The following is a 72,089-nucleotide window of genomic DNA, read 5'->3' as shown; positions in this document are numbered from 1 at the left end:
CACGCAAGTTTTCCTTCTTCCCAGTCATTTGACGTGAGCAACCGCTACAATGTACCATTTGTTATCATATTGCTCGTCACAAAGTACCTACAATCATTGGAAAAATTTAGGTACCCAATCTTTGTTGGGTCCATTCATATTAGGTTTATGATGCAGTTGTAAGTTACAACCATTAACCCAATCATATACTTTGTTTTTTAAACTGTCAATAAATCTAACATTTTCATTCGAAGGGTCAGATATATGAGTTTTTATTATTTTCAAATTGTGACTAACTTCACCCTTCTCATCTTGAGTTTGTGAGTCTTCTCTTTTTGCTTTTGAGACCGGTTGCCAAACTTTAATTGATATATTTGACTCTTTGGATGATGAACTTCCATTTGTTGAAGGATTGGCATATTTTTCATATGCGTCTTGTATCTGTTCTTTCGAATACTTACTTGACTGATACATTTTTCCTTTTCCTTCCAACCAATGATCAATATTTCTTTTTGTTGTTATACCCTTCTCGTATGAGACTTTGTCAGCTTGTTTCTTCAAAGGATTATAACATTTTGCTGAATTTGGAACATAATCAACTTTTGGTTTTGAAAGATATGATTCATGATAAGATGTCTTGCCTTGAACTTTTGAAGTTTGATTTCCAACCTTTTTCTGAAAAAAATTTCTTGATATTGTAGAAACTTTTGAATTTTTATTTAAAAACGAAGCACTTTTCTCTTCAAAAATTTGAGATTTTTCTTTAAAAACTTTTCTTCTTTTTGAAAAAATTGTTGATCTCATTATTGATGGTTCAACAGTTTGCCAAAAAATTGTTTTTCTCGCTTGACGTTTCGAAATATTATTCTCTTTTGAAAAATTTTCAACTTGATCTTTAAATTCTTTTGAATTTAGTTTTATTGCTTTGTTAATTGTTTTAACATCATTTTTAACACCTTGTTTTGAAAACATATTTGCATTTGGAACAACTTCATTCTTTTCAACTTTTGACTTTTCAATCCACACTCTTTTTGGTTTATGATGTTGAAATTTATACGAATTCTTTGTAAGATTATTCTCAACTGTACTTTGATTTGAAAAGAATCCTTCATTTGAAGTTTGCTTATTGTCTTCTTCCACCATCTTTTTGAATTCAAGTTTTACATTTTCAACATTCCCTGTTGTTACGAAGACTTGATTTGGAAACACAACATCATCAGTGCATTTGAAGATTGGATAAACAACAGTGTTCGATTCAAGAAAATGAGCACCTTTTTCACTAAGAATTTTCTCAAATTCTTGTGTATCCAAATAAACTTGATCAACTACCACTCAAGGAATATCAATTTCTTTCGACTTTTGAATCGGCTTCGCTTTTGAATTTTCCTCCTCATTGTCACTATCATCCGTTTGACTCTCATGTATTTCCACAAACTCCATATCACAAACTTTCGAAGTTGAGGGTTTATCAGTTTCAATTTTCATTAATAAATCTTCACATTTTTCTTTCCCTTTAAATGAATTTGCAACATTTATGACAGACAACCGTGAACAATCTACATCTTCTAAATCACTAATTTCACTAATATTATCAGAATTATCTTCAATATCAGCAATATTAGTTTCACTATTAGATGTAGAATTCTCAGTCTTTTTCAAAATTCGAAGTTGTTCTGATTTAGTTAAGGTTTCATTTACAATTTTTACTAAATCAACAGCATCAAGATAATCTTCGACTTTTGCAATTCCATATCTAAATCTATCATCTGGGATTTTGTTAAAATCAGAAATTTCTTTTTCACAATCATATGAAATACTATCAACCTTAGCTCTATCATAAGCTAAAAAAGGTAGTAATTTTCTATGTTGTTCCTTACTAATTTCACATGAATGATGTAACTCAGTTAATTTTCCATATAATCTTTTTGCTGAATTACAAAAGATATTTCTCTGGGCTAACAACAAATTTATTTCTTTTCCTAACTTTTCTCTATCTTCCATGATATTTGAAACTTGCAATTCTAAGTAATCAATTCTAGTGACTTTTGAATCCAACATTTTTCTTGTCTCTAGTAATTGATCACTTAACTTTTTGGCTTCATTTCTAGCAGACACAACGATTGAATCAAAGTAAATAACAGTTTCATCAAAAGATACTAACTCAGAATTATATGCAGAAACTGGAATGTTAAAAGATTCAAGAATGTTACGTGCCTTAGTAGTCATAGGCGACTTATCAGTAGACTTTGAAACGAAGCATCGCCCACACACTTCTTCAGTCTGTTCATCATCTGAATCTTCTTCCATTTTTGCATACATGGCTCCATGAGTTGGATTTTTCATCTCTTCATCATCTGAACCCAAAGACCATATTTGATATGTGCCGTCTGATTCAGTTTCTCCATGAGCCAACAATAACAAATTCTTTGCTTTCTTCTTAACTTCCTCCAGTTTCTCTGTGTAGTAAGCTTCATCTTTTGTTTTACTTTTCTTTTCTTCCTTCTTTCTCAATAGGCAATCCACAACCAAATGATTTGCTCCATAGCAATAATGACAATTGATCCCTGTGTCACCTTTCAATAGCATCTTCATTTTCTCCATCTCATTCTTCAAATCTGTCTTCATTTCTATTTTCTTCATTTCTAGTTTGAGTAAAAAGCAACGGCCTCATCATCAGAATTCATCAAAAAACCTTCTTCTTCATCAGGCTTCGATTTTTCATTCTCTCTTTCTGAGATCTTTGAAACTAGAGCCAAAGGACCACCAAGACTTGCTATAGCTTCTTCAACTATTTCATTAACTTCATTTTCATGAGATTTCAATTGATTGTACAAGTCATTCAATGTCAAAGTATCAAAACTTTGTTGATTTTTCACCATCATACTCACACTCCTCCACTCCTTTCGAAGTCCCATCACAAATATCAAATTGTACTCCATTGATGACCTAATTATACTATAACGATTACAACGATAGATTAACTTGTTGAACCTATCATAGTAAGCTTCAATTGACTCATTTTCTTTTTGTTTAAAGTTTTTGAGTTCCACCAGGCATTGTTTTACAGATGTGATTTTCGTCTTTTCACTTCCTTGAAATTTGTCTTTGAGATTGTTCCAGATTTCTTTAGCTGTTTTGCAAGTTCTGACGTAATTGTACACAACAGGAGGTAATGCACCTCTTAATTCCCTCATGCATTTCTTCTCCAGACGTTTTAAACGATCGGTTTGATTATCAACTTCCGAACTGCTTGAAGACATGCCAATTGGTTGTACTTGTGCAGGTTGATTGACTTCTCCTGTGATACACTTCCATAATTCTTCATCCAATCCATTCAAGTAATCTTCCATATGATCTGCCCATTGATCATAATATTCTGGAATAAGCATTGGAATTTTGGTGGATGATCCAAGCAAATGAGAAAATGAAGTCATCGAATTAAGATTGAATGACGCCATTGTTGTACGGACAAAAACTTCAAGATGAAACTTGACTTTTGAGAATTTTGAAAATCAAATTGTATAATTCAATTCAAAATTACACAAAGAACACTCGATTAACAGTGGATTCAAAAACCTTTTTGATCGAATGAAAATCAGATCACATAAAGGATTCCTGCTCTGATACCAATTGATGAGATTTGTAATCGAGTTTAAAGATCAATTTATAAAAGAATTAAGAAAGAAGAATCACAATGAACAAGAGAGTAAATATAATCTTTGATCAGCTCATATTATGCTTTCTGATTTACAGAGTATAACAGAATTCTCTTTAAAGTATGTGAAAAAGTTCTACTTCTCACATTGTACAGACTCCTATTTATAGGCGTACAAAAGCATAATAAAATACTAAGGACTAAACATTAAAGCTTCGATAAAATGCCTTAGTAATTATAACGTTACATTCGAAGACACAACTTACGAAGACTAACAACCCTTCGTAACAAAAACAATACTTCCACATATTACAATACAAACCCTAACAGCGTGCCCGCCTAACTGTAGCTAGCAGTTAAGGTGTGGGATTGTCAGTCCCGAATAGATCTATTCACAAATTCCACGCTCTCCCTCCAGGAGACTCTGGTTACACTTCCGGGGAGGATTTACAAATAACCCAAAAGGGTAATGACAAATCTCACAAACTAGTACTAAATTATTCACGGTATTCTCAAACGATATCAAACATACTAAGCGATATGAAACATAATACAATGAATACAATCATATACAATGAAATTATCTGGCAAAACATTCTAAATGAAACTGAGATAAACTGAATCAGACATAGTTTATCTATTAACATTACTTGAAATCCAAATTCATAAAACGAGTACTGAAGATCCTTAAATTATTCCCATAATAATTTGATTAGTTTGATTGTTTCCTTTACTGAAATCTATGTAATTATAATTGATAAAACATCCCTTATGCTCAGCATAATACATAAGGGGTAAAGATATTTATAAGTTTGCCAGATATTTATTGAAATACATCAATTTAAGGTTTTGAAAACATTTCTATTTTGCTTGTATTCCCCCTGAAAACATTGAAAAACCATTGCAAAAGGGTAGGGGTATGAACTCACCGGACGAGAAAATGTGACGTTTCGGATGCTAAGCATCAAATCGAGGTTTGAATACGTGCGAGGTTCTTATGTAATATTAAATAATACACAAATATATCTAATTAGATTTTAAAACACTAATTAGATATGATAATACACTCCAATGAGCGAAAACACTTCAAATCAAGTGTTTGGAGTGACCTGGGTGACATCTACGGACGTGTATGGCTTGGATAACGAGTTTGGACTTCAAGAGTAAACTCCTTAGGGAGCTTACTGCCCTAAGACCATAAACATATGAGTTCACGGCTGTGAACTCATTAATGTGAGGTTTTATGGTGCCAAATGGTCATATAATGCACACGGGAAGGTTCTAGGATTGATTCCATGGCTTAGGAAGTGATTGGGACTCTAAATGACCTTGGATAAGAGTTTACGATCTATGAAGATGTTCTTCAGGAGTTTACTACCTTAAACACGAGTTTACTACCTTAAACTCGAGTTTACTACCTTAAACACGAGTTTACTACCTTAAACTCGAGTTTACTAATTTAAACTCATGTTTGCCCAAGATTCATGGGTTTTGGTGGTTGAAAGTTAAGCATACTAAGTTCTAGACCCATTTCTAAGCCATACAAGGTGTTAAGGGCACTTTAACACCCATTGAATGAGTTTAAGGTCTAAGGAGATGAGTTTACGGTCTAAGAATGTTCTTGGACCGTAAACTCAAGATTGTCCCATTTGTGTAAGTTTTGGTGCATTTCTTGAAGGATTATAGGGTTCTATACTCTCATGGAAGCTTGTTGGAGGTGTTTAGGGGCAAACTAACACCTTAAATTGAGTTTACTCCCTAAGAATAGGTGTTTACGGTCCAAGCATGTGGTTGGGCCGTAAACTCATGCTTATGTCCCAATTGAAGAGTTAAAGGTGTTCTAAGTCCATGCAAACAAGTCCTTAGGTCATATCTAGGCTCCAAATGAGTTTTGGAAGGGTTTTAAGGCTCAAAACCCCTCATTACATGTGTTCACGGCCTAAGGAGGTTCTAGGACCGTAAACACATGTTTATGGTCCAAATCCTCATATTTTTCACGAATTTGAAGGCCAAAGGTGTTATACTAGAAGCTAGGATAGTTACCTTGACGATTTGGAGCTTGTTTTGGATGATTTTGGCTTGATTTCGATTTTTAGAGAGAGAAATTAGAGAGAGAAAGTAGAGAGAGAGTGGAAAGGCTTCAAATGAGGCTCTCTCAAATTTATATATGCTGAAATTTTGGGACACGGTGGAATTCTACCCAATACTGTCGTCAAGCGATGCTTTTGGTCGTACCCGATTTAATTATTTTTATAATTTGACGGAATAAAACGATTATTTTTCAAAATAATAAATTGGGGCGTTTCCATGGATTTCTAACGTATTTGGATAATTATTAAGTCATTTTAACAAACTCAAATAAATGACTTAATTTTTTTTTTGAAACGAACGGAAACAATTCAAGACGCAGAATTTTTAACGACGGAACGGGTTACTACAACGGAACGAACTTTGGGTTGTCACAAATGGTATATCGGCTCATGTTTTGTTCGATTAGGGAGCTACCCGATCAGTCATGTCTCTCGCGCTTAGTAAGAGGTTTTGGGATGCATCAGGAACTTAGGATTTCCCGATCGAGGTAGTGGTTGCAGATGACCTCACCGTGAGTGCTGCGAGGGTGTATCGGGACTGTGTCCTGAATATTCATGGAGAGAGGTTTTGGGTTTATCTAGTCCCGATACCGTTGCGAGGGTTGAAGGTGATTGTCGGGAAGGACTGGTTGGGGGCCAATAGGGCCATGATTGATTGAGAGCGCCATTTGGTAAGGGTTCAAACCCCATGTGGGAGACAACTGGTTATTCAAGGTGAGAAGGCCTTGCAAGGGCCAACCCTCTGTTCAGCAGTGAGGGGTCAGAGATTTCTACAGCAGGGTGGTAGATAGCACCGCCTAAGATGCAGAAGCTATCTACGCAGCTTCAGGAGCTGCTAGATCGAGGGTTTATCCATCCGAGCAGTTCCCCGTAGGGAGCTCCAATCATGTTCATGAAAAAAAAAAGAATGGATTATATAGGATGTGCAATGATTATCATGAGTTGAACAAACTAATGGTGGAGAACCGTTATCCATTAACGAGGATCGATGATTTGTTCGGTCAGCTGCAGGACACGTCTTGGTTTTCCAAGATTGATCTTCGGTCGGGATACCATCAGATGAGGATTTGGGATGAGGATATACCGCATACAACTTTCAAGACTCGGTATGGACACTATGAGTTTGTGGTGATGCCATTTCGGCTCATCGATGCCCATAAAATGTTCATGCATCTCATGAACAGGGTGTGCAGACCAATGTTGGATTGGTTGGTGATCGTTTTTATTGATGATATCTTGGTCTATTCTAAGACCAAGGAGCAGCATGAGCAGCACTTGAGAGAGGTGTTGGAGACCCTGAGGGTTGAGAGACTATATACCAAGTTCTCCAAGTGTGATTTCTGGCTGCGAGAAGTAGTTTTGGGTCACATCATCAACCAGGAGGGTATTTCGGTTGATCCAGCCAAGGTTGAGGCAGTGATGCGGTAGGAAGTGCCGAATAATGCTTTCGAGATCCGTAGCGTCTTGGGTCTAGAGGGCTATTATCGGAGATTTATTCAGGATTTCTCCAAGATTGTTGTGCCTTTGACTCGCTTGACCAAGAAGAATGGGACATTTCAGTGGGGCACGGATCAGCAGTTGCATTTTGAGACCCTGGGACGGAGGCTATGCGAGGCTCTGATTCTAGTACTACTTGAGGTTTTAGACGATTTGGTGGTGTACTATGATGCATCGATTTCAGGGTTAGTTGCGGTACTGATGCAGATGGGGCATGTGATAACTTACGCCTCGAGGAAGTTGAAGCCTCATGAGGTGAACTACCCCACTCATGACCTGGAGTTGGGGGTGGTGGTGTTTGCCCTCAAGATTTGGAGGCACTACCTATATGGGGTGCGGTGCACCATCTATACTGATCATTAGAGTTTGAAGTATTTGATGGATTAGCAGAACCTCAACATGCGACAGAGGAGGCCGTTGGACATATTGAAGGATTATGATTGTGAGATCCTATATCACCCAAGGAAGGCCAACGTGGTGGCCGATGCTTTGAGCCACAAGGTGGCAGGATCCCCGATTGGGAACGTTTGTTTGAGGATGAATGTGATCTCTCCTTTTCTGGATATGATCAAGGAGGCATACGTGGAGGGTTTGAAGAAGGAGAATTGGAAGTTAGAGAGGATACGGGGACACATTCCTTTGTTCATCCGAAATGGTCAGGGTCTCTTGACCCGGTGTGGCCGAGTGTGGGTTCCAACATCTGGGGGAGTGAGGCAGAATATTTTGGAGGAGGTGCATAAGTCCAAGTTCTATATCCATCCAGGGGCTACGAAAATGTATAAAGACTTGAGGCTAAGTTATTGGTGGCCCTGCATGAAGCGGGAGATCACTTGGTTTGTAGAGCATTGCTTGACCTGCAGGAAGGTCAAGGCCGAGCATCAGCGACCTCATGGTAAGGTTCAGTCGCTACCCATTCCCATGTGGAAGTGAGAAGAGATCACTATGTACTTCATCATGAATTTACCAAGGACGGAGAGGGTGTGGACGCCATATGGGTGATTGTGGACAGATTGACAAAGAGTTCCAACTTTATTCCGATCTGTGAGAGTATATCCGATGAGAAGTTGGCGGATATTTATCTGCGAGAGGTGGTGGCAAGACATGAGGTGCTAGTGTCGGTAGTCTCTGATAGGGATGTTCGGGTCACATCTAGGTTTTGGAAGAAGTTCCACGAGGAACTGGTCACTTAGCTGCATTTTAGCACAGCGTACCACCCCCAGATAGATGGCTAGGGCGAGAGGATGATCCAAACACTTGAGGATATGCTTCGAGCATGCATGTTGGATTTTGGAGGGAGTTGGGATACATACCTCCCGTTGGAAGAGTTTTCATACAATAACAGTTACCATGCCAGTATCGACCGACCACTATTTGAGATGTTGTATGGTAGGAGATGCAGGACCCCAGTTTGTTGGGGCGAGGTTGGGTACCGGGTCATGAGGAGCACTGAGGTAGTGCTCAAGACTATCGGACTGATCCAACAGGTGCGCGCGATCGGATGCAGATCACGCAGAGCCGTCAGAAAACTTATGTTGACCGGCGGCGATCAGATCTTGAGTTCTAGGTGTGGGACTTTGTGTTACTGAAAGTGTCACCATCGAAGGGAGTCCTTAGGTTTCGAAAGAGGGGCAAGCTAGGACCTCGATATATAGGTCCGTTCTGGATTAAGGCCCAGGTGGGCAAGGTGGCATATCGCTTGGATCTTCCAGATTCACAACATTTTCCATGTGTCATAGCTTCGGAAGCGTATCACCGACGAGGCCGCAGTCGTTTCGCTGGACGACATCCAGGTGGACGAAAGCCTAAAAAACATTGAGAGGCCAGTTGCAATCTTAGATAGGAAGACAAAGGTTCTTCGGAACAAGGAAATGAAGCTGGTGAAGGTGCAATAAAAGCAACGCAGGGGCTCCAAGTAGACTTCGAAGTCGGAGGACGAGATGCGAGACCACTACCCGGATTTGTTTGGGTCAGTAGACTTCGAGGACAAAGTCTAGTTCAAGTAGGGGAGACTTATAACACATTTTCCATGTATTGATTACCTAATAAGATTTTTAGGGTTTTGTGCATGGACTCGGCGAGTTGGGGTGCTCCAACTCGTCGAGTAGAGACTGTTATAAGGACGCGGGCTTGGTACCTACTCGACGAGTCGGAAGCCCCTGACTCGATGAGTAGGAGCTATAAAGAGAAACCCTAATTTTTAGAGTTTACACCCTATTTAAAGAACATAACTTGCCTCTTGTGGCCTCCCTTAACACTCTATTAGCCAGAGAAAACCCTAAATCGACCTTGCACCCTCATGGGTGAGAGAAAGAGCTTTTGTGAGCAATTTTCGGGTATTTGTGATGGATTTTAGAGCTTAAAGAAGAAGGAGCTTGGAAAGAAGCAGTAGATCCAACATCTACTCTGTTTTGGCCATCATCTTGAGGTATAAAGTCATCACCTTGATCTCTAGTTGATTAGATCCATTTTCTTGGAAGTAAATGGCCATTCTTCGTGCAAAATGGGGTCAAACTCAGATCTGGACTCATCACAAGGAAATAGTTCCAGATCTGTACCTCTCAGTCACTCACTTTATCTAGTCTAGCCTCTTTCCATGCATAAATACCTTGTAAGAAGCCTAGCTTTGAAGTTATAACCTTGAAGGACCTTACATGCTCGTAAAGTTTGCAACTTTACGCAGTATCTGCATTAGGAGAGCTTTGATATGCAGTTTGGGACATTAGATCCCACCGGAAAGAGCAAAAAATGTTAGAAACCGAAGGAAATCGTCGAGTCCCTTAGTTGACTTGACGAGTCGAGTAGGGTTTACCCGTTTTCGAGTCTTCCGAGTGATTTCGGTGAAGGATTAGGGTTTTCGGTTTTCATGAGTCTTCGGTTGCCATGAGTTTTTGGTGTTCATGAGTTTTCAGTTGCTGGACATGGAGGGACTCGGTGGGTTACACAGGTAACTCGGTAAGTGGATGAATTACTCAGAAAACTCGACGAGTTGTTGGATACACTCGACAAGTTAAGGTCAACATGGACTGTTGACCAGGGTTGACCAAGGCTGACGTTAAGGGTGTCTATGGGATTTTGACGAATTATCCACATGATGATTATAGGCGATTAAGTTGGAGCAGCACGTGAGGGTTTAGCTAATCTTAGCTTGGCAGTTCTACATCCACGAGAGGTGAGTCTTCTCACCATACAAATGGGTCGAAGGTACCAAGGCCGGCCCACTTTATGACAGATAGTATACTTGTTGTGTAGAGATATGTGGTATACTTATTGTAGAGATATGTGATATGATAGTTAGATATGTTTGGTAATATGCTAGCTATATATGTGATACTTGCACGGAAATACCATGAGGGGAGCACATGAAACTTACATGTAAGAGAATGTGAAGGAGCCCATGGCTTTTCAAGTAAAGACCATGGGAGGAGCCCATGACACTTGGATGTAAGACCATGTAGGGGATCCCATGGCTTTTAAGCTAAAGACCATGGTAGAGTCCATGGAACTTAGGTGTAAGACCATGTGGGGGAGCCCATGACATCCTGGAGTAAGACCTTGGGAGGAGCCAATGGCATCCTTATATGTTTGTATTCATGGATTATATGGTAGAGATAACTTTCATAGCTAATATGATATGTGTTATGTGGATTGTGTGTTGGGTGTGCTCTCGGGGACTCACTAAGCATTAGCTTATAGTTTGTGGGTTTGTTTCAGGTACATCTGAGCCCAAAGGCAAGGGCAAGGTTTGATGGAGCGGCATGCACTCTCTCTCAGGCATTTTATCGGACACTTTGATGATTTGAAATATATTTGTAAAGGTTATGAATTTTGAAAGCAATCTTATTTGGAAACATCATGGTTTGTAGGAGTATTTTGGTTAACTAAAAATGAAAATTTTCTTTTGAAAATTTGGGTTGTTACAATTAAGATCTTTTACAAGATGCATGAGGCAATTCTAGCCATTGGGACCTCATTTTATGGCATAAGACCCTTCCCAGGGTCTGGAAGGATAACTCAAAATGACAATATCCAAACATGCACAAAATGGGAACTTTGGGACAAGAAAAGCAACATTAAACTCCCAAAAATGGGATCTAACAACCAAGACATCAGGGTATAGACTTTATACCTTTTAGAGCTTCACAAGAGGGTAAAGATCCCAGATCCACAAGCTTGCTTCAACTTTAAGGCTTCTTGATGTAACTTTTCCTTCCTTCAACACACAAAAAACTCATTCTTGAGCTCAAAACATACTCAAAGGTGCTAGGGTTTTACGAAAATGTCTCAAAGGATGTGGAGGCTGAAAAGGTGGAGAGAAATGATCCATAACGATGCTTAAATACCACCCAAAGCTTAAAATTTAGGGTTTCCTCCTGACATTCGTACGCCTAACGTACATAAGTGTACGCCAGTGTACTAGGGAGCACCCTAGTTCACTCAGTGTACCCTCCCTCATGTATGCTTAGCGTACTCATCCTGCCCAAAAATAACAATATTGCCACTAGGGCTTTAAGGCACTTTCTCTTGGACTTAGGGACCAAAATGTCTTATAATATATTTATATGGATGAATTTAGAATTTCCTAAACCTCAAGGTGTTAAAATTCTCCTCCACTTGAACTAGACTTTATCCTTGAAGTCTGTTGTGGTGAAAAATCTGGATAATGCTTTGGTATATCAGCCTCCGGCTCCCAGGTCCACTCGGAGCCCCTTTGGTGCTGCCATTGTACCTTTACCAAAGCTATTTCCTTGCTATGAAAAACATTTACCTTCCTTTCTAGGATAGCCACCGGCCTCTCAACATAGTTCAAGTGCTCATCAACCTGAATATCATCCAAGGAAATCACCACATCCTCATCCAATACACATTTTAGTAGCTGTGAAATATGGAAAGTTCTATGAATCTGATTGAGCTCCTCGGGAAGATCCAATTTGTAAGCAACCTTGTCAACCCTGGAGATCACTCGAAACGGACCAATATACCAGGGACCTAATTTTCCCCTCTTCCTGAAGCGTATCACACCTTTCCAAGGTGAGACTTTCACTAACACCATGTCACTAACCTAAAACTCCAACTTGGATGGGCGACGGTCGGCATAGCTCTTGTATCGACTCTGAGTAATCTGCAAGCTCTGTCTGATCTGTTGAATCATCTCCATAGTCTGAAGGACTACTTCTATCTGCCCTATAACCCTGTGACCAACCTCATCCCAATAAACCAGGATATGACATCTTCGCCCATACAAGAGCTCACAAAGCGCAGCACCAATGCCGGAGTGATAACTGTTGTTATAGGAGAACACTGCAAGGGGTAGGTAGGTGTCCCATCTCCCACCAAAATCGATAATATAGGCCTATAGCATATCCTCAAGGTTCTGTATCGTCCACTCACTCTAGCCGGTGGTCTACGGATGATAAACAGTGTTGAAGTGCAACCTCGTGCTTAGTTTCTCATGGAACGTCTGCCAAAAACGGGAGGTGAACCGAACATCATGGTCTAGAACAATGGTGACCAGAACCCTACGGCAAGAAATGATCTCGTGAACATACACATCAACCAACTTCTCGGCCGATGAACTCTCGCGAATCGCCATAAAGTGGGTACTATTGGTCAATCGATCCATGATGACCCTTATAGCATCAAATACCTTTGCCGTCTTCGGAAAATTGGTGATGAAGTCCATCGAAATCTGATCCCATTTCCACATGGGAACCTCCAGAGGCTGCAGCTTGTCATGTGGTCTCTGATGCTCAACCTTGACCATTCTGCATGTCATGCATCTCTCCACATACCAGGTTATCTCTCTTCAAACATGGCCACAAAAACTCAATCTCAAATCTCGGTATATCTTGGTGGCTCCCAGATGAATAGAAAAACGAGACCTATGAGCCTCCTCCAAGAGAATCTGTCTGACCCCGCCAGACATTGGAACCCATACTTGCCCACATCCGGTTAGCAACCCATAAATATCTGATACAAATCAGACGATCTCACCCCTGATCCTCTCTTCCCTCTAATTCTCTTCTCGAACAGCCTCCGTCTGAGCCTTGTTGATCAATTCCAAAAGTGGGGAATCCATTGATATCCTCATACACGACACCCCATCTGAAGGTCCAACCGACTTGTGGCTCAAAGCATCTGCCACTACATTTGCTTTACCTGGATGGTAAAGAATCTTGCAGTCATAATCCTTGACTATGGCCAATCACCTGCGCTGCCACATGTTTAGGTTTTGTTGATCCTTAATATACCTCAGACTCTTGTGATCCATGTAGATAGTACAACGAACCCCATAAAGATAATGCCTCTAAATCTTGAGGGAAAAAACTGAAGGGTTTTTAGCACTATAACACTCCTATGATTCACATGTAACCCTAGATGCTTTGGATCTATGTTTTCTCTAATTATACATGTATTTTCAATTTTCCAAAGAATACATCCTAACTAGCATACAATGGAGGATATATAATACAAAAATCATAGTTAGATGAATACATCTTGATGTAGTTGTAGATCTTGACCTTTGAAAGCTTTAGCACCTCAAGTGTGATGCCTCTAATGTGTCACAAACACCAAATTCAAGAGGATGCTTGAGAGAATAAGCTAGATAGCACAAAATCAATATCAAACTCTTAGAATAATAGGTGTAGCCAATTTTGGCTCTAGGGGATCCCTTTTATAGTGTAACAAATGTTAGGGTTACATTTTTGCAAACCCTAATGACCTTTCATATTACTTAGGCTCCATGGGTTAAACCTCCATGGACTATCACATTGGTTTAGCCCATCCTAAATAACCATGGATCATTGGCCCACACTATAAGAATCATTGATTTACTTAATCAGTCCCCGTATATTTAGTTAGTCTCTGTTGATCACTAAAATAATTCCAAATTAATTCTTGATCAATACTAATTAAATGAAATGATTTCATATTAATATGTTATACTTGTAATATATTAATAAAAGATAGATAACCTTGTTCTCAAAAGTCCATCCTATCAAATTGTACTGGTGACAGCAACCCCAAAGGACCATGCTACTATCAGGTCAATACATACCAATTATAGTTATGTACTTAGACACCTTATCCAACAGTCTCTCACTTGGACAAGTCTGATAACTATAATTTCCAATGCAACTTCAGGATCTGATTAGCAATCGTAGCTCTTAAAAGTCGTTGTCGAACTCTGACCTAGTCAGTGACGCATCCTTTTGATAATTGATCATACAATCCTCCATTCTTCAAGATATCAGTCGGACAAATACATGGAACAGTGTCATACTTGTTGTCCAACAGTTTGTTTCCCAATTTCCGATTTTTTTGACACAGAACATAACTGAACACATCAATTTAGTTCTGACCGGGCCCGGCACATAAGTCAAAAAAAATCATCGAGGGGCCCAAGATATCGCTTTTAATCCTCCAAGAATTAAAAGGAAAATATAAACTTCGACATTATATGCTTGTACTAACTACTTGTTAAATCATACAAAACAGTGTGTTTTATAATATCAAGTTACTGATGCGTTTTCGCACTATCAATGTACAACCAACTCACAGTCAATAACTCATATATCATTGTTTGAAGACTATATGATCTTATCGTCTCATAATCACTCGTGATAAATTCCATGAAATGATTCATGTGAGCGTGGGTTTAATCCAATACTTAGACCTTATGAGCACTCATGAATGTTGCAACAATCTTTTTCTATGTCTAAGCACTTCAGACAATCTAGAAGCCAAATTCATGAAAGTCTTGCCTTAATACCTACTTCCAAAGTATGATCGACTATGGATAGTTTGAATAATCTTATTATTCAGGAAGTCAAAACATGCAAAATGAAACAATAGTAAACAATTGACATAAGACAATGACTTCACTTATAAATAAAAAACACCTTTCATTTAATCATCAAATGTCAATTACTTTTTATCTATTAAAAGTTTCTAACCAGCTATCTAATCATTAAAACTAATATCGTCCTTCAGCCCAATGCTCCTCACATGCTACAAATGCTTAACCCTACTCAATCCCTTTGTGAGGGGATCTGTTGGCTTCTCATATGACTATAACCTCTTTACCACGAGGAGTCCTTCTTCCACCCGATGTATTATGAAGCGATATTTTTTGTCGATGTGCTTGGATCTGCCATGTTCCATTGGTTCCTTGGTTAAGGCAACCACACCCTCATTGTCAAAGAAAATCTACATAGGCTCCTTTACAGCTGGTACAACTCCAAGGTCTCCGATGAAGTTCTTCAACCATATTGCCTCCTTTTCTGCTTCGCTTGCTGCTATATACTCTGATTCGCACGTTGAATCAGCTACAATGTCCTTTTTGGAACTTTTCCATGTAATTGCTCCTCCATTCTGGGTAAATACCCAGCCTAATTGAGAGCGGAAATTATCTCCGTCAGTCTGAAAACTGGCATCACTATAGCCTGTCACTCTCAAGTCATCAATCCCATCGAGGGTAACGACCCAGTCCTTAGTCCTCCCAGGTACTTGAGAATGTTCTTTACCATAGTCCAGTAAGCTTTACCAGGATTCCCTTGATATCTGATGACCATGCTCAAAGTGAAGGCCACATCAGGGCGAGTACAATTCATAGCATACATGATCGAGCCAACCGCAGAAGCATATGGTACTCGACTCATCTCAGCTATCTCAGCCTCTATACTCAGACTCTAAGTCTTACTCAGTTTGGTATTGCCTTGGATGGGTAAGTCACCTTTCTTGGAATTCTCCATGCTGAACCGTTTCAACATCTTGTCCAAGTAGGTACTTTGACTAATTCCGATTAGTCTCTTACTCCTGTCTCTCATTATCCTTATCTCGAGAATATAGGCAGCTTATCCAAGGTCCTTCATAGTGAAACACTTCCCAAGCCAGGACTTCACTTCCTGTAGAGTTGGGATGTCATTTCCTATGAGTAGTATGTCATCCACATACAATACCAAAAAAACTAACTATACTCCCACTAGCCTTGACATATACACAAGATTCATCTTTACTCCTTAAAAAACCAAACTCTTTTACTTTCTCATCGAAACAAAGATTCCACCTGCGAGGTGCTTGTTTCAATCCATAAGTGGATTTCTCAAGCTTACACACTCTATTATGGTACTCTGTGCTGACGAAACCCTCTGGCTGACTCATGTAAACAACTTCAGTCAACTTCCCATTGAGGAAGGCGGTTTTGACATCCATTTGCCATATTTCATAATCATGAAATGTAGCCATGGCTAGCATAACCTTAATAGATTTAATCTTTGCTACTGGTTAGAAGGTCTCATTATAGTCAACTCCCAGAGTTCGAGTAAAGCCCTTCGCAATCAGTCACACCTTATATGTGTGTATTTTCCTATCCGTGTTGGTCTTTTTCTAGAAGATTTAGTTGCACCCGACTGTCTTTCAACCCGGTACATTGTCAACCAAGTTCCAAACTTAATTGTCATACATGGACTGAATCTCGCTGTCTATAGCCTTTTTCCACTTAACAGACTCGGGGCATGCCATGGATTCCTTCTAGTTTCTAGGTTCATCCAAATTTACCAGTGTGCTATCACCGATAAATATATCACCCTCAGATGTTATTATGAAAACCATATAACATAAGCGGAACACTAACTCTACTGGAATGCTTTAGAGGTATGGACTCGTCAACTGGTTCAATAGGAGTTTCCTCCTTAGGTTGATTGCTAGTGTTTGAGGTTACTTCACCACTTGACTCTTGAAGCTCTTCAAGGTCAATTTGCCTCCCACTATCCCCTTGGCATATGAGTTCTTTCTCGTGAAAGATTCCTTTCCTCGCAATGAAGACAACATTTTCATTCGATCTATAGAAGAGATATCCAAAGGACTTATGCAGGTAACTAATGAAAATACAACACTCTCTCCGAGGTTCGAGCTTTTCGTAAGTCTCACGCCTCACGAAAACCTCGCAACCCCAAACCTTGATGTGTGCTAATGAGGGAACTTTACCTGTCCACATCTCGTAAGGTGTTTTGGCAACCTTCTTAATTGGGACTAGATTAAGGAAATGGGCGACAGTCTCTAAGGCATACCCCTAGAACGAGATAGGTAACAAAGCTCGACCCATCATGGAACGAACCATGTTTAACAATGTTTGATTGTGCCTCTCAGTCGAACCATTAAGCTGTGGTGTCCTAGGTGGCATCAACTGTGAAACAATTCCACATTCCTTAAGACATTCCTTAAGATCGGATCGGAGCATCTTTATCTTCCTGCCCAGCTGATTCTCCACTTCTTGCTTAAACTCTTTGAACTTTTCAAAGGTTTCTAACTTATACTTGATTAAGTACATATAGCCATATCTGATATAATCATCAGTAAAAGTCACATAGAACGGTTAGCATCCATTGTTGCGGTTCAAAAGGGTCCACACACATCTGTGTGTATGAGATCCAACAAACCCTCACCCCTTTCACAATAACCAGTGAAGGGTGACTTGGTCATCTTTCCAAGAAAACAAGATTCTCAAGTGTCATTCGAATTTAAGTCGAACGACGCCAAGACTCCAGCCTTTTGGATTTGGCCTATGCGCTTCTTGTTGACATGTCCTAGATGACAATGCCATAAGGATGCCCTATCCAAACTATTAGAAGAATCAATGTGCAACACATTATTTCCTAAGTTGTCTACAACCATCACAGTTTCATATACACCATTACAAGGCAATGCTTTAAAATAAATACACCATTATAAAAAGCATTAATAGCACCAATTTCATTATCAAATGAAAAACTAAAACCTTGTTTGTACAAACCATGAAAAGAAATAATATTTCTTGCCATGTCAGACGAGTAGCAATAATTATTCAAATCTAATTCTAACCCACTACTAAGCAATAAAGAATAAACTCCAATTTTGGTGACAGGTGAAACCTTCCTATTCCCCATGATCAAGTTCATCTTCCCCTACTCCATATCCCTACTTCTTTTTAGTCCCTACAAATCAGAACAAATGTTAAATCCACAACCTGTATCAAGGACCTAAGAACAAGAATGTGATAAGTTATTAGATAAAATAGTATAAATACCTACATAGCTAGGCTTTACTTTCCTATCCTTAACATCCTGCAAGTATTTGGGGTAGCTTCGCTTCCAGTGCCCTTTTTCATGAGAATAGAATCACTCTGCTTCTTTAGGATTGGTAGATGGACCAGCAGAGCCACCTTTGGTACCACTTGAAGAGGATCCATCAAGAGACTTTCCCTTGCGACTCTTAGAACGAGCCTTCCTCTTCTTAGCATTCCCTTGTCCAATTGCAAGAACAGGAGAAGTAGCTGTAGGACTCGGAACAACATTTTTACCTTTGAGACTACTTTCAGCAGTCCTCAAAAGGCCTTGAAGCTTGCTAAGAGTGACCTCCTCCTTGTTCATAGGATAGGTCATGCAGAACTGATCATAACAGAGAGGTAAAGAGTGTAGAATGATATCCATGGCCAACTCTTCATCAAAGTTGGCATTCAACTTCAGCAAGTAGTCCACAAACCTTTGCATTTTCTGCAAGTCCGATGTGATGGACTCTCCATCCTTCATCTTTGTTGTTATCATGGAGGCGATGATTTCATACCTCTCTTGTCGAGCACTTTGATGCTATCTTTCCAACATGTATTGGTGCATCTCAAAAGGGTAATAGTCCTCATAGGAATTTTGGAGTTCAGCTATCATAGTGACCAACATGATACAAGACACCTTAGTGGCATCCTTCTCATGAGTCCTACACTCAGCAATCTCCTCAGGAGTAGCAGAAGACTCATCAATTTCCTTAATCTCTTATCGAGGACATATTCCTTGTCTTTGTAACGAGTAACCATCCTAATGTTCCTAATCCAATCATTGAAGTTAGAACCATCAAAGATGACTCTCCCACACAAGTTCATTAAGGAGAAAGAGCCAGTAGGGTTTGAGCCAAAAGCAGTGTTGGAAAACATCTTAAAATGAAAAACAAAGTTTAGATTAGATAATAGTCCTTAATACGACACCCAAATAAAATATTAAGGCTAGGACCCAACACAATATTTTACAATTCGTAAGAGGGATGTCGTAATCTAATTGCAAAATATTTGAAGGTAGGTAAATGACGATTTACCAATTTCCACCATGAAAAATGAAATTGATTATTAAGTTTTAATTGGATTGAAATTCCTAGATTCTTTTTGAGATTCATTGAACTTTTCAATGGCATGTTTAAATCTCGATTATGCCCTTCAAGTTTGTGACTAGGATACCGAGGATCACAAACAAGGTGTGAATAACCATGCAAATGTGCTTGGTACTCTTGATGTCATATATCACCTAATCAATGTGCCGGTAAACCACACACGCTCCATTTATCTATGATAAACATCAAGCCACCGTTACTAGTCTATGTTAGTGTGCCGGTTACCCACACACGCTCCACTAACGACTAGGCAAGGTGCAAAATGCAATTTCATGGATTAGCATCAATGACACATTTTCCTAAAGTAACTAAGATTGAGAATTTATAAAACATTTAGTTACTTTATAATTATCATTATACTTTAATGAGAATTACTGTTCTATCCTACCTGTTCAGCTAACGACCCTCCACCAGTCAAGGAAGCAGTGGGTGAGAGTGTACACCCATTAAACCACCATTTTATAGGCAGTAACCTTATACCCCCCTTATAGACCGGCTTCGTGAATTAGGCCTACTAAGGGTAAGACTGACTTGTCTCATATGTATATATATATATATATATATATATATATATATATATATATATGTATTAAACTTTTAATATTATAATAGTATAAGGGTTAAATTTTAACTTTTAAAATTATTGGGTTTGGAATTAAAGTATTCATAAGTGTGACTTTACAAATTCCAAAACTTGAGGGCAAGTTTTGAAACTCATCAAACCTTTTTGGTTTCCATAACTTATTAGTTTAATGAATTTTTAAAGATGAAACTTATCATTTTCCATAACTTGAGGACAAGTTATGGAATTCACTAAATGCATTTAGATCAACATTTTAACTAACAAATTTATCAAATAATTTATCTATGATCTAGTTAAACTCATAAGTCAAGATAATTCACCTCAACAATTTACAAAAAATTAGCCTATCATATAAACTAATACAAGTCTTGAAATTTTGACAATTATCTTTTAATTGGATGAGCATGATCACTACCATATAAAAAAACAGATTTTATGATTCAAAATAGTTTGTGGTAACGATCCTAATCCAATTTTGGCCAAAAAAAACTTGAAATTCTACAACCAGTGCCATCAACTCGATGAGTGCATTATCCTGACTCGTCGAGTTTCCCTTTTACTGAGTGGACTTGTCAAATCAGCCAGTGGACTCGGCAACTTCATCAGTCAGAGGCTAGAAAATAGATTTTTTCAACTTTGAAAATTAACAAGCATCAATTATAACAGAAAACAATCCAAGTCTCTGATACCACTAAAGGGTTTTGAGCACCATAACACTCATATGGTGCACAAATTAAATACATCCTAACTACCATAAAATGGAGGATATACAATACAAAAATCATAGTTAGATGAATACTTCTTGATGTAGTTGTAGTTATTGGCCTTTGAAAGCTTTAGCACCTCAAGTGTGATGCCTCTAATATGTCACAAACACCAAATGCAAGACAAGGCTTGAGAGAATAAGCTAGATAGCATAAAATCAATATCAAACTCTTAGAATGATAGGTGTAGCCGATATTTGGCTCTAGGGGATCTCTTTTATAGTGTAACACATGCTAGAGTTACATCTTTGCAAACCGTAATGACCTTTCATATTACTTAGGCTCCATGTGTTAAACCTCCATGGACTATCACATTGGTTTAGCCCATCCTCAATAACCATGCATAATTGGCCCACACTATAAGAATCATTGATTTACTTAATCAGTCACCGTATATTTAATTTGTCTCTTTTGATCACTAAATTAATTCCAAATTAATTCTTGATCCATGCTAATTAAATGATATGATTTTATATTAATATATTATACTTGTAATATATTAACAAAACAAAAATAACCTTATTCTCAAAAGTCCATCCTATCAAATTGCACTGGTGAAGGAAACCCAAAATGACCATGCTACTATCGGGTCAAGTACATACCAGTTATAGATATTGACTTAGACATCTTATCCAACAAAAACCACTACCCCTCACTCCAGATCATGCGTGGGATATCACGTCTCATGTGGCTTCAACTGTCGCGAACCATAAGCTATCACTTGTCCTCTCTGCATGAGGACCGCCCCCAAACCAATGATGGATGCATTTTAGATTACCATGAAATTCTCAATTCCCTCTCGGAGGGTCAATATCAAGGCCTCGTATAATCTCTTCCGAAGGGTCTCAAATGTTGATTGCTGCTCAAGGCCCCATTGGAAATCCACCCCCTTCCTCGTCATACGAGTGAGGGGTACTGCAATCTTGGAGAAATCCTGAATGAATTTACGATGGTACCCTGCCAAACCCAAGAAACTCCGAATATCCGAGGGAGATTTCGGAACCTCCCATTGCATCACGACCTCGATTTTGGCCGGATCCACCAATATCTCATCCTGGTTAACGAGGTGTCCAAGGAACTTAACCTCTCGTAACCAAAACTCGCAAGTAGAGAACTTAGCATAAATTCGTTCTCGCCCCAAAACCCCCAAAAGCTCACGAAGATGCTCCTCATGTTGCTCTTTGTTCTTAGAATACACCAGGATATCATCAGCGAACACAATAACAGAATAATTGAGCATCGGCCTGCATACTCAATTCATCAAATCCATGAATATTGTAGGCACATTGTTGAGCCCAAATGGCATCACCATGAACTCATAATACCCATAACAAGTCCGAAATGCGGTCTTTTCCATGTCCTCCTCTCTAACTGTGAGCTGATCATACCCAAACCTCAGATCTATCTTGGAGAACCAAGATGCCCCTTGCAACTGATAAAAGATGTCATTAATCCATGGGATGGGATAACGGTTCTTCGCCGTTAAATTGTTCGACTCCCAGTAGTCAATGCACATCTGGTGTGAACCATCATTCTTCTTGACGAACAAAATCGACGCTCCCCACAGAGAATTGTTCGGTCCGATGAGCTTCTTGCCTAGTAGCTCCTGCAGCTGAGATGACAACTCCTTCATCTCAGGCGGTGCCAAGTGGTACGGCGCATTTGCAATCGGGGCCGCACCAGGCACAAGGTCAATCCTAAAATCGAGCTTCCTCTTGGGAGGCACACCAGGTAACTCCTCCGAAAATACATTAACAAACTCCCTAACAACCAAGACCTCTGAAACTGAAGTCTTTGTACCAACATACATAGCCACCACATAATCCAAATAACCTGCACATCCATGCTGAATATAGTGACAAGCCCTGGCTGCAAAACAAAACCCTGAACCCATCCGGGTGCCCTCTTCATAGATAACAAGTTCTCCCTCACTTGGAGTTCGAACTACCACATCCTAGCCCTCACAATCAATCATAGCACCGAACCGGCTCAGCCAATCCATACCCACAATCATGAAAACATCCCCCATGGGGATAGGGATCATATCGATAGGATAAGGCACCCTGAAGATCTCCAGAACACAACCATGATACACTGATGATGTAGAAACCCCGTGTTCGTTATTGATAGAAACTCGCAACTGACACTCTAACACCCCGAAGATCTCCAGAACACAACCCTGATACACTGATGATGCAAAAACCCCATGTTTGTTGGCGATAGAAACTCGCAACAGACACTCTAACTCCCTAATGGGAATATCAAACTATCTAATAAAATATCAAGATACAAAGGACCAACTCGCACCCGAATCAAACAACACTAGAGCAAGCAAAGAGTTCACTAGGAACATACCTAACAAAGGCATATAGATAAGCATAACATAAAACATAACCAACAAAATAATGGGTAGAAACATACCAGTCACAACATCTGGAGCTGTTATGGCCTCCTGGGCAATTAGCTGGAAAGCGCGACCTTGAGCCCTCGGGGGCTCTACCCTACCCTGATTCCTATCAGTTATCCTCAAAGCAGCCAACGTTGGATCCTACGCTGGCCTAGCAGCAAGCGAGAGACAGTTAGCCTTCATATGGACAACTTGATTGCAATGTAAACAAATCTTGGGGCTAAGTGATGGGGCCTGCTAGAGGCAATCCCTCGCCTTATGGCCCTGTCGGCCACAATTGTGGCACCTAGACGATAGTCGGCACGCTCCATCATGAACCTTGCCGCACTTACCACAAGTGTGACCCTTCCGGCCCCCAGATCTGATATCAGCAGTCTTAAAACGCTTTAGCACAGGCTGCGACTGCGCTGGGGCCGGTCTCTTCTCCTTCGTCTACAACTCAATCTTAATCTCACGCCGCCTGGTGGTCTCCTACAATTCCAACAAAGAACCATAGCACTGGGTGAAAACAAACTGTCTGATCTCCATCTTGAGCATGCTCAAGTAACGGGTCATTTGAGCTTGCTCAGATGTAGCAAACTCTTGACAAAACATTGCCCTCTCTGTCAACATCTTGGTGATCTCCGTCACCGACTCCGTCCCATGCCTCGGGTCCGAATACTTTGGGGCCAACCTCTCACGCTCCACCAGTGGCACATACCTAGAATGGAACATCTCCGAGAACTACTCCAAAGCCACAACAACTCTCTGCTAGGGGAATATGAGTTGGTAACAAGTCTCCACCGATCCTTCGCTCCAGACCTTAGAAGGTTCAGAGCGCACCTGACCTTCTCATCAGCTAGGAAAGATCAAGTGAAAATTTATTCCTCAACATCAAATAGCCACTTCATGGCTATGATCAGTTCCTAAACTCCATCAAAAGTCAGGGGCTTCCTATTGTCGAAGTTCCGATACTAAAAAACCCGAACCGATCCAACCCCTACAGTCGTAACGACCGTGATGGATGCAACAACGGCAGCCTCAGAAAAAGCAACATAAAGCACATCAGAGTACTCTATTATGGCGGTATTAATAGACCAAAACAACTCTAGAAAATGAGCTCGGAAGCGAGCGACAACCTCCTCCTACAGGATCTCCCTAATCCTGTCATCAGACGCGACTGGCCTACCCTTACTGCTAGCTCCCGATCCCGATCCGGACCCAGCCTCAAATCGTCTCATCGTCACCATACTGAAAATAAACCAGGGAGATATCAGATAACACACATATCATAATAGGGAAATAATTCCAACAAATCCCCTGGGGTTGTGACTTCCTTTATACATGTACGGGTCATGTGCTTTCAGTAGTACGAGCCCATACTACCTTCCACACCTACCCGTATTTGTCTTAAAGGATCAACAAAACAACCTTACCAATACACACTAGCATGCTCACATACGATATCCTCACATCGTAGAGGACAACTACCTATCTTGAGACTGGCCGGCTGACCCTACACAACTCATCCTACCACTAACTGCCACATGACCCTCTATTGGTGCCAGATAAATATCGCATGAATATAATCACATGTCACACAATTTAAACAATATTAGACAGAAAGACTCAATCCTACAATACTTGGACTCAGACAAAAGCTATACAGTAGGACCAAATATCTTATCCTAAGATCATTTAAACCATGTAGCATGTGACTTAGTGTATTCACACAATAGCTAGTTCACACGCGAAAGAGTCAAACAACAATCAGTCAGGTATTCTATAAGAGATAAAGCATCATATATCACATAATTCTATCATACAATTCCTGAAGATCCCTATCTTAATACTAGTATGATGTTCTAACATATCAAAGAATTATCTCAAATAACTATATGGTAATTTGGGGTCTACTTACTGGCTCCGGCTGATCGTACACATCACATCCTACTTGATTATTTTAAAAACCATTTGAAAATTGTTTGAAAAATCTTTTTCCTTAGTTCGAGATTGGACTCACACGAGTGTTCCTACAATTCACTCAAACCAAGGCTCTGATACCAACTTGTAGCATCCATAAAATTCATGAAAACTTTTAAAACCAATCCATAAATCATCATCATTTACAAAATAGTTTTCAAAACATGTTTAATATCAGAAGTTTCCCAAAAACATAAAAGAAAATACAAGGAGGTGCACGATCATGGCTCCACCTTCACGCGATCCTCTGACGTACTTGAAACATAACCTAAAACTGTAAGCTAAAAGCTTAGTGAGTTCCCCTAAAGTACAAACACATAACAAATAACACATATAAAATAATAACAAGCAACGGGTCCACATCTAACAAACTGGATTACCCCTGAGTCCACAACATAAGTCTGGCTTGCCCACAGCCCACAACTTATGTCTGGCTTGCTCCTCGACCAGATCAGTCCTTGAACAGATATAAGTCTAGCATGCCCTCGGTATGAGTCTGGCATACCCTCCCCGACCCTCAAGTCAAATCTGGATTGCTCCAGGGTTTGTTGGCTACCACACGGAGTAGTACAACCTAAAACCAACTCACATAATATGTCGACATATAACAGATAATAACATACACAGACAATCAGACAATATCACATTTACTCCTACACATCTATCAGACTAGCATATAAAAACAACCAAGCATGTTTATTCTATACTCAGCATATCAATGAATATCAATTTATCAAACCAATGGGTTGGCCTTGGTGCCTTCTGTGACAATTGGAAAAATTCTAGAACAAACAAGGTCTAAACTTTAACCATGTACAAGTGAATTCACATTGTAACATTAATGCAATAGAACTTTGAAAACCAAGAGGGCATGTTTATATAAGTTTATATATATACTTCGAAAGCCAAGCGGTATGTTTATATAAGTTTATATATATATATATATATATATATATATATATATATATATATATATATATATATATATATATATATATGTGTGTGTGTGTGTGTGTGTGTGTGTGTGTGTGTTAAAAACCATGACATAATAATATTTCCCAAGTCAACAAGTGAACAATGAATTAAATGAGCGAAAGGTCAAAAGAATCAAACCACAAAGAGCATGGGATTTCGGTTGGCACCGGTTTTGAGGACAAAACGCTAAGGTGTCAGTTCAAAACTTATTTTGTCATCATATTGTAATTTATTTGGAAACATGTAATGCATGAAACAATGTAGCCTTTTAAATTATATCTATAATGGTTGTGTTTACTTTCTTTACTATTACTCAATTTTTATGATACTATACATGACGTCGTATGCCCCCGAACATTTCCGCCTTTCTGGTTTGGGGATGTGACAGATTGGTATGAGAGCATTGTTTATAGTGAACTAAGTATATTGAACCATATAAGATATACAAACTATAAATACAATGGGACTAAAACTCTTTCACTAAACATTTTTCACACAAGAATACTTTTAAAACTAAAATGATATTTTATGAAAAGTATAAGTACATGCATACATGCCAGTATTGTGTCATAGTTAGGACAATACAAAAGTAAAGGATGAGTTGAACACTACGAGTATGCCTTAGGATATGTAATCAAGTCTGGGATGAATATAGCCTGATCAACTATATTTGTCCGAGAGATGACTAGCATATACCTAGGAATAGTCGTGGTCGGTAGCAATTCTAAAATTTACCAACTCCATATACCAAGAAATTCTAGAACCAAACCTAAAAGTTTAAAATACTATAGGAGTATTTTATAATACTATAAGAATAGTAACAACAATATATAGGCTTCGATATTTATAAAAACTAGTAGTCGTAAAAGACCTTCTCGCTCGAATAAATAAAATCCTTCTCATAAAAAACTAAAGGCCCCTTACTGGTAGATCTATAATTGCAAAGTGTATACGTTAGGGTTATCTATGATTAAGATTCTATAGAATTAGGATTTGTGATTCTGCTTTAAATCTTGTTCCTTGTTTGGTTGTCGGTTTAGAGTGGAGCTACTTATCCGACAGTCTATTCAGTATTGATTATATACAAATTGTATACACTAAGTGATTATAGGAGGACCCAATATGGGTCACATCACAAAAAATTAATTAAAAATATTTCTATTAAAAATTTATTATCCCTCAAAAATATTACAAAATTATACACTTAAGTTTTTCATATAATTCTCATATCCCTATTCTCACACTGACGTCATGGCAGGATTTCATATACTCGAAGACCCTTATTTCGAAGAGGATCCCGAGGAAATAATGGAGGAAGACGACTCGGAACCAAAGGTTTACAATCCACCTCTTGTCCCCTCTCCCAGACGGAACTTTCAGGGCCTGACGCCTCGATGGGCAGTAGATTTGAAGAGATGGAACCAGGAACATGGCTAGTGCCCTCGCTATGGTATACAATGAGGCTTCTTCAATATCCACAGAGGGTACTCAGCAGACAGGGTTGTCCCTATCATAGTTCATCGCATCACTCGCCATGGTGAACATGCAAGGGCATCCGTCAACCACATCATGGAAGTTGGTGTCATTATTGAGGTCACCGCAGTTCACCTTCGTCGCTTGGACGAAGACCGTGATCAAACTAGGAACCACACTGAGGCTCTTCAGGAGGAAGTTACCACAACCCGATTTGATATTCAAGAATTTTAGGAACGTCAAGCCACATTAGAGGAACGTGTGATAGAGGCAGAAGGCCAAGTGGTAGAATCTACAACAGACACTATGGCAATGCAGGTTTCATATCTTCATTTCATGGCCCTCAGAGCAACACCAGCCGCGAGTAGTGCTTATAATACTCACATTTTGATATAGATTAGGTTTACGAGTGAGCATTGGTGTTACTCTTTGCTGCATATAGATTCAACCTTGCGATTAAGTGACTACACTATTAGAGGGTTCGTGATGCTGTCAAAATTTTCCCTTTCATTGAAGTAATGTAGACCTACATCAAGGTCAAATTTTCCAAAGATTATGTACTGAAATATATCAATGAAATTGGCATGCATTTTATATCATTGGGAGTGTTACCACTAATTTCATAACCGTTTTTTACAAGTTAGTTACTCATGGTAAATATATGATTGCTTTGTGTATACGTCAGATTCATATATAATTAAGATGTTATAGACTTAGGATTTTTGAGTCCACTTTAAGTCCTGTTCCTTGTTTGGTTGTGGGCTTAGGGTAGAACCATTCATTCAACGGTCTATTCAATCTTAATTATATATAACTTATATACGTCAAGTGATTTTAGAAGAACCTAGTATGGATCAAGTCACATATTTTCAATTGAGGCAACACTATTAAAATTCATAAGTTTATTTTAAATAGACTTCTATTATGAATTGCTTGCAAATACTTTAAAGTCAGAACACAATACATATAGAACTGATATAATCTAGTTCAATAACAACCGATATATAACCACTAATGAAGACTTACCATCATTTCATCTTTAACCTTATGGCAGAAGAATGTCCCCGCACAAATCTAACAGGAGTTTCAACAACACCACAAAAACACCACCACCACCACCACCTCCATAATTCAACCCTATTTTTTTCCAGGCTGCGACAACAGCCGTAGTGGCCACCCCCATGTCACAAATCAGCACGAATGGTACCAGTGGGGCAGGAAATGGTACTACAAATTCTAGCCAAGGAGACAGTAATGGATGCTCAAGGGAATATTCCTACAAAGACTTCACTAATGGTAAACCCAAATTCTTCAATGGAAGCGGAGGTGTCATCACTCTAATGCAATGGTTCGAGAAGACTGAATCAGCCTTTGAAATTTGTGCGTGCCCTTAAGCAAGCAAAGTCAAATTTGTAGCTTGCACTTTCTCTAACAAGGCCCTTACATGGTGGAACGTCCATGTCAAGTCATTGACCCTCCCAGTGGCTAATTCAATGATCTGGGAGGACTTGAAGATTTTAATGCTGGAAGAATATTGCCCAAGAGGCAAAGTGCAAAACCTGGAACAGGAACTTTGGAACCTTAAGATGATAGGCTCTGACATCGCATCCTATACTACCAGATTCAGTGATCTAGCAGTATTATGTCCCGAGATGGTCACCTCAAAGAGTAAAAAGGTGGAGAAATACATCTGGGGACTATTGATCATGGAGTCCGCTTGGCCCAAAGACTATCAATCAAGGAAACGTATTAGCTTCAAACCCGGTTACTTTTGACAGTGCCAAACGCTTGGCCCAGAGACTCCTCGATCATGGAGTCCGCCAAGGCATAATGACCCTCGTCCTTGAGCAAGTGAAAGGGAGTGAAAATAAAAGAAAATTTTGGAACAAAAAGAAGAAGTGGCCATCACATGACCCGGCTAAGAAACAACAAATTATTGTTGTTCGCACTGCCACAATCCCTGTCACTCCAACACCATTAAGACACTATGTCGGGCGGGAACCTACCTAAATGCAACAAGTTCAACTTTCAGCACACTGGCGCTTGTCGAGAAGTGAACTACAACAACTACAACAAGAAGGGGCATACCGCCCATTTCTGTAAAGCGCCAGCCTAACAAATAACACAGAGCGCCAATTTCAGGGTCAGCTGAGCCTACTATGGCTGTAGGGAGACTGGCATTTCATAAGAGAGTGCCCAAAGGCAATAAACACTAACATTGGCGGTGTGGGAAGATTTTTGGCTATAAGGCATGAAAAAGCAGTTGAAGACCCCACGGTAGTTACCAGTATGTTTCTCCTCAATAACTCCTATCCATGCATACTTTTCTATAGTGGTGCGAAGAGGAGTTTTGTAACTCACAAATTTAAACACATACTCAATCAAAAACCACAATCACTCAACGAGATGTTCACAATAGAAATGGAAAACGGTAAAACTGGATATGTATATAGGATGTACTCTAACTCTAAACAAACACTCCTTTCAAATCGATCTAATGCCGATCACAATAAGAAGCTTTAATGTCATTATTGGCATGGATTGGTTAAGTCTTTACCACGCCGATATCATGTGTTACGAAAAAGCCATTCGCCTTAACTTACCATGTAATGAAACCCTCATCATTTATGGTGACAAACCTGGCACAAATCTACAAATCATTTCTTGTGTCAAGGCCCAAAAGTATCTATGCAAGGAATACCATGTCTTTCTAGCTCACATGGTGGATAAGAAGCAGGAGGTAAAAGACATCAAGGATATTCCCGAAGTGTGCAACTTTCCCAACATATTCCCTAAAGACCTTCTAGGAGTACCACTTGTACGCCATGTCGAGTTCAGAATCGACTTAATTCCTGGAGCCACCCCCGTAGCCAAATCCCCATACCGTCTAGCACCGACAGAAATGCAGGATTTGTGTAGCCAATTTAACAAACTACTATGCAAAGGATTCATCAGACCAAGTTTCTCACCTTGGGGAGCACCGGTCCTATTTGTAAAGAATAATGATGGATCATTCCAATTGTGCATCGATTACCGAGAACTAAATAAACTCACCATCAAGAACATATATCCCCCACCACGAATTGACGATCTATTCGACCAACTTCAGGGAGCAAACCATTTTTCAAAAATCGATCTGAGGTCGGGGTACCACCAACTAAGAGTCTAGGGGGATGATGTTCCAAAAACTGCGTTCAGAACATGCGAGTTTGTGGTGATGCCTTTGGATTGACGAATGCACCAACTGTGTTCGTGGACCTGATGAATCGATTATGCCGACCTTACTTAGATAAATTTGTGATAGTGTTCATCGATGACATTTTGATCTATTCACGAAGTAAGGAAAAGCACAATTGACATCTACGACAAGTCCTGGAGACATTAAGGACGGAAAAGCTATATGCCAAGTTTTCCAAATGCGAATTTTGGATCCGAGAGGTGAACTTATTGGGTCATGTGGTTAGCAAGGATGGGATACATGTGAACCCCTCCAAAATCAAGGCAATTGAGAACGGGTCCGCACCAAGAACACCAACATAGATCCATCAATTTCAAGGCCTTGCTGGCTACTAACGAAGGTTCATATAAAACTTCTCCAAGATCACTAAGCCACTCACTACCTTGACTCAAAAAGGAGTGACCTACAACTGGGATGATAAACAAGAGGCTACTTTCTAAACCCTGAAACAAGCTCTATGCAGTGCTCCGTACTTGTCCTTTCCATAAGGAATGGAATATTTGTGGTTTACTGCGATGCATCAAACCATGGCCTTGGGTGTGTACTTATGCAACGAGAAAAGGTCATTGCCTTATCCTCAAGGCAACTAAAGACTCGTGAGGTAAACTACACAACACATAACCTCAAACTAGGAGCAATAGTATTTGCCCCGAAGATCTGGAGGCACTACCTTTATGGTACGAAGTGCACAATCTTCACGGACCATAAAAGTCTCCAGCACATCCTCAACCAAAAAGAGCTCAACATGAGGCAAAGACGATCGGTAGAGCTACTAAATGATCACAAGTGTGATATTCGTTATCATCCAGGCAATGCCAATGTAGTAGTAGATGCCCTGAGCCGAAACGAATACTCGAGTCGACAAGTAAAATCATTAACCATGAATATCGATTCACATCTATCCATATAGATCAAAGAGGCTTAGTTGGGAGCCATGAAACCTGCAAATGTCGCAAGTGAAACCTTAAAAGGAATGGATAAAAAAAACTAGAAGTCAAGGGAGATAGAGTTCATTATCTCATGAATCGGATCTTAACACTGATGTTCGGTGGATTCAGAGATGTTATCATGAACGAGGCTCACAAGACTCGGTACTCTGTTCATACCAGTTCAGACAAGATGTACCAGGACCTCAAGAAACTTTATTAGTGGCCGAACATGAAAACCGAAATCGCTACCTATGTGGGCAAGTGCCTGACTTGCGCCAAGGTCAAGGTAGAGTACCAGAAGCCCTCGGGTTTGCTGCAACAACCAGAGATACCCAAGTGGATGTGGGAGCGGATAACTATGGACGTCATAACCAAGCTACCCAAGATGACGGGTGGACTTGACACCATCTGGGTGATCACAGACAAGTTGACCAAATCCGCACACTTCCTACCAATAAAAGAGACGGACATGATGGAGAATCTGACCATAACATATCTTAAAGAGATCGTACGACTACATGGTGTGCGAATATCCATCATCTCCGATAGTGAGAGTAGATTCACCTCACGGTTCTGGCAGTCACTACGAAAATCCCTGGGAACCAGACTCGACATGCATACAGCCTACCACCCACAAACTGATAGGCATAGTGAAAGAATTATCCAAACATTGGAGGATATGTTGAGAGATTGCGTAATAGACTTTGGTAAAGCTTGGGTTACCCATTTACCACTAGTCAAGTTCTCATACAACAATAGCTATCACACTAGCATCGGAGTTGTTCCATTCGAAGCCCTCTATGGCGGCAAGTGAAGATCACCTCTGTGCTGGACTGAAGTGGGTGACACACAACTAGCAAGGGGGAAACTTCTTGACAACACTCTCACCGACCCTGAGATCATAAGGAAGACAACAGAGAAGATCCTCCAAATTTGAGAAAGACTGAAAGCATCTAGAGATCGACAAAAGAGCTATGAAGATAAGTGACACAAACCCTTGGAATTCCAGGTTGGTGACCGCGTTCTATTAAAGGTCTCACACTAGAAGGGAATGATACGTTTTGGGAAATGTGGGAAACTATATCCAGGGTACATCAAGTCATTCGATATCCTTGCTAGAATCGGCCCTGTAGTTTACAAACTGCGACTACCACAAAAACTTAGTAACGTACACCACACCTTCTATGTGTCAAATCTAAAGAAATGTTTGTCTGACGAAAATCTTGTAATCCCGCTCGATGAAATCGAGATAAATGAGAGTCTACACTTCATAGAAGAACCTGTGGAAATCAGGGATAGGTAAATCAAAAGGACGAAACAAAGTCGTATAACAATAGTCAAGGTTCGTTGGAACCCCAAGCGAGGACCTGAATTCTCATGGGAACGAGAAGACCAGATGAAACAAAAGTACCCATATCTCTTCCCTGGCTCATGAGTAACCACTCGAGAACTAACTTTGGGACAAAATTCCCTCTCTAACAGGGGGATGATGTGACAACTAGAAAAATTCTAAAACAAACAAGGTCTAAACTTTAAGCATATACAAGTGAATTCACACAGTAAAATTAAGGAAATAGAACTTTGAAAACCAAGAGGGCATGTTTATATAAGTTTATATATATATATATATATATATATATATATATATACACACACACACACACATTGAAAGCTAAGGGGGCATGTTTATATAAGTTTATATATATATATGTATATATATATATATATATATATATATATATATATATATATGTGTGTGTGTGTTAATACCACTACATAATAAACTTCCCCAAGTCAACAAGTCAACAATGAATTAAATGAGCCAAAGGTCAAAAGAATCAAACCACAAAGCGCATGGGATTTCGGTTGGCATTTGGCCGAAATCACATGTGATTTTGGTTGGCACTAGGCCGAAATCACATGTGATTTCAGGTTGTACCAAGACCGAAATCGCAAGTGGTTTTGGTGGGTGTGGACCGAAATCTCCTTTGATTTTGGTGGAACCTTGGCCGGAATCTCATGCTATAATTAGATATTTTGGTGCCACTTGATCTGTGAATTGTTTTCCCAATGCAATTAAGTACATTTACCAATGTAAACTTCACGTCACCTTATCTTTTTCCTTCATATATAATCACATTTTGGAGACCATTTTCAAATACATCCTAGTAAACATATTGACCATATCCTTTCAAAAATCAAACCTCATTTTCCTCTTCAGAACTCAAGTTCAAACAATCCCAGGAAGCATACTACATGATAGTTTATAAGCATTTGGTAAGCATTCCTAATGTAGACTAGTGTTCATCCAAAAATATCATGATAGTTCATATATTCACACATTATTATGTGTTTAAAACCCTTAGGATTACGTCTACTTCAATCTTTTTAACTTGAAGATCTTCGTCGTCATCTCGTTATCAATCTGAAACCACACATAATGTGAGTTCATACCCCTACATTTTTCACGTCTTTTTCTATATTTCCGAGGGGGGGGGGAATACAAGTGAAACACAAGAAAACTTATGTTAAAATACAAACCGTTACTTATCTTTTCTTATATTTTATATACATTTTACGTGAAAATGTTAAATACATAAAATAACGTTGCTTCAAAAATTATAAACTTTTACATGCAAAGTTGTTAAAACGCAAAGGTTTTCATTTCGACGAAACATACATTTATAAACTATAATAGGTATAGTTTATGGAACATTCAATCTGTTTTACCCATTTGGGAAAAAGAAATAATTATATAAAAATATAATTATTTTTACGTTATATAATCACTAGGAAAGGGTGATACATACATTAACAAGGAAAAGGATTTTTCATTCGCAAACCTATTGATACAAATTTTGTGAGACATTTGGCTTCACTGTACTATTAAATACATAACTCAAGTCCTGTATTATAAACCAAAATCTCTTGTAAGGAGAGCGTGATACTTGTGTATATATCTATACGATACTGACAATCTCACACCTAAACTATTAGCTACAGTTAGATCGGCAGGTCTGGGGTGAGAAACGTCATAACATTCTGACGCATAAAGAACATCGTTACAGGCAAACTAGTCGCTAGTATGGTTATAATAAGTCACATGGGGTATTAACAATACATTTGGTTTATGGGTCAAACAACCAATTAACTGGTTTTATATTGATAAAACTACATTACGCTATTCTCATTGTACAACGGGCGTTTCAGGAAACATATACTTAAATGGTTTCATGTAAAGTAAAAACTATGTATTACAGATTTTAAGCACAAAAAACTATTACATATCGGTCTTGAGGTTTCTATGGCTACAATTCGTTTTAAAGGAAAATATCAGATTTTCTAGAAATACACTCTATCATTTTACAAAGAAAAATGGCATATTTTATCATACAAAACTCTTATGAACCCCACCAACTTAATTGTTGACACTCTTTCAAAACTACTTGTATACTCAAGAAATTACTAAAACAAGTAACCATCAGCTTTTGAAGACGGAATGCTAAGGCGTCAGTTCAAAACTCATTTTGTCATCATATTGTAATTTATTTGGAAACATGTAACGCATGAAAGAATGTAACCTTTTAAATTATATCTATGATGGTTGTGTTTACTTTCTTCACTATTACACAATTGTTATGATATTATACATGACATCATCTGCCCCCGAACATTTCCGCCGTTCTGGTTTGGGGGTATGACACCTTCGACTCTTAAACACAATGAGGAAAACTCACCTCACAGCTAAACAAAATTGATGAGGCCCAACTTTGAATCCCAGCTCTCTACACAATACATATATCCACCAAGTCACCAATTACATCAAAATCCCAAAACACCCAAAAAGCCCTCAAAGACAAACTTAGTCATACTTGGTCAAACTCAAAGTTAACTGGTCAAACCCACTAAACCAACTGAGTCAACTCACCAAGGGTTGACTCATGCAAGTACGCAGGGCGTAAACCAAAGGTATGCTTATCGTACGCGAAGCCTCACATTGACTAGCTTACAGGGTGGTTGATCGAGTATGCAGAGCGTACTCCCACCTATGCGAGGCGTAACCTCGCAAACCCCAAAATTTCATTAAATGCTTAATGGCTTAAGCACTCAATCCCAAACTTCAGATCTATGGTCCAAATGTACCCTACAGTCATAAATTCTCCAACTTTATGACTTTACACATCTATAAAGTCCTTAACACAAGGTCTTAATCCATTAAGACCTTTTACAATATGCTCGAGGCAATTCTAGCCATTAGGACCTAACTTTTATGGATTGGGACCTTTAGAACAAGAAAAGCAACATTCAACTCCTATAATATGGATATAACAACCAAGACATCAAGGTATAGACTTTATACCTTTTGGAGCTTCACAAGAGGGCAAAGATCCCTGATCCACATGTTTGCTTCTACTGCAGGGCTTCTTGATACAATTTCCCCTTCCTTTAACCCACCAAAAACACACTCATGAGCTTAAAACACACTCTAAGCGGCTAGGGATTTGCAACAATGTTTCAAAGGATGTGGAGGCTGAAAAGACGGAGAGAAATGAGCCATAAGGATGCTTAAATACCACCCAAACCCTAAAATTTAGGGTTTCCTCCTAACATTAGTACGCCCAGCGTACATAAGTGTACGCCCAACGTACTAGGGCGCACACTAATACGCTCAGCGTACCCTCATGTACGCTTAGCGTACTCCTCCTACCAAAAATTACAATATTGCCACTAGAGCTTCAACGCACCTTCTCTTGGACTTAGGGACCAAAATGTCACATAATAAAATTATAGGGATGAATTTAGAAGTACCTGAACCTCGGGGTGTTACACATATCCACCTTCATAATATTTAGACAAACATTTATGTTAGATTCTCGTATGATTATTTAGATATCTATATGTTGGAATAGTGTCTAAGGCTACAACTATATTAGGCAAGTATTTGACCCGGTTGTGCATGGTCCTTTTGGGTTGCCTTCACCATAGCAACTTGATAGGATGATTTATTAAGAGAGAGTAAATATTATTAATATATTATGAGAATAATATAAAGAATAATATATTGTTATTTGATTAATATAAGTCATAGAATTAATTAGAATTAATTTGGTGACTTAAAGAGGTTAATTAAATAAAGGGGTATAAACTCTCAATTGTTTGATAGTTAAGCTTTAGACTGTAAATCCTTATAGATATACAAGGGATGAATTCTAGAAGCTAAAGGATAGCTAAAATCGTCCATGACTTATCTATGGAAAGGATTTAGATAGCCTTAAGAGAAGATTATCCAATTAGGGTTTAGGTTGTAACCCTTAAGGAGTCTACAAGTATAAATAGACCCCATGGCTAAGGGAAATCGGCACCTCACCAAAAGTAAGAGAACCCTGGCTGATTTCCTCCCCTCTCCTCTCTCCTAAATCATCTCCCTTTGTGCACTCGGCGAGTCCAGTCGTCTGGAATGGCCAGATTCGGGATTTTTTCATAATTATCTTATGGAAACTTACCTTAATCATAATAGATCAACCTAAATCCGATTTTTTGATATATATGACTATTATCTTGACCTAGTTAAAGGTATTTATCAACTAATAAAATATTTAATTTCCTTATATGATAATTAATTAATTATTTTAATTATTTTGGTAATTATCTTTCAAAGAAATCTTGAATAAAATCAAATATAGATAATTAGGATATTAATTGTTAATTGGAATTATTTGTTATTTGATCCTCCATGTTTTAAATGTTTAAAACTTGCCCTCAAGTTTTGAAATTTATATTTGTGATTAAAAGTTTTAATTTAGACAACTTAAATTTCAAACCCTAGATTTTAAAAGGTTTAAAATACAACCCTATACTAATATGATATTACTAGAATAATATATATATATATATATATATATATATATATATATATATATATAACTAATTGCTAGTCTTACCGTTAGTAGGCCTCATTCACGAAGCCGATCTATAAGGTGGGTATAAGGTTGCGGCCTATATAATGGCGCTTAATGGGTGTACACTCACACCCACCGCTTGCTTGATTGGTGGAGGGTCGTTAGCCGAACGGGTAGGATAGGGCAACCTCATCCTCTCATTAAAAGTATAATAAGTAATACAAAGTAACTACACATTTTTAAAAATTTCCCAATCTTAGTTACTTTAGGAAAAGTGAATTGATGCAATCCCATGAAATTACACTTTGCACCCTTGCTAAGAAGTTAGTGGAGCGTGTGTGGTTTACCGGCACACTAATTGGTTCTAAGCAAAGGTGGCAAAGGGTGATTCATTGTTTATCATAGTTCGATGGAGCGTGTGTGGTTTACCGGCACATCGAATAGGTGATTGTTACAATGAAGGCACCATGTGAATTTGCATGGTAATTCACACCCGCTTTGTGATCCTCGGTATCCCAGTCACAAACAAGAGGGGCATATCAAGATTTAAACATGCCATTGAATAGTTTCAATGAATCTCATCCGATCCTAGGAATTCTCAATACACTTAGGACTAATAGTTTAAGTTTTGTGATGGAGAATTAGTGAATCATCATTCACTTACCTTCAATTTATTTGCATGTTAGATTACGGCATCCCTTTTCTAGTATGTAAATGTTATTGTTGGATCCTAGCCCTAATTTTTCTTATTGGGTGATAATTAGGGATTCTTATTCTAATCTATCTTTGTCCTTTTCTTTTGTATATGTCAAACGCAAACAACGCTGCTGCTAGTTCTTTCACGTTGATGAGCCTTTGCCAAAAGGTCACCTTCGATGGAACGAACTTTAGCGAATGGATAAGATACATTCGCACCATTGCTCGCTATGAGGATAAGGAGTATGTCCTCGATGAGAAGCTCGAGAAAATCAACCCCGAAATCGCTACTCCGGCCGAAGTCACCGCTTTTGAGACTCATGAGCGAGATGCAACGAAGGTACATTGCATCATGATTGCCACCATGAACTCCGAATTCCAAAAGTCCTACGAGGACATGTACCCGTACGAGATGCACCAATTCTTATTAGAGAGATACCACCAAAATGCGAGACAAGAGCGTTATGAGATTTTCACCGACATGATTTCCGCTAAGATGGGTCATGGAGAATCTCTTACCGTGTACCTGCAAAAGATGCAAAGGTATGTCGACCGCCTTCGCATGTTAAATGTTGACTTCGGTGAAGACTTGGCGATCGACATGGGTCTTCACTCTTTGCCTCCGATGTACAACCAATTTAGGATGACCTACCACATGAACAAAGAATAGGTCACCTTAAGCAAACTCCAAGGTCTTTTGAGGGTCGCCGAGAGCAATTTCAAAGATAAGTCTGTTGCACCTACTCCCAATCCGCCTACTGCTCCTGTCTTGGCTATTGGTCAAGAAAAAGGAAAGAAGAGGAAGGCTTCATCGAAGAACTATCGCAAGGTCAAAGCCCGAGATGGTGCCTCTTCTAGTGGGACCAAAGTTGATCCCGCTAAGCCCTGTCCTAACCCGAAAGAGGCAGAGTGCCACCACTTCCACAAGATAGGACATTGGAAGAGAAGCTGCCCAGAGTACCTGCAAGCAATCAAAGAAGGAATGATCAAGCCATCTTTCGCAGGTATATACATAATTAAATCTAACGATTCTAATCATGCTATTTCTTGGGTTCTTGATACCGGTTGTGGTTATCACATTTGTTCTAATGTGCAGGGACTAAGAAGAAGTAGGGATGTGGAGCAAGGAAGGATCAATCTAATCATGGGGAACAGAAGATCGTCGCCTGTGACCAAGATTGGAGTGTATTCTTTAGTGCTTAGAAATAATTTGTGTTTAGATTTGAACAATTGTTGCTATTCGCCAGAAAGGGCTAGAAACATCATTTCATTTCATGGTTTATATAGACAAGGATTTAGATTTTCTTTTAATAATGAGAATGGTTCTATTTTGGCTTATCTAAATGGTGTCTTTTACTTTGAAGCTATACCATGTAATGGAATATATGAAACTGTTATGATTGTTGATAATTTAGGAAATGATGTTTTGAATATAGATTCTTCCACTAGTATAGATAAAGCATCCTTGTGGCATTGTCGTCTTGGACATGTCAACAAGAAACGCATAGCCCAACTCCAAAAAGGATGGAGTGTTGGAGTCATTCGACCTTAGGGAAGATGACACATGCAAGTCTTGTTTACTTGGAAAGATGACTAAATCACCCTTCACGAGTACGTGTGAAAGGGGTGAGGGTCTATTTGACCTAATACATACCGATGTATGTGGACCGTTTAGATCAACCACAAAGGATGGGAACCGCTTCTACGTGACTTTTACCGATGATTATAGTAGATATGGGTATATCTATTTAATCAAGCAAAAGTCAGAAACCTTTGAAAAGTTCAAAGAGTTCAAGAATGAAGTGGAGAATCAATTGGGCAGGAAAATCAAGATGCTTCGATCCGATCGAGGAGGAGAGTACCTAAGTCTTGAATTCCACGATTATCTCAAGGAGTGTGGAATAGTTTCGCAATTGACGCCTCCTAGGACACCGCAGTTGAATGGTGTGGCAGAAAGGCGTAATCGAACCTTATTGGATATAGTTCGCTCTATGATGAGTCATGCTTCACTACCTCTCTCTTTTTGGGGGTATGCCTTAGAGACTGCCGCCCATATCCTTAACCGAGTCCCTACTAAGAAGGTTGCCAAAACACCTCACGAGATGAGGACAGGGAAAGCTCCATCGTTGGCACATATCAATGTTTGGGGTTGCGAGGCTTTCGTAAGACGAGATACTCACGACAAGCTTGAACCTCGAAGTGAGCGATGCATTTTCATCGGCTACCCACAGACATCCTTTGGATATCTCTTCTATAGACCGAAGGACAATTTTGTCTTCGTTGCGAGGAGAGGAGTTTTCCGAGAGCGAGAACTCATAAGCCAAAGAGACAGAGGGAGGCAAATCGAACTTGAAGAGATTCAAGATTCGATAGATGAAGGAACCTCTACCGCTGGCACTCAACCCGAGGAGGAAACTCCGGTTGAACCGATTGACAAGTCCTTACCTCTTAGACGTTCTGATAGAGTTAGAGTTCATCCTTAGTTTTATGGCTTTCATATTACTACCGAAGGGGACACGTATATTAGTGATGGTACACTAGTAAATCTTGATGAACCTAATAGCTATAAGGAAGCCATGGCAGGCCCGGAGTCTGCGAAGTGGAAAGAGGCAATGGATAGCGAGATCCAATCCATGTATGATAACCAAGTTTGGAATTTGGTTGATTATGTGCCCGGACGTAAGACCGTTGGGTGCAAATGGATCTTCAAGAAGAAGACCGACGTGGATGGAAACGTGCACACATATAAAGCGCGATTGGTTGCGAAGGGCTTTATTCAAACTCCTGGAGTTGACTATGATGAGACCTTCTCACCAGTTGCGAAGATTAAATCTATTAGAGTGATGCTAGCAATTGTCGCATTTCATGATTATGAGATTTGGCAAATGGATGTCAAGACCACTTTCCAAAACGGGAAATTGGCTGAGGATGTTTACATGGCTCAGCCAGAGGGGTTTGTGGATCCCAAGCATCTGAATAGAGTGTGTAAGCTTGAGAAGTCCATTTATGGACTTAAGCAAGCGTCTCGCAGATGGAATCTTTGCTTTGATGAGAAAGTCAAAGAGTTTGGATTTGTACGAAGCGAAGACGAATCTTGTGTATATGTCAAAGCCAGTGGGAGTATAGTAAGCTTCATCATTCTATATGTCGATGACATATTACTCATAGGAAACGACATCCCGACTCTGCAAGAGGTTAAGTCCTGGCTCGGGAAGTGCTTCGCTATGAAGGACCTCGGAGAGGCTTCTTACATTTTGGGAATAATGATAGTAAGAGAAAGAAGTAAGAGACTAATTGGACTTAGTCAGAATACTTACTTAGAGAAGGTACTAAAACGTTTTAGTATGGAAAACTCGAAGAAAGGAGAATTACCGATACAAAGTGATGCCAAGTTGAGTAAGACTCAAAGTCCGAGTACCGAAGCTGAGATAGCAGAAATGAGCCGAGTACCATACGCTTCCGCAGTTGGCTCAATCATGTACGCTATGACTTGTACTAGCCCTGATGTAGCCTTCGCTTTGAGCATGGTTAGTAGATATCAAGGGAATCCTGGTAGAGCACATTGGATTGCGGTGAAGAACATCCTTAAGTACCTTCGGAGGACGAAGGAATGGTTCTTAGTCCTCGGAGGGAGTGATGACTTGAAGGTACGAGGGTATAGTGACGCCAGTTTTCAGACCAACATGGACAACTACCGTTCGCAGTCGGGCTGGGTCTTTACCCTAAATGGAGGAGCAGTGACATGGAAGAGTTCCAAGCAGGAAACCGTAGCTGATTCAACGTGCGAATCAGAATACATTGCAGCGAGCGAAGCGTCGAAGGAGGCAATATGGCTAAAGAACTTCATCGGTGATCTTGGAGTTGTACCTGCCATAAAGGAGCCCATGGAGATTTTCTGTGATAACGAAGGAGCGGTTGCCTTGACCAAGGAACCGAGGGATCATGGTAGATCAAGACATATTGACAGAAAATATCACTTCATCATACATCGTGTAGAAGAAGGACAACTCGTAGTGAAGAGGATATCATCAGAAGATAACCCAGCAGATCCGCTTACGAAGGGACTGAGTAGGGTTAAGCACTTGCAGCATGCTAGGAGTATTGGGCTGAAGGATGATATTAGCATAGATTAGATAGTATTAGAAACATGTAATAGATAAATGTAATTAACATTTGATGATTAAATAAAGGAGTTTTATTTATGAGTAATGTTACTGTCCTATGTTAATTGTTTAACTATTGTTTCACTTTGCATGTTTTGACTTCCAGAATAATTAAGTTTATTAGGAATAATCGAATTGTTCAAATTGTCCACAATCGTTCATATGTTGGAAGTAGATATGAATGAAGATTGTCATGAATAGGTGTGTAGAATGTCTAAATGGTGTTAGACATAGCAAAGGGTTGCTACAACGTTCATGAGTGCTTATGAACTAGTTTTGAGCATTGGAACAAACCCGCGCTTGCTGAAATCGCCTTATGGAATACGATATAAAAGATGATCGCAAGACGATAATATCATATAGTCTTAAAACCTAGATATATGGTTTGTTATTTGTTAATTGATTGTACATTGATAATGCGAAAACGCATCAGTAACTCGGTGTTATAAAACGCATTGTTGTGTATAGTGGATTAATGAATAAGTAAATGCATATAAGTCGAAGTTTATCTGTAACTTTTATCTAAGAAGGTAAGAGCGATATCTCGGCCGCTCGATGATTTGATTTGACTTATGTGCCGGGCCCGGTCAGAACTGAATTGATGTGTTCGATTAAGTTCGATGTCAAATAAATCAGAGATCGAGAAACCTAAATGCTTGACTAACCATTCCATAGGATTGTCAGCATGATATCTAATAGAGGACTGTACGTTCCCTTATCTAAAGGACAAGATTGATTAGATCAGAGTTTGACAGCGTCTTTGAGAGCTACGATTGCAAACCGAATTGTACTTGTGCATATAGTTACTAGACTAATCCAAGTGGGAGACTGTTGGAATAGTGTCTAAGGCTGCAACTATATTAGGCAAGTATTTGACCCGGTTGTGCATGGTCCTTTTGGGTTGCCTTCACCATAGCAACTTGATAGGATGATTTATTAAGAGAGAGTAAATATTATTAATATATTATGAGAATAATATAAAGAATAATATATTGTTATTTGATTAATATAAGTCATAGAATTAATTAGAATTAATTTGGTGACTTAAAGAGGTTAATTAAATAAAGGGGTATAAACTCTCAATTGTTTGATAGTTAAGCTTTAGACTGTAAATCCTTATAGATATACAAGGGACGAATTCTAGAAGCTAAAGGATAGCTAAAATCGTCCATGACTTATCTATGGAAAGGATTTAGATAGCCTTAAGAGAAGATTATCCAATTAGGGTTTAGGTTGTAACCCTTAAGGAGTCTACAAGTATAAATAGACCCCATGGCTAAGGGAAATCGGCACCTCACCAAAAGTAAGAGAACCCTAGCCGATTTCCTCCCCTCTCCTCTCTCCTAAATCATCTTCCTTGCTATTAGTGTTTGTAAGCCATTAGAGGAGTGACATTTGTGACTCTAGAAGCTCCAAGACCACAAGATCAACAAGGAACTCAAAAGTATGGTTCTAGATCTGTTTCAATGTTGTTATTTAACCTAATGAGCCATTAGAAGTCTTGGATTCAAAGCATGTTTAATTAGAAAGCCTAGATCCAAGCATTAGGGTTTTGCATGCGCACATAGGAAAGTTCTTATGGCTAAAACCCATCACTATAAATGTACCAATTGTTTTTGGAGAGATCACTTGTATTCCAAGATTGGTTTCCCCATATGTGACAAATAGAGTTCACACAGAAGGTGACGTGGTAATCCAATATAGTTCTTACACCCTACATATAGCGTATATATAAATTCAAAATGATTTTTTTTTTTGTAAATTTAGAGGAACATGGGAGAACCATTGTTTATGTGTGTCTCTCCCATTGGTTCTATATGTGCGTTGTTTTGTTTGGCTAATTAATATAAAGAAGAAAATAGAAACATTGATGATTCCTGTTTTCTTAAGGGGTGATGATTTGTGTGTATTCATGTGCTCTCTTCCTTTCCTTTTTTGAGACCCACCCCATTTTCTTGAAATTGAATTTGTTGTCCTGATCAAAGAAAGAAAAAGAAGAACAAAGTATTCCACTATCTTTATGTGTCTGTGTATATTTTGTAGACAAGATGCCTTCTTTTTCCCTTTGTACTCATTAGCAGGTAGGTATGATAAATCTTGGCAGATAGCTTGATGATCTTACCTTTGCAAAAGAACCTTAATCTTATGAACGTCGATGTACTTCTTAGGTATGCCTATTTAACGAAATCTCCTCTTTGAGGTGATGAGACAAATGTAAGAGAAAAATAGAGGAGAAATAAATGTAGGTGGGGATCTAGTAATGTCCTTCTATGTTGGTCAACGTGAGTTATGATGGAATAAGGGGCGACTGAGGTATCAGTATGAAATGGGGTCAATGTGGCTGGGGAGGAAAAGAAATTGGTTGGTGGGGTGTACATTTTTTTAATTGCAATTAGTTTAATTAAATATAAAATATATAATAAAAAAAGTATAATAATATTTTATATGTCATGTAAAAATTAAATCCCCTCAGCAAACAAATAATAGAGACCGAAGTGGTGATTATTTATAAACGTAACCACCATTTACATAATTTAATCTTAATAATAATACATAACTAAATAAAAATATTATATTAAAACAAAATATAGCTATAAAATTTAGAGCTGTAAACGAACCAAACGTTCAGCGAACGGTTTGTGAAACGTTCGACAAGAAGTTCATTTATGTTCGTTTATATAATAAATGAAGGAACATTAATACAAGTTCTCATTTGTTTAGTTATATGAACGCATATGAACAATGATCTCGTTTGTTCAATTATGTTCAGGAACGTTTGCTTATGTTGTCCATCTACGTTCATTTATGTTCTTTTTATTTTCATATATGTTCAATTGTGTTTAATTACGTTACTATATTATATGTTTGTTTATGTTCATATATGTTTAATTATCTTTGTCTAGATACGTTCGTTTATGTTCGTTTAACATGCTCACGAAGATAAATGAACGAACATGAACAATGCAATTTGTTAAACGAACGAACATGAACAACATAACTCGTTCATTTATATGTTTGTGTTCGTTCATTTGTTCAGCTAAATTAAACGAGTAAACTTGAACAAGTGATTTTTTGTGTTCGTTTGATTCATTTACAACCCTATAACTTTATACGAGTTAAGAACTAATATCAAAATATAAATATAACATAAACAAAATTTGGATATTTTTAAAAGTTTGACCAATTAATCTTACAGGTTTAGATAAAACAAAGGACATGTACGGTATTCTCATTTGGATAATTATGTATGATATTTTCACCACACCAAGGACATGTTGTTGAGGACGTTGCACACCATGAATCAACGTATTTGTGATGGAATCTATGGTTGCTCACGGTAGATATTGGATCTCCCTACAAATAAAATTAATAGTTACATATTATTTTTGTATGATAGAATTGTAACATGATTCATTTCATTGGAATGAAAAATGTTGTTTCATTTTTCTAATAGAATAGAGTTGACGTTTTTTAAAAGGGGTGTAGCCACCTCTAGTTTTTTCATATATCATTGTAGAACATGTTGAAAATATGTAATATATATATATATATATATATATATATATATATATATATATATATATATATATATATATATATATATTAAAACCAAAAAGCTTCTAGCCCAACAATATATGACATTCTATTTTTTCTTTATGTCATGCTCTCGAGTTTTTTTAAAGAGGGAAATGGGAGGAAAGGCAAGGAAATGGAAGGAAATGTGTTTTATTGAGTTTTTTTATGAGGGGGAGGGTGGGTATCAAGAGGAAAGATGTGTTCTCGGGTTTCATTAAAGAGGAGAAATGACAGTAAATTGAGAGATTAGGAGGGGAGGAAAAGCCTTTTTTTTCTATGATTTCTTTCCTCCCACTTGTGAGATGATTGGGATGAAAAGAGTTGTTAACCTTTTCTTTCCTTCTCCTTAATTTTCCTTCCTCTCCTTCCACTCCCTTTCGTTCCTAAAAATAACTTGAGCACAAGGCGTTAAAGTCAAGGGTTCAAATCTCGTGTTAGGTATTGGTGGAATTAAGTGTATCACCTAGATCTTGGTACGTATTTCTTTTTATTAATTATTTTAAATAACGTATTTTAGCCTTGGACTCGACAAGTTGAAGGACCAACTCGCTGAGTAGAAACGGGATGGGATGCGAGCTTTAAGTGATGGACTCGACGAGTTGGACCCCAGACTCGACGAGTAGACATTGTCTGGACAAAAACCATAATCCGAGGGTTTGCACCCTATTTAAACCATGTTATGTCGGCCATATCGTCCCTTATGCTCTCGAAACACCTCTCATTGAAACCCTAGCTATTATTGAAGAAATCTAAGCTTTGTTGGTGGATTTTGGTGCTTGTTGTTTTAAGAAGGAAGGAGAAAAGCTTGAGGAAGCAAGTAGAGGCCAAGGGAACCCGAGTTTGTGCACCTTCTACAGTTCATTGAAGGTAAAACGTTGTTAACTTGCTCACTCATTTGGTAGATCCCTCTTTGGGGAGATTTAGGGCTTTTATAAGCCATTTTTGATTGCCAACCATGTTTGCAAACATGTTTGGGGGTTCAAGCTTCAGAATGACGTCATTAAAGGAGTCACAAGGCAGATTGGGGTTGCTTTTGCACCCATGAAAGGTCCCATGAATCATAAGAGCTTGTTTTATGTCTTTTTGAGTTCAAATTCTCATGCAAGCACGTAATGTTTGTAACTTTATGTGTTAGATCGATTGTAGAAGCTTGGATCTATCTTTTGATCAAAGGTTGTACATCAGAAATCGAGGATTTAGAGTGTAGAGGTGACCGACTTGGCGAGTCCGTTCCTGGGACTCGACGAGTCCGAGGCTTTGAGTCCCATAACTATTGAGGGTCAACAGTACCCAGTTGAGTGTTAGAAGGGTTGTAACCGGACAGGAAGAGTGACCCAACGCATTGGACGTAATCTTAGACCTGGAGTTCATGGGACTCGACGAGTACTAGAACAGACTCGTTGAGTCCGAGGCAATCTTCTTAATGTTGAAGATCAACTCGACGAGTTGTTCATACAACTCGGCGAGTCGAGGACATGACTTTTTCATCAGATGAAGGTGGACTCGACGAGTGTTCATACAACTCGGCGAGTCGGATGAGTTTCATGCGGTGTTCATATATGTGATGAACTCGTCGAATCAATGCCAAACTCGACAAGTCGAGACGTGGATAAGGGCAAGTAAAGGGTGAGGGACTCGGTGAGTTGACGGCCCAACTCGGCGAGTCGGGTCAACTTGAAGTTGACTTTGACTGGACTTGGACTAACCCTGTTTAGGGTTGCACGTGCTGTGTGTTGACTTGAAGGTTTTTGTGTAGGGATCGAGGAGTTGTAAGGAGTCGCCTTGTGCGCTGAGGATAACTTAAACATTGCACGACATTGAGGTAAGTTACCTTCCAATAGGGGTGGTCTAAGGCTAGAATGTCGGCCCACCACAAAGTGGTATTTAGAAGATAATGGTCTTTGTTATAATTATCTTGGTCTGGTTTTGTGTTTTGGTTATGAGATTTATCTGGATGATATGTTATGTGTATAGTAGGGATTAGTTTCCCTGACAGTGGTCCTTAGGACCAAAGGGTAGTTCAATACCCGAATATGCCTGACTGTATGCTTATATCTGTTGATTGTATGCTAGTGGTAGGGTTGAAATAGTCCTCAGTTACCGGTTGAAAGATACCGATGACGGATACCGGTTGAAAGATACCGATGATGATTACCGGTTGAAAGATACCGTTGATGCTTACCAGTTGAAAGATACCGATGAAGGTTACCGATTGAAGATACCGATGAGGGTTACCGGTTGAAAGATACCGATGATATTGTATGGTATGTGGTATGATGGGGGAACTCACTAAGCTTTGTGCTTACAGTTTTGGTTTTGGTTTCAGGTACCTCTTCGTCGAAGGGGAAGGAGCCAACGGTGTAGCAGCGCATCACACACACACATGGTTTCTGCAAGGAGTTTTTGGGACTGTACTCTGATTTTCATTACTTTTGATGTTATGATTTGATACACAACAATATGATTTTGTAATGGGATGTTTTATCAACAATGTTTCGGTAAAATGTTTATTAAATTTGTTATTTCAAAAAAAATGAAATTTTGTCCTTGAAAATTGGGTCGTTACAAGTTGGTATCAGAGCCCTGGTTTGAGGGATTCGGACACACCCTCGGGGGTTTCTGGACTCAAACCGAGGGACTAAAAGATTTTTACAAAGAAAATGGTTTTCAAAATCTAAATTTAGAAATTTAAAGAAAGACGAAGTGTGTGATGCGTGCGACCGGCCGGGGTCAAGTAAGTTTTCCCCAAGATACTCATACTTAATATGTTATGTTATATGGTCTGATTCATAGAACTGCATGCTAGAATAGGACTAAGGATCTAGGAAGATGCCTTGTGTGCCTGGTATATGATTCCGAAAATTGTATGCTAGTTAGGGCTAAGGATCTAGGAAGGATGCCTTATGTGCCTGTTGTATGAGCTGTATGCTAGGACTGTTTAGTCAGTAGTAGGATGGCATGTATAGGTTATGCCTTGTTTGGTTACTCATTGCACGAATGATGCTTGCTTTGTGCTATGGGGGTTCTGGCCAGCTCCAACTAACTAAGAAGCAGATATGTAACAGTATCCGCAAGCTAGTTAGGGGGAGGTGGTGGGGACTTCTAGTGCAGCTGATGGCGTAGAGTAGGTCGGGGAGTGCCCTAGGGAAGCCTAGGATGAGGTTAGTAGAAAGGGTATCGGTAAAAGGGACTTGGTGAAGTCGAAGTAGTCCTTGAGGAAAGTACGGATAGATGTGGAAGGTAGTATGGGCCTGTACTACTGAAAGTAGAGGATCCGTACTCGAATCAAGGAGGGCCTAGATGGAACCGGGGAACTTGGAAAGTGTGTGAGATCTCTAAAAGTATATGTGACCCTGACATTCGTATGTTTACTTTTCAGAATGGTGGCCACGCGACATGGAGCGGGAGGTTCAGGATCTGGGTCTGGATCGGGCATGGGGGTAGGATCCGAGCATGTGGATGATGGGTTGCATGAGTTCATCGCATCCGAGATCACGAGGGGTATCCTTGATGCGACGTCGGGTATCTTCGATTCGATCAAGGAGGGGATCATTCAGCTGATGGAGGATCGCCTCAGGGCGTTCCGGAGTGACATGGCGACCAGCGAGTCAGGACCACGCACACTGTCCTTTAAGGACTTCATGGGGAGTGGTGCACCGGATTTCCATGGGGTGAAGGACCCCATTGTTGCTAGGAGATGGATCGCAGACATCAAGTCTGCGCAGCTGACGAGCTTCTGCCCGGAACGGTCGAAGGTTCGTTTTGCTACAGGGTGTTTGAGAGACAGGGCCAGAGATTGGTGGGAATCAGTTGGTAACTCTCTAGGAGCCTCGGATGTGGAGGCTATGACCTGTTCGGACTTTGTGACCAGATTCATGGCGGAGTTTGCGCCAGCTGTGGAGCTTCAGTAGCTGGCCAGGGAATTTTTGGATATGAGACAGACTACGGAGACTGTGGCGGAAATCACCGCCAAGTTCCGGGAGAGGGCATTGCTGGTGCCCCAGTATGCGGGTGATGAAGACATGAAGAAGACCCACTACCATGACATGCTACGAGCTGACATCCAGGAGCATGTCAGTTTCTTGGCTTGCCCTACCCTGGATTCCATGATTGCCAGGGCTAGGGAGAGGGAGATTGATCTGGAGCACATATGGAAGAGGAAGGCAGTGGAGAGACTGACGACAGGGGCTTCGGGGAAGAAGACCAAGGGATCCGATGGCAGGACAAAGGGCCAATTGGGGCAGGACCGCTGTGGGAAATGCGGTCGGTCACACGAGGGAGCTTGTCACACCGGGCCGGGTTTAGGTTGTTATAAATGCGGCAAGGTTGGGCATTTTGGCAGGGATTATACCTCCCCTACTCCTGCGATTCAGATGTCAGACCTGATTTTCTTTCATCGCAATCAGAAGGGCCATAAAAAGGCCAATTGCCCTAGATTGACAGCAGCCGCGGCACCGGCAGTGGTGCCGACTCCAGCGACAGGACGGGTTGTGGATGGCCGGAAGGCCACGTTAGAGGCTCTAGTGGTTCGGAGCCGAGCGTTTCAGCTGATAGCCAAGGAGGCACGTGCTGCACCCGATGTGGTGACGGGTATGATTCCTTATCTTTATGCTTTTATATTATGTCGCTGTTATGTGCCTTGTTTAGGATCGTTCCATGTGAACGGTACCCAGTTCAGGTGTTGTTTGATTCAGGTGCCACCCGATCATTTGTCTCTCTTGCGCTTAGCAAGAAGTTTCCGGAGTCTTCGAGCATGTTCGATTGCCCTCTAGAGGTCGAGATTGCGGACGACCGGTCGGTACGAGCGTCGGAGGTCTATCGGGATTGTGTTTTGAGGCTGTTCGAGGAACGTTACCTGGTAGACCTGGTTCCTATTCCATTGAGGGGGAACAAGGTGTTTATAGGCATTGATTGGTTGATCCCCAATGGGGAAATGATAGATTGCGCACATCAGCTGGTTCGGATCAGAACCCCAAGTAGGGGAGATTTGGTAGTTCAGGGGGAGAAGCCACAGCAAGGACCAGCGGTATGTTTAGCAGCGAGAGCTAGGCGTTACCTTCAGTAGGTTGCGCAGGATATGTCGCCTATGTTATGGACACCCGGGAGGCGGGTAAGGCGACGGTGGGCGATGTGCCCATGGTGCGTGAGTTTATGGACGTATTCCCCGAGGAGTTGCCTAGGATACCTCCAGAGAAGCAAGTGGAGTTTAGGATCGACCTAGTCCCTGGTGCGGATTCGATAGCCAAGGCACCGTATTGGCTGGTTCCTCCTGAGATGCAAGAGTTGTCTACACAGTTGCAGGAGCTGTTAGACAAGGGGTTCATTAGACCGAGCAGTTCACCCTGGGGAGCCCCGATTCTATTTGTGAAGAAGAAGGACGGGTCGCATCGGATGTGTACAGATTATCGGGAGTTGAATAAGATGACGGCGAAGAACCGTTACCCACTCCCGAGGATCGATGACCTCTTTGACCTGCTACATGGAGCATCTTGGTTCTCCAAGATCGATTTGCATTCAGGATACCATCAGATGAGGGTCAGAGAGGAGGATATACAAAAGACTGTGTTTCGGACGTGCTATGGCCATTACGAGTTTGTGGTGATGCCCTTCAGGCTCACCAATGCTCCTGCCGCGTTCATGGACCTCGTGAACCGCGTGTGTAGACCGATGTTAGACCGGTTGGTGATAGTGTTTATTGATGATATCTTGGTTTATTCCAAGACACAGAGGGAGCACGAGGAGCATCTGCGAGAGGTTCTGGAGACCTTGAGGAGGGAAAACTTGTATGCTAAGTTCTCCAAGTGTGAGTTCTGGTTGCGCGAGGTGTAGTTTCTTAGGCACCTTGTCAACCAGAACAGGATTTCGGTAGATCCGGCCAAGGTGGAGGCCGTGATGAGGTGGGAGGTTCCGAAGTCTCCATCTGATATTCGGATTTTCCTAGGATTAGTCGGCTACTATCGGAGATTCATCTAGGATTTCTCGAAGATAGTCGTTCCCTTGACCAGGCTAACAAGGAAGGTTGTGGTCTTTCGTTGGGGGCCTGAGCAGCAGACTGCGTTCGAGACACTGAGACAGAGATTGTGCGAGGCGCCAATCTTAGCCCTGCCGGTGGGCATGGAGGATTTTGTTGTGTACTGCGATGCGTCCATCTCGGGTTTGGGCGCAATATTGATGCAAAGACGGCATGTCATTGCTTACGCTTCGAGGCAGCTAAAGCCTCAGGAGGCGAACTACCCGACACATGATTTGGAGCTGGGGGCTGTTGTATTCGCCCTCAAGATTTGGCGTCATTACCTCTATAGGGTCCGGTGTACCATCTACATAGACCACAAAATTTTGAGGTACCTCATGGATCAGCCGAATCTAAAGATGAGGCAACGTCAGTGGTTGGACGTGGTGAAGGATTACGATTGCGAGATCCTTTACCATCCTGGGAAGGCCAATGTGGTGGCCGATGCGCTTACCCGCAAGGCAGCACCGATTAGGGATGTCTGTCGGAGGATGACAGTGGTGACTCTACTGTTGGAGCGGATTCGGGAGGCCCAACAGGAGGCCATGAAGGAGGAACATTGGAAGAGCGAGCGGATAGTGGGGCAAGTTTCCTCCTTCGAATATGACAGTCGAGGGCTACTCGCACTACACCGTAGGGTGTAGGTGCCGTACCACGGGGGATGCGCCAGGTTCTGATGGAGGAGGCACACAAATCTCGATTCTCCATTCATCCCAAGGCGACGAAGATGTACAGGGATCTTCATCTAGACTATTGGTGGCCCTACATGAAGCGGGATCTGGCATGGTACATGGAGCGATGCTTGACCTGCTGGAAGGTCAAGGCCGAGCATCAGAGACCCCACGGCAAGATGCAGCCGTTGGATATTCCGTTATGGAAATGGGAAGACATCACGATGGATTTTATCACAAAGCTTCCCAGGACCGCGCAAGTGGATTCGATTTGGGTCATCATCGATCGATTGACCAAGAGCGCTCATTTTATTCCGATTCCGGAGAGCATCTCGGCCGAGAAGTTAGCCGACATCTACATCAGGGAGGTGGTGGCGCGGCACGGGGTGCTAGTTTCTGTGATTTCAGATAGGGATGTGTGGTTCACTTCCAAGTTTTGGAAGAAGTTTCAAGACGAGCTGGGTACTCGTCTGCATTTTAGCACGACCTTGCACCCGCAGACGGATGGTCAGAGCGAGCGGACCATCTAGACTCTGCAGTATATGCTACGAGCATGCGTGTTAGACTTCGGAGGTAGTTGGGATACCTACCCTCCATTGGCAGAGTTCTCCTACAACAATAGTTATCATGCGAGCATTGACCGCCCTCCCTTCGAGATGTTGTATGGAAGGAGGTGCAGGACCCCGATATGTTGGGGCTAGGTTGGCCAGAGGGTAATGGGGAGCACTGAAGTGGTGCTCAAGACGACAGAGAAGATTCAGCAGGTCCGAAGCAGGCTTCAGACTGCTCAGAGTCGGCAAAAAAGTTATGCCGATAAGCGTCGATCAGACCTGGAGTTCCAGGTCGGGGATATGGTTCTCCTGAAGGTGTCGCCATGGAAAGGCGTTATCTGATTAAGGAAATAGGGCACGTTGGGCCCCAGGTACATTGGACCATTCAGGGTTATAGCCCGGGTGGGCAAGGTGGCGTATAGGCTGGATCTGCCAGCCGAGATCAGTCAGATACACAGCACATGCCATGTTTCTAAGCTGTGAAAGTGCCTGGTGGACGACTCAGCAGTGGTACCCTTGGAGGATATTCAGGTTGATGATAGCCTGAATTACATCGAGCGGCCCGTGGCGATCCTCGACCGGAAGTCGAAGGATCTGAGGAACAAGAGAGTGGAACTCGTGAAGGTGCATTGACAGCACTAGAAGCACTCGGAATGGACTTGGGAACCGGTGGATGAGATGATGGAGCATTATCAAGAGCTGTTTCAGGAACGAGCAGCAGACTTCGAGGACGAAGTCTAAAATAAGTGGGGGAGATTTGTAGCACCTAGTTCTTGGTACGTATTTCTTTTTATTAATTATTTTAAATCTTGTATTTTCGCCTTGGACTCGGCGAGTTGAAGGACCAACTCGCCGAGTAGAAGCGGGACGGGACGCGGGATTTAAGCGATGGACTCGACGAGTCGGACCTCGGACTCGACGAGAAGACGCTTTCTGGACAAAAATCCTAATTCGAGGGTTTGCATGCTATTTAAACCATGTTATGTCGCTCATATCGTCCCTTATGCTCCCAAAACACCTCTCATTGAAACCCTAGCTATTATTGAAGCAATCTAAGCTTTGTTGGTGGATTTTGGTGCTTGTTGTTTTAAGAAGGAAGGAGAAAAGCTTGAGGAAGCAAGTAGAGGCCAAGGGAACCCGAGTTTGTGCACCTTCTACAGTTCATTGAAGATAAAAAGTTATTAACTTGCTCACTCATTTGCTAGATCCCTCTTTGGGGAGATTTAGGGTTTTTATAAGCCATTTTTGATGGCCAACCATGTTTGCAAACATGGTTTGGGGTTAAAGCTTCTGAATCACATCATTAAAGGAGTCACAAGGCAGTTTGGGGTTGCTTTTGCATCCATAAACGGTCCCATGCATCATAAGAGCTTGTTTTATGTCTTTTTGATCTCAAAGTCCCATGCAAGCACGTAAGGTTTGTAACTTTACGTGCTAGTTCTATTGTAGAAGCTTGGATCTATCTTTTGATCAAAGGTTGTACATCAGAAATCGAGGATTTAGAGTGTAGACGTGACCGACTCGGCGAGTCCATTCCTGGGACTCGACGAGTCCGAGGCTTTGAATCCCATAACTTTTGAGGGTCAAAGGGACCCAGTTGAGTGTTAGAAGGGTTGTAAGCGGACAGGAAGTGTGACCCAACACATTGGACGTAATCTTAGACCTGGAGTTCATGGGACTCGACGAGCACTAGAACAGACTCGGCGAGTCCGAGGCAATCTTCTTAAGGTTGAATATGAACTCAACGAGTTGTTTATACAACTCGGCGAGTCGAGGACAGGACTTGGTCATCAGATGGAGGTGGACTCAACGAGTGTACATACAACTCGGCGAGTCGCATGAGTTTCATGCGGTGTTCATATAAGTGAGGAACTCGTCGAGTCGATGCCAAACTCAACGAGTTGAGATGTAGATAAGGTCGAGTAAAGGGTGAGGGACTCGGCGAGTTGACAGCTCAACTCGGCGAGTCGGGTTAACTTGAAGTTGACTTTGACTAGACTTGGACTAACCCTGTTTTGGGTTGCACGTGTTGTGTGATGATGAAGGTTGTCGTGTAGGGATCGAGGAGTTGTAAGGAGTCAACTTGTGCGCCGAGGATAACGCAAACACTGCACGACATTGAGGTAAGTTACCTTCCAGTAGGGGTGGGTCTAAGGCCACAATGCTGGCCCACCAAAAAGGGGTATTGAAAAGATAATGGTCTTTGTTATAATTATCTTGGTCTGGTTTTGTGTTTCGGTTATGAGATTTATCTGGATGATATGTTATGTGTATAGTAGGGATTAGTTTCCCTGACAGTGGTCCTTAGGACCAAAGGGTAGTTCAGTACCCGGATATGTCTGACTGTATGCTTATATATGTTGATTGTATGCTAGTGGTAGGGGTGAAGTAGTCTCCAGTTACCGGTTGAAAGATACCGATGACGGATACGGGTTGAAAGATACTGATGATGATTACCGGTTGAAAGATACCGTTGATGGTTACCGGTTGAAAGATACCGATGAAGGTTACCGATTGAACATACCGATAAGGGTTACCGGTTGAAAGATACCGACGATATTGTATGGTATGTGGTATGATGGGGGAACTCACTAAGCTTTGTGCTTACAGTTTTGGTTTTGGTTTCAGGTACCTCTTCGTCGAAGGGGAAGGAGTCGGCGGTGTAGCAGCGCATCACACACACACACATGGTTTCCGCAAGGAGTTTTTCGGACTGTACTCTGATTTTCATTACTCTTGACGTTATGATTTGAGACACAACAATATGATTTTGTAATGGGATGTTTTATCGACAATGTTTTGGTAAAATGTTTATTAAATTTGTTAATTCTAAAAAAATGAAATTTTGGCCTTGAAAATTGGGTCGTTACATTAAGAGTAAATAAGATTTTCTCTTTCTCTCTCTCTCTCTCTCTCTCTCTCTCTCTATATATATATATATATATATATATATATATATATATATATATATATATATATATATATAATGACAAATATTTTTCTAGAATTTCATGTCTCTAATTAACATTGATTTTATTTCCAAAAATTAACTAGACTATGTGTTATTTTATTAACTTTGATTTTACTTAGAGTTGAATGAGTTTTTAATATGTTAGTTAAATTATGTTTTACTAGTAACTCTCACATATTGTAGTATAGAACTCTTACATAGTATAATATAGTGTAGAACTAAAACTATATATTACTTTTTGTAAAATACAAATACAATTGTATGAAATTAATCACATTAGACCATTCAAAATGGATATATATATATATATATATATATATATATATATATATATATATATATATATATATATATATATATATATATATATATATATAGACACACACAATTTATTTCATTTATTCATCATCACCTTACGTCCAACTAAATAAACTTTGAATCAACTTCAGCTAGGGGAGGAGCTATGTAGGTGCCCGGGATAGCCCGTGCTACCCCTAAAATTTTCAAGCGTAGTGGAAAATTTTTGTGAATTTTTTTCTTGTATTGTAATTTTTGGGTGGGCTTCCCCGAAAATTATGTGTGCTACCCATGACATTTCGTTCTGACTTCAGCAAAACTAAAATCAGTATAAGTGTAAAGTTAAATACAAACCTGGGCGGCTAGGGAATGAATATTCGAGCCATTTAGGGTGTTTGCGACTATAGTAAGATAAAAGTCGGTGATAAGTGAGAGTTATGTCTAACTTTCCTGTTAGCAAGTAGCCAACACTTGCGATCAAAAAAACATCACAAGTGAATGCAAATGGTGTAAAAAGAGCAGGTAAATGAACAAAAATGAACGATGATGCCACTTGGATGTATGACGTTTTCCATTTTTGGCCAAAAAAATGGTTCCTGGTTCTTGGGATCACCAATGCGAAAATCTGAGGGTGTTACTAATAAGTTTGTCATATTTTTATATTTTGGAAAGTGGTTGATATGTTTCATGTGGAATGTGGGTATAAATAGCTAAATTTTAGGGATATTTATAATTATAACCACGTGATTATGGACAATTAATGTAAATGACCATATATTTTATTTATATTTCAAAGCGACCACCAATTTTGGAATTGGGCATTTTGGGTTACAGATGGTACATCACATATATTTATCTCTCACTTTCACGAAACTCTTATCAAAAAATTTCTATACTCCTTAAATCCCTAATGTTTTCTGCCATCACTATTTCAACTAATGTTCACCTTTTTATGCCAGTATAATTTGATATACTTAGTACTTTTTGTCTTTTTCATATTTTGTTGAATTTTTATAAAACAAAACCATTTTTCACAACTACTTCTGTCACTAATGCTCTTTCTCGACAGAATTGTAACACACCAAAATCCGTTGGTATATTCTTGTCGCTAAGATTTCTAACGGCTATGGCTAATTTTTAGTGACGGATTTTTCCATCGGAAATAGTAGCAGATCACCAACAAAGTATATTTTGCAACAGATTACCGACGAAAAAATTTACTAAGAGATTACCAATGGAATCTGAAATAACTTACTAATGAATTACCAACGGAATTTAGAATAACTTACTAACAGATTACCGACGGAATCTCGAAACTACAATTTCTTTTTGACAGATTAGCGACAGATTTTGGCATTATAAAAAAATTTACATATTAATGAAGAAATTAAGAAGTAAAAATAATTACATATTCAACACATAATATTTTTTAAACATACATCAAATCTATATTTTTAAACCAACAATTATAAAGGTAAACCCATAAATTTCAATCATTTGACATACTAATCTATAAATTTCTATCCACATTGTTGAATACCACAAATTTCAATCCATATTGTCAGATATTGTCAGCAACCAATAGAGAATTCCTTCTTTGATTGTTTGTGGATTCCACACCTATCATTGAGAGTTGTTAGCTAGAGAGATATTTATATATTGTCAAATACCATAAATGCCCTCAAATGTTGACCATAAAGGGCTTACTTTATGTTTTTACTCATTATAGTTGCATACATTCAAATAATCATAATATAAAACATTTTCAATTTTTTCACGATTATACAAAATACTTTATGTTTTTATTCATAATAGCAATGTACTTTTGCCATAATTCCCAATTACAACTTGTATGAAAGTATGATGCTATTTCACACAATTAACCCTTAAAAACGTCGAATTATTTCACTATTACAAAACAGCCCCTTATCATCTCAAAAAATCTCTGTTATAAAGCTTCCCTAGAATTGAGTCGCCTTTGCTTTTTTTCAATTACATTTTTTTGTAGCCTTTTGTGAGTAAAGTAGTTTCACAATTGACCCATTGTGAAATAAGTGTTCAAAAGGTTAAAAAGATGGTCAATTTGATAAATGAGACCACCCACTTTGATAAATATACCATACCTTTTGTCCTGTTTCCTTTTTCAATTATATTTGCTTTAAACTTTAGAAAGCCAAGACGATTTCCAAACGTGTCAACCCGCCATATCAAAAAGTATAGTATCAAATTGTTAAAAGAAATTGACTGATTATTGATGAACAAGAAGTTTGAAGAGAATACATAAATAAGGACTTGTTTTAGAAACAAAAATCCATCCACAAGGAGTCCTCTTGAATAAATATTTGTGGCATATCTACTAATTCATGCTAATTATCCATTAATTAAATGGAATCATTTATTTGTGATTAAAAGCGATGCAGTTTCTTTGTTTTTTTCCATTAAAAAACCATTTATATGCAACTCTTTTTATTAATCAATCATCATAATAATCATAATATATACTAATAATAACGATAATAATAACAATGCTATAGCAACATGAAGGACTTGATTTTAATAACAGGGAGGACCAAAAAGTTACAAGGACCTCAAATGAGGACCAAAAATGTAATTTACTGTTTGATACATTATGGTAAAAGTAATAAATACTAATACATTATCTTAAATTAAAGGTTCAAAATCAAAAAGCCTCACCTGTGTAAAGTTAATAACTAATAAGTATTAATATTTTAATTGTTCCATGGTATATTTATGTTTACCTAACCATTGTGCCCATTCTGAAATTATATTAGAGAATAGAAATGCCTATTGGAGGTTTTCTTTTCCTTTTTCATCATACAAAACATCTTCATACTTTTGTACCTAAAACACAAAGATTAGATACCCATGATAATATAGTAGTCTATATTGTGATGAAAATTGAAAAGGAAATTGGGAGATGGAATCATGAAAGCACCTTTAACCGGTTAGGCTTGTTGTCATCGTTATTCCCAAGTAGAGGTTCATGTAGTTCATCCAAATTTGCACCTATTAAATGCTCATGTTTTCTTTACCACCGACATCTCCATGATGGAGTCTTCTCCCTATCGCTCGTGATGTCATTAGTCCTAGAATGTTTAATTTGTCATACGCATGTTCATATTTTATCAAGAAACCACGTTTTTAAGTTCAAATTTGATATGCTCAGAAGCTATGCAGAACTAGATTCATAATCTTTGAGTTCTGAAGTCAAACCACATCCCCAATTCAAATTTGAAGCGGACTATGAGGAATTACCGGTAATTATACTTTAGTTGAAGATCTAGAGCAACTCATACGATTACGTAATATAGTACACATGACCTAAATATTCAGGTAATGAAACAAACCTGTAATTGATGAATGTCTGTAAGATTGACTGATGTCGGTGAAACGGAAGCAATCGTCGGTGGCAGATGGTGGCTTTGGTGCAACGGAACGTCGAATAGGAGGCGGACATGAGGCAAACACTTAGGTAGTGTTTGTTTTTTGTCTGCAGATCTGCGTGGCCTCTTCTGTCTGCGCCGCGCAGACATTAGCCTTCGCAGACTGTTTGTTTGTTTGAAGACTGCAGACCTAAAAATGTATGCGCGCCCTCTTTTTGGCGCAGATGTGGACCAGAGACTTCTAACATCTTCAGATATCTTCTAGCTTAAAAAAACATATATATCTTTATTTTTTTAAGTTTTTTTTTTAATTTATAATTTTTCTAACTTTATTAATGATAAACAATTTGAAAAAAAAAATTACAAAACATGAAATTAAAAATGTTCGACGATACAAACATGATATTTTTGACAAATTTATAAATAAAGATTTATTATAATAATAGTCGTTCAAGTTGTTTATATAAATATGAAAAAAAAAATCATAATATATTCTTACATTTTTTTTGCCAAATTTTATAAAACATTATTTAATACAGTATCGTCAATTTCTCGAGAAAATATTTATGGTACGTTTTTAATTGATTTAATTGAAAAAATCGAAGTTTATTTCCATTCATTTATGTATCAAATTCTTTGATTACTAATTATAATGTTTAATTATAACTTGCAACCAAAGTTGTTGGTTTTTATCAAATATATACATTAATTCATATCATTTATATTTTTATTTTTTATACAATAATACATAAAAGTTGATCTAGATTCGTTAATTATTTATAATAAAATCATAAAAATATTAAAAAAAATCACTTTGAAGTTTAAAAAAATCAGTTTAGTTTAGTATCCTGCAGATGTTAAAAAAACAAACAGTCTTCTTTTTTCAGACTGCAGACGTTTGGTCCACCTCTTCTACTGCAGAGGTCTACAGATGTGGTCCGCAGACTGCAGACATTTTGCCTCAGAAAAAACAAACAACACCTTAGGTTAAGCCGATATACACCCCCCTTAAACAACCTTCTATTTGTATATTTACCAAAATGCCCCACATTTTATTAATAATAATAAAAAGTGTTTATTTTACCAACAAAATAGCAACCGAATTACGAATTTGTTGTTTACCGTCGGTATTTTGTAACGGATTACCGACGGAGTTTATTCTGTTGCCAAACAGTCGCAATACCGTCACTAATATCCTAACTATTCGTCCGTCGGAAATCCGTCTGTATTCCGTTCCTGTTCCCAACAGATTATTTCCATCGCTAAAATTTTGTCGATAATGCCCAATTTTCTAATAGTGTTTTGATATTTCAAATTTATTCTTCAGATTTCAAAAATATTCCTGAATTTCATAATATATCTTTTTTTTTCTTTATACGCAATGTTTAGCTCGAAGTCGAAATCCAAAATATAACTTTTTTGTAGAAATATATTTATGATATGACAAATTTAGTTCGGAACAAAATTACTATAATATGAAATGCAAACACGACGGTCATTTTGATAAATCCAGAAAAAAAAAAAAAAAAAAAAAAAAAGAGAACTCTGTTATATTCTCCAAAAATCTATGGTATTTTTATGATTATCTCTAGACTTTAGGATACAACTAAGGAAGATTCTCCATTTTACAGGGGTTGGAAGGTATTGGTCGACGATAACATGCAGAACAAACATTTCCAGCTACTATTGTTTTGAGAATGTGATTCAAGAAACAAATACGAGTACTTAATCAATCTTAACTTATTTGCAGGTTCAAATTAAATTAAAATTATAAATATGTCAATTCGTTAAAGTTTTTTGATCAAACTTTGAATATTAAAATATTCTTAAAAAATATAAAAAATTTTATTGCAACAACGAAAAGTATCAAAATGGTTAAAAAAAATGAAGGATTAAATTGACAAAAAAAAAAAAAAAAAAAAAAAAAACATAAAAGTTTACTATCGATAAGGAACAAAGTTTTAATAATAATAATAATCATCCATTCATGTCTTTCTCCTCCCCGCTCCGGTCAACCCATGAGTTTTGTCAGAGGGTAAAAAGGTAAATTAAATGAGTATATTAGTATATTACAAAGAAAAACAAACTTCCACTTATATATTCAGTCAACACTGATAAGCAATGTCAGTCAATCAAGTACCGAAATTATTGTTTTGCTCCACTCTTTATGCAGATTACGTCACACAAAAGTTCTCTAGAACATAAATATAAAATAGAAGATACTCAGATAGAATTAATAAAAGAAAGAAGAACCGACCAGAATTAGAATCATGACAAGTGCAAAGATAACCTTTGCAACTTCTGTCCTGTACATAGCTCCCAAAACCCTTAAAAGAATTTGATCTTGAAATAAGCTTTTCAAGGGCTTCAAAACTGACTTCGTCGTTTAAGCTTGCAAAGTTGAGACTTCTAGTGAGGTTATGCTTTCTGGGAAGCAACTTAACCAATGTCCACCAAGATCATCAATTCCATTTTTTTGAATATCAAGCTCTGTCGTATTCCTACAAGAAATTGTTTCGTTTATTTCTATTAGAATATTGTTTGTTAAGAACAAAAATTTTAAACACCTGATAAATTATTCATTTTTGCAATCAATCAAAAAGTGAAGTTACAATTCCAATTGGATACAACATGTGAAGTTGGGAAAATGACTCTTGAGGGTAATTAACTTTTGCGTTTGTACTCATTTGGTCCCTTTTCTTTTTTTTGTATTCAATATACCATCGAACTTGTTGTTGGTGTTTACCATAGCCATTTTGACCGGCTTTTGACCTATGATAGCCGGTCAAAGGGTTATGGTGAACACAGACAACAAGTTCGATGGTATATTGAGTACAAAAAAAAGGAAAGGGACCAAATGAGAACAAACGCAACAGTTGGTTACCCTCCTGATTCATTTTCCCTTTACTCATTTACAACAAATCTCATATCATCTCCTACTGATATTAATGACTTTTATGAGATTTATTCTTACTTCTCTTCAAAACATAACCTACGAAAGGACATTGTTCATACATGTATAACTTTGTAATGCACTTGAATATTTATTAGGGGAATCTTGACTAAGCGAGCGCATTTCATGACTACATTTACATTTCCAATCAAATGATTTATCGTATCATGGATTCTAAACAAGTCTACAAACGAGTGGAATCACAAGTGCTATGATTTTTGAGTTTATTTAGCTTTAAGATCGAACTCATGGGATAAGATACAATATCAATATGTACAATATTATGGTGTATTGTACATATTGATGTTGTATCTTATCCCATGAGTTTGATCTTAAAGCTAAGTAAACTCAAAAATCATAGCACTTGTGATTCCACTCGTTTGTAGACTTGTCTAGAATCCATGATACGATAAATCATTTGATTGGAAATGTAAATGTAGTCATGAAATGTGTCTGCTTAGTCAAGATTCCCCTAATAAATATTCAAGTGCATTACAAAGTTGTACATATATGAATAATGTCCTTTCGTAGGTTATGTTTTGAAGAGAAGCAAGAATGAATCTCATAAAAGTCATTAATATCAGTAGGAGATGATGTGAGATTTGTTGTAAATGAGTAAAGGGAAAATGAATCAGGAGGGTAACCAATTGTTGCGTTTGTTCTCATTTGGTTCCTTTTCTTTTTTTTGTACTCAATATACCATCGAACTTGTTGTCTGTGTTCACCATAACCCTTTGACCGGCTATCACAGGTCAAAAGCCGGTCAAAAGGGCTATGGTAAACACCAACAACAAGTTCGATGGTATATTGAATACAAAAAAAAGAAAAGGGACCAAATGAGTACAAACGCAAAAGTTAATTGCCCTCAAGAGTCATTTTCCCTGTGAAGTTCGGTGAAGAAGAAACATAATAATTTATTAATTTACTATTCCTAATAGAAAATGTGGCTGACAGATTTTTTTAGGTTCCTATTTTTTATACTTACCCCTGAAAATCATTGTAACCAAATTATATATATATATATATATATATATATATATATATATATATATATATATATATATATATATATATATATATATATATATATAGTAGGTTAAAACCCGTGGAACCCACGGATGCTGTTTTTGAATTGAATTTAAAAATTAATTATTTAATAAAATATTATTTCAATAATTATGATAACTTATAAATTGTAATATTGAATATTTCAATAAATTTTTTTATTTGTAAGTATTTAATTACAAAGTAAATGAGAAGTATTTAATTCGGAATGAAGATTTTTGAAAACTCTTTTTTTTTATGCATGATTCTTGTTGGACATATGCAGATGATACATTACCAATTTGTGTAATGAAATTCACATAAAATACAACAATACGTAATTATAAAAAAATACAGTAATATGATGAATTAAGTGTGATTTGCTAAAATTGAATAAAACGACGTTACAAAAAAGTTGGCTACAAATTTCGAAAAAGTTCCTTATAAACAACATTGGAAGTTTTATTTGTGAGTTTGCCATCTTTATCTAAAATTAATAATTTTAATCCCTCTCTGCTCTGAAAAAACTGGATCTTTCAGAAACAAACCAACCTTTGATAACGATTGTCCTTGACTTTTATTAATAGTCATTACAAAACATGCGGGCAAAGGAAACTGCCTTCTTGTGAATTTGAAGGGAATCTTTTTTTTTGATGGAGTTAAAGACATTCTTGGAATAAAAGTCCGATTTCCAATTTAGTTCCAATTATTATACGCGCTCAATAACACATTTGCCCAATGATAACACCTGTAGTCTTGTGCCATTACATAAGTTGTTTTTCTTATCAATATTTCTCAGTAACATTACTGGAACACCAATTTTTAAAACTAACTTATGATTTGGTAAACCGGATACTTTGAGACCATTTAATACATCAGGAGAGTATAGATTTGCATCAAATTGATCATGGAGAAATTCAGATTCACATATGCTGTCTGAACTTAAATATTCAACTTCATCTCCTGGAAACTTCTTAAGCAAACGATCGTTTATTTCCTGGACAACTTCATTTTTCGGAGCAAGTATCGCTCTTTCTTGGAAATAATTTATATCGCTATAGTTCTCTAAAATTGAAGGATATACAAACTCAATTAAGGAACCTATAGGATCATATGAATCGTTAATGAGAATATCATCCAGAATATCGATAATCGTTTCACCGTCGTTCGGACCACCAAGTTTTCCTTCTCCTATATCCAACAACCAATTTGCAAAATCTCTTATTTTTCCTAGATCTGATTGATCCCTTCCAACAGTTAGCCTCATGTTTTTTGTTAATCTATGGACTTTGCAATGTTCCCATAAATATGAAGAACTCAAAGAAGCATTTACAATGTTCTGTCTACTGCCACCCGGAACAACAAGTAGAATCTGTCTAAAATCTCCTCCAAAGACAATAACTTTCCCTCCAAATGGAATATTCGAGATTGTTAAATTTACGCACCTTAATAAATCCTTCAAAGTTCGATCTAAAGCTTCAAATGCATGCTTATGGACCATAGGTGCTTCATCCCAAATTATTAAAGAGGTTTTTCTTATTAAGCTTGTCAACTCACCGTCTGGATTTATGTTACAAAAAGAATCCTCTGTAAGCTCAAATGGAATTATAAATCGAGAGTGTGCTGTTCTACCACCAGGCAATAATAAGGAAGCAATACCGCTTGAAGCAACATTTAATACAATATTTCCTTCAGATCTAATTGCTGCATATATTGTTTTCCATAAAAAAGTTTTACCCGTTCCACCATAACCGTAAACAAAGAAGACACCTCCTTTATTTTCTTGAATAACACTCATGATGTTTAGGAAAATATTACGTTGCTCATTTGTTAATGCAAGAAACATACGATCATAGTCATTCTTTATCACGGGAACGTCGTAATCTAGCTCCTCGGTGATAAGCCGATTGTTTGAGGAAGAAACGGATTCAACATCTGGGTATGACATGTTTTTGAAGTTTTTGAGTGTAGAGTTGTTTCGAAGTAAAATTTGTTGTATTCAAAAACAAAGTTAAGTTCTTAAGTTCATCTACTTCGAGTGACAATTCTGCACGAAAATATTAAATAATTAATAAAATATGTCGTCGATATTTAATAATTTTATTAATAATGATTTAATGGTTGTTGAATAATAAAAATAAATTAATTTTAAAAAAATAAGAAAAAATGTTATACCTGCAGACTTAAATCTTTGTCGTTGTCTATATAGAATTCCATCTGCCAAATATTCCCATGTATTTTCCCAAACGACCTCTGGTTTTGACATACTATTACACATCAACAATGTAGCAAATAAAAAGCGTAGATAAAAACCAGATCCAGAATGACTTGCTTCTTTAATTGCATCAATGTATTCCTTGTCATCATCTAATAGCCCGAGTGCATAACAAGCATCTCTAAAAGAAGAATGTGTTTGACCATTTACCGTGCGAATATCATCAAATGATGTTGGTCCTTTTACTTTATTTAAAAGAATCCTTAAGAAATATGCTTCACCTAGTTTAGGTGAAACAAAATGAATTCTACCGATGGCTTTTCCTACTTTCCTTCGCTTCCAAAACCGACCATTTAATATCCAAACAAACTTTGTAGGGAATTCAACATATGTGAGTTTTCGTGCTTCACTGTTGATTGCATTAGATTCCATCCAAGCTGTGAACTTTGAAGCTGCAACAGAAGGTTTGTCAAGAACATCATCAATATCATCGTCTTCGCCATATACAATCTGTTGTTGATTAGGAAGATGAAAAGGTAGTCTGACAACAGAAGGATATCTGCAATGAACATCATATGTAAAAATTCTCCATGATGCTTGACATGCTGATAAATATCTACAATCATAATATTCAGCTATTTCATCGACCGCATCATTATTTTCACATTCATTGTTGGTTGGTACAACAGCAACTGTAGCTCTATCAGGACCCTTATTTATGTATTTAAACAAATACTTTATAGAAGATCCCTGATTGCACCATTCAATATTAATATGTGTCTGATATCTTTTCAATAGATATTTGTTGTATGGAACAACATTTCTATTATCCAACCTTACACCTGATTTTTCTACAAAATGACCATCGTTTCTTCGCGTATATAACGGAAAACCATTCTGATCAACAGACGAATGATTACTGAATTGTTTTGGGAAGTTTTTAGAGCACCTTTTATCCACCATGCATGGACAATTCATATTTTCAGCTCCACATGGACCATGAACCATAAACTCATTTACAAGTGAATACAATTCAGGATCGTCGATTCTGTCTGGTATCTCTGCTGAAATTATCGGATCGATAAGTTCAACAGTTGGTAGCTTGTTGTCAGATTTTTTGCATTGTGCATTTGTACACTCGACAACCATAGTTTCTGAAATTCCCTCAGGGTTGGTATACGAATGATTGGCTTTGGGAACAGGGATTATTTTTTTTCCACATTTTTTGCATGCTTCATAATACCATGGTAGATTCTGCCTTATATTAACAATGGAAGCAACTAATAAAAACTTCATTTCCTGTATCATATCAAATGTAAAACTCATTAAAATAAATTATGCAAAAATAAAATGTAAAACATATCAAATAATGCAATATACCTTAATTGGTTCAGTGATCTCACAGACTGTTTTTAATGGAAAATTGCCCTTAAAGTCATCTGTATATGAAGAAGAGTAGCTTTGAAGTGTAGTTATGCTTTTTTCAGTTATACCGAAATTGTCATGACATTTCAACCTGTGATGTTTAATTTAAATTCAAGAATATTAGGATTTGTGTTTTTTTAAGTTAAAATACATTATAATAAAATAAAAAACAATTGGAAACTAACTTATTTTTAAACTCATTTATTTCATAAATGTCAGAATTTATGAACAATTTCGTTACTTCAAAATGACTTTTAGCTTCACCAATACCTGTAAAAAATGTATATCCAATTAATAAAAATTATATAAAAACAGTAATTATAAACATCTATATATAAAGAGTGAATACAAACCATTCCAAATGTTTAGCTTCAAAAACTGCATCACGATAACAACACAATTAACCGTCGGGTTATTTTTTAGGTATTCTGAAATTTGATATGCTTGACTTCCAAAAATAGTAACCTTCAGATGTACATAACTAAATAAACCAAAAAATAGTATATTAATACTACTTTGTGATTAATTAAAGATAATAAATAATAAATAAATAATAAAAATATAATCTCACTCTATGTTGCTAAGAGTGAGTTTTATATAATGCTTGGATGGTACTGGATTTGAAGTTTCAAGAGGCCTAAATGACACGATATGTCCAATAACATCTACACAACAGATAACACAACATAAACTATTGAATTAAAATCGTAATATTTAAATAATAAAATTTATAACCAAGAAAACAAATGATAAAAAATGATTTTATTGATATTTTATGACTAACCAAAGAATGTGTCTCTTGGGCATGTTTGTTCTATGATAGAATTAAAGTCAACAAACATAAATCCATTGACCGGACCCGAGAAATCATCACATTTTTTTAGGATGCTTTTCCAATCCAAAGTTAAGGTCTGTTTATGACCTGTATAACTAAAACCATTAGTAACAGCAGCCATATTGGGTTTTATAACTATATAACTTTTATCTTTCTTTAAAAGATGACGAAATCTGGAGAAATTCTGATTGAAGACACGAGCATGGTATTATGTACCCTGTTTAAAAAAAAATTAAAAATTATTATGTTCATGAAACATGTCTAATATTGAATGATGAATAAAAAATATATGAAATACAACAAACCTCCTCATCCATCATGATCATTTCAATCGAACAAACTTTATTATTTCTGACAAAGTTCCAAATTTTAAGCACCTGAACCTTGATATGCGATTTTTCATCTATCTAGTCAATGTTATTTAGGTAAACCTTATTTCCTATATTCATTTTCTGCAAGAAAATTTAAACCATATAGAATTGTTAGGAAAATTAGCAACCTTTTAGAATGTACAGAACATCCTAACCAATAAGTAAAACAGAAAAATTATAAATCAACACATGACAATAACAACTGACTTAATATACTCATAAATTTTTAAATTCAATAATTCATTTTATAATAAAATGGAATACAAACAAAAACAAATAATTCATATGAAATAATGTTTTAGATTGAATAAAACTTTTTATAATAAGATGGAACACAAATATAAAATTAACATGAAAACGACAATTATACCGACAATGCCCCTGCAACATACTAACAGATAACATAACAATGAATCAACTTGGCTTATCAATTAGGATTACAATAACTGCAAATTAAAGTAAATGTAACAGCAAAACTAAAAAAGATACTAACGTAAAGAACATCCTAACTAACAATTAAAACAGAAAAATTATAAATCGGCACGTAATAATTCACTAATTTGTATTAATGAACTTGAAGCTGGATCACAACAATCATGTTAAAGAAAAAATAGTTCTCATGTTCATTAATTTTTTCGTATACATCTACATTAATACGTAAATAGACAAAGTAACAGCAAATCAAAGTAAATGTAACACCAAAAGAAAAAAAAAATGTAATAGTAAAGCTTCACATCTGAAAAAGACTAATTTTTTATTTTTTTTAAAGAAAATGAACTTGTCATGTTCATTAGTTTTTCGTCTTTTAAACTGAAAAGGTAGAAGAAGTAGACGATTAAGAAGAATTACAAAAAAGAAGAAGAAGAATAGCAATCATACAATGAGAACGTGATAGATACCGATAAATAAGAACATGAAGGGAATAGAAATATTTGTAATTCTGATTTTTTAATACACTAACCTGATATTTAATTATTGAAGCGTTGCAGAATCAAGAAAAATGAAGAAGAATACGTTTGCTGTGGTTTCTATGGAGCAAAATTGTTATAGAGCAGAATGGTAAAAACAAAATAACCGTATAAATGGTATTTACGTTTGCTGAGAAAAATACTGTAGATTTTTAGGGATTTAATGATTGCAATATATTTAATTTGCAATCAAAATAAACAAACTTTCAAATTTAATCGTGAATTTCGAATCTGATTTTTGATTAACATATTTTTTCAAATTATTTCCATAATTTTTATTCATTTAAAATTAATGGTTAAATATTTTGAATGCAATTGACTGCTCAAATTTCCGGATTTATTGCATCAGTTTGAACTTTGATTTAATTTGGATTGAAATACATTTACGTAAATATAGATGAATAAATGAGCGGGAAAACTCGATTTTGGGGGTCCTTAGTGAGTGACACGTGACAGAGTTTTACTTATTTATTAGAATTAGGATATATATATATATATATATATATATATATATATATATATATATATATATATATAGATATATATATATATATATATATATATATATATATATATATATATATATATATATATATAGAGAGAGAGAGAGAGAGAGAGAGAATTAAAACCAGAAAAAAAAGCTAAATAAAACAGGTCTAGCGAATTTTTATAAAACTCATGCAACTGTTATATAGACCTTTTAATCTAACAATTCCACGATCCAAAATTTACGGAAATATTCAAGCAATATAAAATATAATGGGCTAAGTAAAAAAAGAAATTCAAGGTCGTCATTGCAGAAAATTATGTCTACAGCTAAAAAATAGGGGCATTTGCCCTTGAAAAAGAGGTTGAAAAATGCAACAATTAGAAAAACTTTTAAAAGTGAAAAGAATTATTAGTTTGTAGATGTCGAAGTGTGTTTAATGTGTCGAAAGTATTTGAGTAGTTTCGAACGTTAGTTATCTATTTACAAAGGCACTTGAGTTTCGAATCTGTATTGTAATAGTCCTTTGTATTTTTTGTATGCTTTCTATTTCTCCTATAAATAGGGGTTGATACTTAGAGATAGAAAGAACTAAGGCTTGTATTTTGTCTAAACTCTTTTTGTATTCTGAAAGCATAAATGAGCTGAAACAAGATTACATTTACTCTTGGTATTCATAATTCTTTACAACTCTGATTTCATTTCATTACTTGATTGAATTGCTTCTTCAATTGGTATCAGAGCAGTAATCATACTACTGTGATCTGATTTTCATTTTGTATCAAAAGTATTTTCAATCACATTTTGGATTCAAAAAGTTTCCGCAATTTTTGTTACTGAAAATCTTCTTTGATCTACAGTTGTGATTCATTTCTGCAACTGAGTGATTTAATCAAGTGTTCTGCTTGAAATTTCTGAACAATTCATCTATTCGTTTTCAAAATTACTGAACTTTTTCTGAAAATATCATCCGTATGTTCATGGCTAACTTCAACATGAACACCATGAGATCTTTTTCTCATCTGCTAGGATCTTCAACGAAGATTCCTATGCTCATTCCAGAATACTATGATCAGTGCGCTAATCGTATGCAAGATTACTTGAATGGAATGCATGAAGAGCTTTGGGATTGTATTCATGGAAACATTCTTCCTCTAAGGAATGTTAAAAATATTGGTTCATCTGTTTCATCTCAAAGTGTTTCTAATCAGACTGAAAGACTAAAGAAGAATGAGAAACTGTGTATGAGGGAATTACCTGGCGCATTGCCTCCAGTTGTTTACAACTATGTCATGAGTTGTAAATTTGCTAAAGAAATCTGGAAAACTCTTAAAGAAAATTTTAAAAGGAGTGAAAAGACGAAGATTAATTCTATGAAGCATTGTTTGGTTGAGTTGAAAGAGTTCAAACAGAAGGAAGGTGAATCAATTGAAGGTTACTATGATCGTTTGAACAAACTCATTTATAAATGCAATCGATATGGGATTGCAAGATGAACCGTGGAGTTCAATCTCACTTTCATCATGGGATTATGCAAGGAATGGAGGAATGTTAGCCTGATGGTTAAAACTCAACAAAGATTCGACACTTCAATTATAAATGACTTGTACAATTTGCTAAAAACTCATAAACAAGAAGTAAATGAAATTGTTGAGGAGTCGAAAATGAATCCTGGAGGACCATTTGCTTTGGTCTCGAAAGTTAATGAGAATGAGTCAGTTGAGAAGGAAGATTCTGATGACGAAGGGTTTTTGGTAAATGTAGATGATGAGGCTATTGCATTTTACTCTAACAATAAAGTAAAGAAG

At 38.0% G+C, this 72,089-nt stretch overlaps 2 protein-coding genes and 1 long non-coding RNA gene across 4 annotated transcripts; all 3 read right to left on the bottom strand.

Moving 5' to 3' along the window:
• Positions 1-58,026: 58,026 nt before the first annotated feature.
• On the bottom strand, positions 58,027-60,066 carry LOC145050931 (uncharacterized). Of its 2 annotated transcripts, XR_013683442.1 has the most exons (4): positions 59,948-60,066; positions 59,536-59,686; positions 59,339-59,441; positions 58,027-58,199 (listed from the first exon to the last, which is right to left on the bottom strand). It is a non-coding gene; the product is annotated as an uncharacterized LOC145050931 (long non-coding RNA). The 2 variants fall into 2 exon arrangements; XR_013683441.1 differs by lacking the exon at positions 59,948-60,066 and having other exon boundaries at positions 59,536-59,936.
• A 4,623-nt stretch (positions 60,067-64,689) lies between these two features.
• Positions 64,690-65,928, bottom strand: LOC145049665 (ATP-dependent DNA helicase PIF1-like). The gene has a single exon (XM_078998042.1). The coding sequence runs from the start codon at positions 65,926-65,928 to the stop codon at positions 64,690-64,692; it is 1,239 nt and encodes a 412-aa protein (XP_078854168.1).
• An 81-nt stretch (positions 65,929-66,009) lies between these two features.
• On the bottom strand, positions 66,010-68,576 carry LOC145049663 (uncharacterized). Its single transcript, XM_078998041.1, has 8 exons — positions 68,405-68,576; positions 68,192-68,285; positions 67,974-68,101; positions 67,806-67,890; positions 67,576-67,711; positions 66,294-67,494; positions 66,156-66,247; positions 66,010-66,027 (listed from the first exon to the last, which is right to left on the bottom strand). The coding sequence occupies exons 1-8, from the start codon at positions 68,574-68,576 to the stop codon at positions 66,010-66,012; spliced, it is 1,926 nt and encodes a 641-aa protein (XP_078854167.1).
• Positions 68,577-72,089: the final 3,513 nt, after the last annotated feature.

The sequence above is a fragment of the Lactuca serriola genome, chromosome 5, assembly GCF_051521515.1.
Source record: "Lactuca serriola cultivar US96UC23 chromosome 5, Lser_US96UC23_V15, whole genome shotgun sequence".
In the NCBI taxonomy this organism is placed as follows: domain Eukaryota; kingdom Viridiplantae; phylum Streptophyta; class Magnoliopsida; order Asterales; family Asteraceae; genus Lactuca; species Lactuca serriola.
Note: the sequence above shows the minus strand (reverse complement) of the source record. Positions and strands in the feature narration are given on the sequence as shown.

Coding starts and splice junctions, on each gene's coding strand:
- LOC145049665 (XM_078998042.1), bottom strand. CDS start 65,928: ATGTCATACCCAGATGTTGAATCCGTTTCTTCCTCAAACAATCGGCTT.
- LOC145049663 (XM_078998041.1), bottom strand. CDS start 68,576: ATGGCTGCTGTTACTAATGGTTTTAGTTATACAGGTCATAAACAGACC. Junction 68,286..68,404: donor CCCAAGAGACACATTCTTTG/GTTAGTCATAAA, acceptor TCTGTTGTGTAG/ATGTTATTGGACATATCGTG. Junction 67,891..67,973: donor GAAGCTAAACATTTGGAATG/GTTTGTATTCAC, acceptor CATTTTTTACAG/GTATTGGTGAAGCTAAAAGT.